The 60,948-nt window shown below is 34.0% G+C and overlaps 8 protein-coding genes and 1 non-coding gene across 20 annotated transcripts; 2 read left to right on the forward strand and 7 right to left on the reverse strand.

Moving 5' to 3' along the window:
• Positions 1-5,690: 5,690 nt before the first annotated feature.
• Positions 5,691-8,035, reverse strand: LOC18107438 (pentatricopeptide repeat-containing protein At3g02490, mitochondrial). Its single transcript, XM_006373444.3, has one exon. It carries the CDS (start codon positions 7,939-7,941, stop codon positions 5,962-5,964), a length of 1,980 nt encoding a protein of 659 aa, XP_006373506.2. The 5' UTR covers positions 7,942-8,035; the 3' UTR covers positions 5,691-5,961.
• Positions 8,036-10,920: 2,885 nt separating this feature from the next.
• On the forward strand, positions 10,921-13,541 carry LOC18107437 (cell division cycle protein 48 homolog). Its single transcript, XM_052448494.1, has one exon. It carries the CDS (start codon positions 11,001-11,003, stop codon positions 13,383-13,385), a length of 2,385 nt encoding a protein of 794 aa, XP_052304454.1. The 5' UTR covers positions 10,921-11,000; the 3' UTR covers positions 13,386-13,541.
• A 153-nt stretch (positions 13,542-13,694) lies between these two features.
• LOC18107436 (stress-induced protein KIN2) lies at positions 13,695-14,442 on the reverse strand. Its single transcript, XM_006373442.3, has 3 exons — positions 14,279-14,442; positions 14,104-14,172; positions 13,695-13,970 (listed from the first exon to the last, which is right to left on the reverse strand). The coding sequence occupies exons 1-3, from the start codon at positions 14,336-14,338 to the stop codon at positions 13,896-13,898; spliced, it is 204 nt and encodes a 67-aa protein (XP_006373504.1). The 5' UTR covers positions 14,339-14,442; the 3' UTR covers positions 13,695-13,895.
• Positions 14,443-17,406: 2,964 nt separating this feature from the next.
• LOC18107434 (stress-induced protein KIN2) lies at positions 17,407-24,165 on the reverse strand. 6 transcript variants are annotated; one of them, XM_052448497.1, is made up of 5 exons: positions 24,001-24,165; positions 23,828-23,896; positions 23,615-23,686; positions 20,490-20,592; positions 17,407-17,619 (listed from the first exon to the last, which is right to left on the reverse strand). In XM_052448497.1, the coding sequence occupies exons 1-4, from the start codon at positions 24,058-24,060 to the stop codon at positions 20,518-20,520; spliced, it is 276 nt and encodes a 91-aa protein (XP_052304457.1). In that variant the 5' UTR covers positions 24,061-24,165; the 3' UTR covers positions 17,407-17,619; positions 20,490-20,517. The 6 variants fall into 6 exon arrangements, with proteins under 6 accessions (XP_052304457.1, XP_052304455.1, XP_024444065.2 ...); XM_052448495.1 differs by lacking the exon at positions 20,490-20,592 and having other exon boundaries at positions 17,407-17,718; XM_052448496.1 differs by lacking the exon at positions 17,407-17,619 and having other exon boundaries at positions 20,321-20,592.
• A 4,615-nt stretch (positions 24,166-28,780) lies between these two features.
• On the reverse strand, positions 28,781-32,976 carry LOC18107433 (pentatricopeptide repeat-containing protein At5g38730). Its single transcript, XM_006373437.3, has 2 exons — positions 30,617-32,976; positions 28,781-29,038 (listed from the first exon to the last, which is right to left on the reverse strand). The coding sequence occupies exon 1, from the start codon at positions 32,754-32,756 to the stop codon at positions 30,975-30,977; it is 1,782 nt and encodes a 593-aa protein (XP_006373499.1). The 5' UTR covers positions 32,757-32,976; the 3' UTR covers positions 28,781-29,038; positions 30,617-30,974.
• Positions 32,977-33,327: 351 nt separating this feature from the next.
• LOC18107432 (uncharacterized) lies at positions 33,328-37,831 on the forward strand. 4 transcript variants are annotated; one of them, XM_024588299.2, is made up of 7 exons: positions 33,328-33,494; positions 34,895-35,017; positions 35,104-35,250; positions 35,824-35,970; positions 36,402-36,499; positions 36,991-37,201; positions 37,508-37,831. In XM_024588299.2, exons 1-7 carry the CDS (start codon positions 33,410-33,412, stop codon positions 37,591-37,593), a joined length of 897 nt encoding a protein of 298 aa, XP_024444067.2. In that variant the 5' UTR covers positions 33,328-33,409; the 3' UTR covers positions 37,594-37,831. The 4 variants fall into 4 exon arrangements, with proteins under 4 accessions (XP_024444067.2, XP_024444068.2, XP_052304458.1 ...); XM_024588300.2 differs by having other exon boundaries at positions 35,107-35,250; XM_052448498.1 differs by having other exon boundaries at positions 34,895-34,990.
• A 2,814-nt stretch (positions 37,832-40,645) lies between these two features.
• Positions 40,646-42,031, reverse strand: LOC127903880 (S-adenosylmethionine decarboxylase proenzyme-like). Its single transcript, XM_052448500.1, has one exon. It carries the CDS (start codon positions 41,885-41,887, stop codon positions 40,802-40,804), a length of 1,086 nt encoding a protein of 361 aa, XP_052304460.1. The 5' UTR covers positions 41,888-42,031; the 3' UTR covers positions 40,646-40,801.
• An 813-nt stretch (positions 42,032-42,844) lies between these two features.
• On the reverse strand, positions 42,845-43,342 carry LOC18107431 (uncharacterized). Its single transcript, XR_008057744.1, has 2 exons — positions 42,999-43,342; positions 42,845-42,915 (listed from the first exon to the last, which is right to left on the reverse strand). It is a non-coding gene; the product is annotated as an uncharacterized LOC18107431 (transcript).
• Positions 43,343-46,318: 2,976 nt separating this feature from the next.
• On the reverse strand, positions 46,319-54,545 carry LOC18107430 (uncharacterized). 4 transcript variants are annotated; one of them, XM_024589432.2, is made up of 10 exons: positions 54,378-54,545; positions 53,323-53,554; positions 52,995-53,190; positions 49,905-50,075; positions 49,704-49,820; positions 48,381-48,578; positions 48,228-48,287; positions 48,047-48,145; positions 47,205-47,308; positions 46,319-46,633 (listed from the first exon to the last, which is right to left on the reverse strand). In XM_024589432.2, the coding sequence occupies exons 2-9, from the start codon at positions 53,463-53,465 to the stop codon at positions 47,207-47,209; spliced, it is 1,086 nt and encodes a 361-aa protein (XP_024445200.2). In that variant the 5' UTR covers positions 53,466-53,554; positions 54,378-54,545; the 3' UTR covers positions 46,319-46,633; positions 47,205-47,206. The 4 variants fall into 4 exon arrangements, with proteins under 4 accessions (XP_024445200.2, XP_006373493.2, XP_024445199.2 ...); XM_006373431.3 differs by having other exon boundaries at positions 46,319-46,639; XM_024589431.2 differs by having other exon boundaries at positions 46,319-46,711.
• Positions 54,546-60,948: the final 6,403 nt, after the last annotated feature.

The raw sequence follows: 60,948 nt of genomic DNA on the forward strand, positions 1-60,948 counted from the left end.
ATTGTCTTTGGAGGTGTCAGGACTTTTATCACCAACTATCAATTTTATGAACTCTAGAGGAAAGCATGAAAATGAACGTGTGATCATCCTTTATCCATACACTCAAGATTCTCATCCCTAAGCATAGTGGATTTTAAGAACATCATCAATTGGTGTTGTTTATGGAAAACTAATAAAAAAAACCATCAATTATTCTTATATAGCTGGTTTTTTGACATCCCTTATCGCTATTAACAACAGATAATCAAGATACTCCTAGGGTGAGACATGTCACGAAACTCTCTACAATAGTAGACATGTATACGCCAACAAAGATGCAGCAACTCATCCATTAGGTACAAACCCTTTCTCAAGCTGTATTGGCAACCCAAGGACAACACCAAACCTTACCACCCCAGCAAGTCTCGGCACACGATATAGCTCCTTCGATCCCAACTTCTCAACCACAAATTGCCCCCTCAGTCAGAAGATAATTGTTCTTATCCTGAAAAGGCTAGACCGAACTACTTGGAGAGCTTTCCACTATGACAACCCTTTATCCCCCCCCTAAATGTCATTCTTATTGACGTGAAACTCTTCCAATCAGCATTCACTCTAAACATAATCTATCTTGCCACTGCAAGAAAAAAATCATTTATCAATCCTGTCGTTCCATGCAAGAATCCTTCAGCTTCTCGAAGCCTGTTAGAAAAAAAATCTGGGAGAAGTATGGTTGGTCAATACCTCCAGGATGAGACTTACAACCCTCACGAGATTAAATGATCTCCTTTAACTAGATGAATCTTATATACCCATATCCTCAAGGACTACATTTCTACAAAGATGACCTTGGACAACTATAATGGTGTGACAGATCCACGAAAACATGTTCAAAATGCACATAGAAACCTTGAGCTGGCCATCTAAGAATGTGATGATATGTGCAAAATACTCCTTACAACCTTTAGAGAGTTAGCACAAGCCTGGTATAATAATATAGAGCCAGGGTCTATTCTAGGTTTCAATAACCTCTGTGCCAAACTTGTGTCATGATTTAGTACCAGTACATACCCGCCAAGAGGAGCTCTGCTGAACACTTTGGTGTTACTTAATCAAAATAGGAATCTACTCAAGCATATTTAAAGAGGTTCAATGGACAGATGCTCAAAATGGAAGAATTAATTAAGGCAATAGCCTCAAACGCGTTGATAAGTGGAGTAAGGGAATACTTTATATAGAAGGACATGTATGCCATACTTGATCGAAGTCTGTTGAAGGTAAAAAAAAGTTATGAAAAAAGCATAAAAATCAGTCCAAAAATAGTTGTTTATAAACTTTAGGTTAACCCAACCTACCCTTTTGTTTGATAGAAGAAGATAAATTTTAGGGGGGGAAATAGCAGGCAATAAATATAGAAATGGATAAATTGTTGACGATTGAGTTCGTCCATGAAGTCATATATCCGGATTAGCTAGATAATCTGGTAATGGTGAAGAAAAGCATTGAAAAGTGGAGAATGTGTATGGACTTCACTGACCTGAACAAGGCATGTCCAAATGATAGTTTCCCTCTCCTAAAGATTGATAAATTGATGAATTCCACAGTTGGTTTTGAGTTCTTAAGCTCTTTGGATGCTAATTTAAGTACCATAAAATCCTTATTCATCTAAAAGATGAGGAGAATTAAGATGTCTTTCATCATAGAAAGAGGAACCTTTTACTACCATGCAATTCCATTCAACCTTAAAAATATAGAGGCTATGTACTAGCGGATGGTCAACAAAGTGTTTAAGCATCAAATTAGAAAGAAATGGAAGCTTATGCGGATGATATGTTAGTAAAAGGATGACATCTGAACATCTAAAGGACCCAAAAAAGGTTTTTTATGTCCTCGACAGTTGTAAGATGAAGTTTAATCAGGCGAAGTGTGTATTCGTCATTAGATGAGGAAAATTTCTAAGTTTCCTAGTAAGTAGCAAGGGAATAGAACCTGACCCTGAAGAGATTTATAAAATCTCTGATGTGACTCCTCAGAAGATCAAAGATGTTTAGCGTCTCACATAAAGATTGGCTGCCCTGAATAGATTAATATCTAGGTTGGGGGAACAAAGCCTGCTTTTCTTTAAAATCTTAAAAAATATTATAAACTTTGAATGCACACTAGAATGTCAAAAAGCTTTTGAGGAGCTCAAAGTATATTTCTCTTCCCTAGGATTTTATCACAACCAAGAGAAAATTATAGACTACTCTTTTACTTTAAGGTTTTTTATTAGGTCGTCAATTCAATATTGGTCAGAGAGGAAGAGGGTGCGCAGTGCCAAACCCAACACTCTTGGGTTAAGCTACGCATTAATCCTAAGTGCTTACGAGTCTGACAAGATGCCAGACCCAATATCCTTAGGCTTAGTTACGTGTTGAGTCTAAGTACTTGGGGTCTGACAAAACTCTAGACCTAAATGTCCTCGGGCTCAACAACACACTGAGCCCAAGTGTGTGTGGGTTATATGAGCTCAACACTCTTAGGATTAACTACACGCAGAGCTCAAGTGTTTGGGGTCTAGCCCAACTACGTGTTGAGTCCAAGTGCCTGTGGGTCTGGTAAGATGCCAGACCCAACATCCTTGGGTTTGAAATCAATCCAAGTCTGAATATATTAGGAATTGAAAGTCTTTATAGGCCCCATGGTAGGTCACAAGGCTACTTTATTGTCCTTAACATAAAATGTTAAAAATCTAGGATGGTCATTTCTATTTACTACAGGACATAAAAGTCTTTCAAAAGTCTATCTTAGTCCAACCATCATTAATGTTAATCAAAAGCTATTCCCATCAACATTAATGTTGCGTAGAAAATAATGCATACAATCTATTACGGATCCTTTGCATTTCTTTTAAAGGTTATTTTCATCAACATTAATATTATGTAAGAGATGTTTCTTCTCTTCTACATTTTCATGAGTCCACCCCTTTAACAAAATAAAATAATTTAGGGGCTATAAATATCCTCAAAAGATAATTAAAGGGTTCACACTTTTCATATTCTTTAAGGTATTCATATTATTATTTTCAGAACATTTATCATACATAAATAAGAACAAAAACTTATGTTCTTGAATTTAAAGCTCATTCCCTCAATTATTATAATCTCTTATAAAAAAGTTATTGATTTTATCATTGGAGGTTCCCTAAATCCCATAAAAAAAAGACTATTCTTGCAAGTGTCACGACTTCTATCACCAACTATCATTTTAATAAACTCTGGATAAGTATGTAAGTGAACATATGCTCATCCTTTATCTAAACAATCAAGACTCCATCCTGAGCATAGTATATTTTGGTAACATCATCACTAAAATTTAGGTTACTGGTTTTAACTTGACGTAGGAGAACCTTTTTACTGTAACAATTGGATGGATCTAACAGATCATAAGATGAAACACAATTACATACTGAATAATGTTGCATCATCCACAACATAAGCAGACTTGCAGGTTTGATTGTGAAACACAAACTACTGTAACAAAAGCATTTATATAGATAGATTTCATCAGAGCCAAGTGCTGAGCCTGGGCTCCAATCTGTATGCAGTGGCGTTGGAACATTAATTTTCAAGAAACAATCTCTACCCCCATAATCTGCTGTTTAAGATGTTTATATATATAAAAAGGTTTGGCAGTGGTACATTTTGCCAAGAATACTCAGTTCGCAAGTAAAAATATCTAGTGTCCTTCAGAGAAAATGTGCCATTTCCAGTTCAGATTCTGCGCCGTAGGCTTTCATTACAACCATCTAAAACCTCTACTTGTTCTAAAAACTTTCGTCATGCGACTTTTGTGCATTATATTTCGATTGATTTGTCCTGTAAGAAGCAGACAGCAGTATTTTATCTGAAAATAACCCAAATATAGAATTTCTCAATTCCGTCAGTCTGTTACTGCTAGATCACAGCAGTGAGTAAAAAATCATTTCCTAGCTAGCCTATGAATGAAACACATCTTGACTTACCTGACATTTTCGTGCATGGCTGATTGATTTCTAAGTTAAATGTAATGGAACTTGGGAAACACGTTCTTGACTGGCTGAAAAGAGACATATCATATAGAAGTTCCACTCAACAGACTTGAAACACAAAAAGCATAACAGCACCATTATGATGCTTGAAAAGAACGGCTACGAGGTATAAGCATGGAGTAGGTGAAGGATCGATTGATTTCAAAACAAAAGCATTGTATAGCATATATTATATCATATTAAATTTTTAACATAATGGTTTATATCATTATAATCGTTCATTTGTCAAAAATATTAATATCTAATGCAAGCTATTAAATGAGTTATCAGACAAGTAGAAAAAATCCTGTTGCAAATAATTTCTTGATAACTTTATATATATATATATATATATATATATATATGCAAGCTAGAATGAGCAGTGACAGATTCAGAATAATTTGAGTTAAACCAAAACGTTAATCATCCTAAAAGCAAAACATATTTAAGCCAGCAGGCAGTAGACATCATATCAAATCTAAAATTTAGGTTCATACTTCCTAGCTCCTGTCAACCAATGCCAAAAGAAATGGGTATTTATTTATTTCAAGATAAATTCATCCTAAAAAGTCTCCTACACGTAAAAGTTTTAGGATGTGGCCAACAATTTAATATAGAAGGTTCAATATATATATATATATATAAGAAAAAAAACATGGTAAGATTCAAACAAACACCGCATTGCTCTTATCACAACCAGCTCCACAGGTTCTTTGGCCTTATTCCTCATTATTTCAAATAACTCTAAGAAACTCTTAACAATCTTTCTACCACATTGAACCCATAGCACCTTTGCAGTGGATGAATGCAGTGTGAGCAGGCAATCCTGCTTTAACCTCAAAAATTGCATGTTCGACGAAATTGGGGAACCTGCTGATAATCTTTTCCAAAATTTATAAATCACCTGCATAAAGGTTACTTGCTTCCATTCCAAGCCAAGGTCGGATGGGATTCCCATCTTTCTTAACATGCCTTCACCACTGGGTAACTTTCATTCGATCGATTATGGTACTCATGGATCATCCAAACATCTAAGTCTTACGGTGGAAAGGGAACATCATACTGAATCTGTGTAGTAGCTATGTTGTAATGAAAGTCATAAACGAAGACTTGAACTTTCTTAATTTCCCACCTGATAGATGCACATTAGACTCAATATTCTCCACTTCTGCACCGATACTCCTAAGGAGTACAGAAGTGACAAAGAATGTACCATTGGCATCATCACATCTTATGGTAGCTCGAGGACAGCAGAACATCTCCCAGTGTATAGCATATGAACTCAAACCCCATAATTATCAATAAACTTGCATGTGAACTACAATATATTTACGGCTTTAGGAAATGAAGAGCATAAATCAAACAAGTAGAAATGTAGAAACAAAATTATTTCAAGATAATAAACTTACTTAGCATACCACATGACAGACAGGGTCACAAAAATTTCCATCTGGACATTGCTAAAAAATCAAGGAAGCTTTATTTTGGGGATAAATCTTACAATCTGACAGCATCAAGGCTAACAGCAAAGTTATTTACAAAGTTTAATAAAAGTAATAATTGTATGCCATGATGTCAGATGCATAATAGGAATATACTGAACAAATTTATATCTTTCGGTAGCACAACTAACAATCACACAGCACATCAAGCGCAAGAAAAATTTAAAAACCAAACTACCTGACTTTAAGTTCAGATGCATAGCACAGTTCATGCTATATACAAGCATGAAACCAAAACAGCAAGATAAGAAAAGGCAAGAAATACTTCAGAAACATGAATCACTAAATCTTATTTTCTACTTGACAAAGGTAATCATTCGCCTAAGATAAGTTTTCAAGCAGTGTAGAAAATGTTTGTACCAAGATTTTTGAAACAATGCCATTCTACATTGACGTCACAGAATACACTTCGTCATACACTCCAACAAAAACCTACACAGATACAGTTGCAGCAGCAGTATCTTTGCTAGACTTCATGGAACAGAAAAGAGTCAAAACATCAGCATGATTCCGAATGAAAACTGGACATTTAGACAGGAAATCTTGTGCTTCGCTATGCCGTTTGGCATTGAAAAAGGCTTCAAACAAACGAAGAGAAACAGATATAGATGGAAACTTCTTAGTGGTCATAGCATTCATAAAAGCAATGGCATCATCTCCAGTTCCAGACTTTGATACGAACTCAAAAAATGGATCTATGTAAGGTGGAATTCCATGACTTTGCATCAACCCCAACAGATTTAAGGAGTCCTTAAATCCGCCCTGCGCTAGCAACTTACTTATCAATACTTTGTATGTAGTCCGCCAAGGGTGTAACTGATTTTGACAGACATAATCACACAGAAGATTGCATGCATCTCCTGCTCTGTTCTTGAGGCAATATGCATTTACCAACAACTCAACAGCATAACCAGCACCAGTAACTCCCTTTTTCTCAACCATTGTTTTGAAACAATCAGATGCCTTTTCAAGATCCCCAGATACACAATGTCCTTCAATTAAAGATGCCCAAGCCTTGTAATCCAAATCGCTGCCAGATGATTCCATATGATCCACAAATTCACTTGCTTCATAATTCTTACCAGCACTAGTAAGCCCAAAAGCAATCTTTCTCTGCAAATTACCACTAGCTACAAAACCAGCAACCATCATTTCTCTTAAAATCTTATTGCACTCTTTAAATCTACCAACACTTCTTAGAGCTTTAAGAACTGCATCAAGCATAGAATCTGTCAACACATTCCCATTTTCAGTAAAGACCTTCACAATTCTTGAAAACAAACCAATATCCAACTGTTTACAAACCACTATGTTCCTCAACAAATAGGTGCAATATTTAGATGAGGGCTTATTTGCACCATTCATTGCAAACTCATATAAGTCTACAGCCTCCTTAATCATTTTCCTCCTCATAAACCAGGCCAACACTGTATCAAATGTCTCCACCTCCATTTCAAACCCGTTACTCCTCATTTCATCAATAACCTTCCAAAACCTGTCAATACAATCCTTGCTCCCCAAAACCCTAGCCATGGCATTATAACTCCCCCCATCATGCTTACACAACTCACTCTCCTCAACCCACCTAAAAAATATCAATGCTTTCATTGGCTCAATCGCTAAATGCTCCAAGACAATCTTCACCAAACCACTAGAAAACTCAGCACTCAAACCCTTAATTTCCCCTTCAACATCCTCTCCCCAAAACTTACTCCTAACAATCCTACTCATTCTCAACCCAATCTTTTCCACCGAATTATCAATGGATCCCGTCGCAAAAACCCCTTTTAATTTCTCTATATCACCCTTTAACCCTTCATTCTCAAACTTCTCCAACACTCTATCTCGAGTAACCCCTGACACACCATAACCCTTTGTCTTCATTTTATCAACCAATTCCCAAAATTCCACAACCAACCCATTTACCCCCAAAATCCCTAACATCCAGTTATAACTTTTAGAGCTCAATCTCTCACTATCCTTCTTCAAAACCCAATCAAAAAACCTCTTAGCCACACCCGGTTTCGATCCCAATGACTTCAAAACTTTCAAAACCAAGTCATGACTAATAACAACACTACTCAATTCCAATTCTTTATTAATATCATCAGAATCTTCAAACTTGGTAAAAACATCACAAACTAGCAAAACAAGATCTGGGTCTTTTGTGGGCTCAACTAATGATGGTTCAGATGATAAATTACGTGCAAATAATGGGTTTTTGTTATAAATATTAGGTTTTTGTGGGGTTTTAGAGAAATGAGAGTCTTGCAGCGAAAGTGTGTGAAGAGAAGAAGACAGAGAGCGAAGTGGAGGAGGAGAGTGTTGCTGTAGTACCTGGAAATGATTGGAAAATTTGAGAGATGACCGAGGGTAGCTTCGGTAGAGAAGAATCCTCCATGAGTGTCTCATTTCTACAGTGTAAAGTTAGGGTTTTTGAGGCCTGAGACAGAGATTTGGGGTTTGTGTGTGCTAAGCAGAGAGTGAGTGGTGATCTAACTTTTTAGGGTTTAAGAGGGTGCTTTGTGTTTTTTTTATTTATCTTTTTACTTTTTTGGGAAAACAACAAGTTGGTCCCTTCTCTATATATGAATTTACACTAAAGTCCTAAATTAAAACTATTTCTTCAATTGGATTTCTAAGGATTTGGACATTTTTTGAAAAGAAAAAAAGAAATTTAGACTTGGACATTTTCAGCTATTCCTTCCCTTTGAAATTATAACCAACTACAAGCAAGAATGTCAAACTTAGCTTGGATTTGGATTTTAGAAAAAATACTTATTTAAAGAGTAATGCTGACATTTTAAAAAATTAAAATGAAAAATTCAAGGACATATATGGGCATAGGATTGGATCATTGATTAAGTAGCTCCTAATATTTTTGATTTTTTTTTTGTAATTTTTTTTATATTTTAATAATCTTAATTAAATTATATTTTTTATTAGTCTCAACTTATACCAATGTTATAAATTAATAATTCACTAAGTTTATAAAAATAATACATTAAAAATAAATATTTTTCATTTGATATATAAATTAATAATTTCTTTACATATATGCATGACTTAATTTGAAGGTATTTCTTAACGAATCACTGGTATAGTATTCTCGTATTACAAGAAATAGGTAAAAATTGAGCATGATTCAACTATAAAATTTAAAATTATAGTTGTTTTTATCATGTTACATGTTTGACACAAATAAACATTTTTTTAAGTTTAAATTTGTTCTACTTGTCTATAAACGAGTCTGCTAAGCATTTTGCATGATTCAGTTATGACAAATCTATAACTAATTATTCAAAGAGACAAAAAATATAGAATGGACAATAGATAAAGAAGACTTTTGTTTTGTTTTTTTTTTTCTCTATTGAAAGAATACAAACATGAGCACATTTAACTCTTCTTATATATATGATGTTCTATATATAAATAATAAATAAAAGGAGTAATTATTGACTTCTCATAATTGTAGAATTTAAAATATCTTTCTATAATTACATAATTTCTTATTTATAGAGGTTTATTTATCTCTGATCTGCATCTAGCTATAGTTTTCATGTATGGTAGGTTACCATCTTGAAGTGAAGCAGTTGTTGGATTTTCTGAAATAGTTGTGGGAGTGTTTTTCCCACAATCTTGGATGTTGGCATGATAGGTATTGATCAAGATTTATAAACTTATTTTGGTTAAATAAATACAATATCATATAATTAGGTATTATTAATATAATCATAATATATAATATGTGTATCAAGTTTAATGTTTTGGCAAAAGAAAAGGAATACATTGATAAATTATTTTTTATTAATTAATATATAATTTATTGATTAAATAATATTTGATTAATAAAATTGTATGGTCATAAGGGTATCAATTTACATATAAATTGAGATAAAATGTTTATCTTAAATTTTCTTTGATGTCAAAAATCAAAAGAGAAAGAAAATATTATTGATCTTTGCACCAACTCTTTCGGGTTAGCATTTTTATGTAATTCAAAATAGCAAACTATTTCAAAATAATGTCAGACTCAACTGTATAAAAGATGATGATTGAGGAAAAGTGAATAATTTGATGACTCAATTGAAAATGTAGCCGAATTGTAGCGATAATATCAGTTTGTGTAGGGCTTTGTTGAGGAAAAGTACATATTAGTCCCTAAGTATAAGTAGATTCACAGATAAGCCTTTAATTCCTACAGAAACTTAACTTTGTCATAAGGATTAATCAGAAAATATAAAAAATATGAGAATTAAAAAATGAGATGAATTGGAGGACACATCAATCAAATATGAATTCTATTATTTTTTAAAAATAAATTACAAAAAAAAGTCTGCTCTTTCTCACCCATAAAATATTAAAGATATTTTTTCTTATTAAATATAAAATTTCAAATTGAAATCGCTACTAGATCCTCGATATCTACCACTTATTTATATGTGTTTGATATCGTAATACATAATATTTTTTTAAAAAATATTTTTCATTAAAAATATATCGAAATAATTTTTTTAATAAAATATTAAAAAACTTCTTCAGTAATTGGGTTTATGCAGGGTTATATAATATTTATATTTAAATAGATTCAATATAAATTGAAATAGTTTGGTTCAGTCCAATTTAATTTGTTTTAAATTTTTAAAATCAAAATGAAAAGGAATTCTTTTGGGTTTTTTAATGATTAATTTTGTTTTTTTTTTCTCAGCTTGTTTTTTTCTAGTATTTTGTTTTTTTTAGTTTCCTCGATTTAATTGATTTTTTTTTAGTATTTTATGATTTGTTTCATGTAAATAAAGAAAAAAAAACAATATTTATGATAAAAAAATATATTCCAAGAAATATCTCAAAGTCTGTGTGTGTGTGTGTGTGTGTGTGTGTGTGTGTGTGTGTGTGTGTGTGTGTGTGTGTGTGTGTGTGTGTGTGTGTGTGTGTGTGTGAGAGAGAGAGAGAGAGAGAGAGAGAGAGAGAGAGAGAGAGAGAGAGAGAGAGAGAGGGAGGGAGAGGGAGAGAGAGAGAGAGAGAGAGTCTCCGTATTTAAAAAGTTAAAAAATAGGTGTTGGATTAAGAAACTATTTTGATGAGGGACCACTTGTATACAATGTAAAAAATACAAGGACCTTGAGTTATGACATTATTGCCTAAATACTTTTTCTTATATTTTTTAAGAAAATCTTAACAAAAAAAAAAAAAATATATATATAGAAGGATAGCCCAGGTCTGAATTCACCGCCATTGTTTGAAATCCTAGTTCTAAGAAGAAGCATATAGAGCTTGATAAGCAGTAACAAGGAAGGAAATTGAAGAGAAGCGGAAACCTAAATAGTAATAATAATAAAATAATAAAAAAAAAATCCGAGTACTTGTCTGATTCCATAAACAACACGTAAAAGGAACAAGAGACTTGTATATAAACACCAGTGGTATTGACATTAATTCACATTCAAAAGATTTGCTCTTTCTTTGGGTTAATGGGAGACCAGGCAGGCACAAACAAAAGAAAGAGAGATTTTAGTGATTCAATTATGGAGCGCAATAAGAAGACACCCAACAGGCTTCTTGTTGATGAAGCCATTAACGATGACAACTCTGTCATCACGCTCAATCCAGCTACAATGGAGCAACTTGATATTTTCCGCGGGGATAAATTGTTGATCAAGGGAAAGAAGAGGAGGGATACAGTTTGTATTGCCCTAGCTGATGATCGTTGCGATCAGCCCAAGATTCTGATGAATAAGGTTGTGAGGTCAAACTTAAGGGTCAGGCTTGGCGATATGGTTTCGGTGCAGCTATGTCATAACTTGCAGTATGGCAAGAGGGTTCACCTTCTGCCTTTGGATGACACAGTTGATGGCCTTAGCGGCAGTCTGTTTGGTGCCTACTTGAAGCCTTACTTTAAGGATTCTCATCGTCCTGTCAGGAAAGGAGATCTTTTCCTTGTCAGAGGAGGAATGAGGAGTGTGGAGTTTAAGGTCATTGAGACCGATCCTGCTGAGTACTGTGTGGTTGAGCCTGATACGGAGATCTTCTGTGAAGGGGAAGCTGTGAAGAGGGAAGATGAGGAAAGGCTTGATGGTGTTGGCTATGATGATCTTGGTGGCGTTAGGAAACAATTGGCACTAATCAGGGAGATGGTTGAACTGCCATTAAGGTTTCCACAACTTTTCAAGACCATTGGTGTGAAGCCACCGAGAGGAATTCTGCTTTATGGTCCTCCTGGAACAGGTAAAACATTGATAGCAAGGGCTATTGCTAATGAAACTGGGGCTTTCTTCTTTTGTATCAATGGACCTGAAATCATGTCCAAGATGGCAGGAGAGAGTGAGCAAAATCTGAGAAAAGCTTTTGAAGAAGCTGAAAAGAATGCTCCTGCAATTGTATTTATTGATGAGATTGATTCAATTGCTCCCAAACGTGAGAAAACTGGTGGGGAAGTAGAGAGACGAATCGTTTCACAACTACTGACTCTTATGGATGGGCTAAAGGCTCGTGCCCATGTTATTGTTATAGGAGCTACAAACAGGCCTAACAGTCTAGACCCTGCATTAAGGAGGTTTGGAAGGTTTGACAAAGAAATAGATATTGGTGTTCCAGATGAAGTTGGTCGCCTTGAGGTTCTTCGTGTCCATACAAAGAAAATGAAGCTCTCTGAAGATGTAGACTTGGAAAAAGTAGCCAAAGGAACTCAGGGGTATGTTGGTGCAGATCTTGCAGCTCTTTGCAGCGAATCTGCCCTACAATGCATTAGGGAAAAGATGGGCATCATTGATTTGGAAGATGATACGATTGATGCTGAGGTTCTTAATTCCATGGCCGTTACAAATGAGCACTTCAGCATTGCTCTCGGAACCAGCAATCCTTCTGCTCTTCGTGAAACCATTGTAGAAGTTCCCAATGTTAGATGGGAGGATATTGGTGGTCTTGAGAAGGTCAAGATGGAGCTTCAAGAGACTGTTCAATATCCGGTGGAGCATCCTGAGAAGTTTGAGAAGTTCGGTATGTCACCTTCTAAAGGAGTTCTTTTCTATGGTCCTCCTGGTTGTGGCAAAACATTGCTGGCTAAGGCTATTGCCAACGAATGTCAAGCTAATTTCATCAGTATCAAGGGTCCTGAGCTTCTAACCATGTGGTTTGGTGAGAGTGAAGCCAATGTCAGGGATGTTTTTGACAAGGCACGCCAGTCTGCTCCTTGTGTCATATTCTTCGATGAACTTGACTCCATTGCTATTCAAAGAGGAAACAGTGTAGGAGATGCTGGTGGTGCAGCTGATAGAGTTTTGAACCAACTCCTAACTGAGATGGATGGTTTATCAGCCAAGAAAACCGTCTTTATAATTGGTGCTACCAACAGGCCTGATATAATCGACCCTGCACTTATGAGGCCAGGTCGCCTTGACCAGCTAATTTATATCCCTCTGCCAGACGAAGGTTCTCGACTACAGATCTTTAAGGCTTGCTTGAGAAAATCACCAGTCTCAAAAGATGTTGACCTCCAAGTTCTTGCCAAGCACACTGAAGGATTTAGTGGTGCTGATATCACAGAAATCTGTCAGAGGGCTTGCAAATATGCTGTCAGGGAGGACATCGAAAAGGATATCAAGAGGAAGATCGAGGGCCTGGAAGACAGCATGGAAGAAGGAATGACTTGGCTTAAGGTTTCTCACTTTGAAGAGTCCATGAGGTACGCTAGGAAGAGTGTGAGTGACTCTGATATTCTCAAGTACCAGATGTTTTCTCAAACTTTGCAGCAATCCAGAGGTTTTGGTTCTGATTTCAAATTTTCGGAGGCGGCGACATCAGCTGATGGTCTCAATCCAGTTGTGACTTCAGCTGGTGGGGATGATGAACTATATTAATTAGGTGTTTGTATTTTTCCTCTGTTTGTTTACTTCAGCTAATTTTGTTTCTTCATAATAATAGCAATAATTGCAATGGATTAAAATTCATTAAGAGTGATGATCGCAATGTAAGTGGAGCAATGTTATGGAAATTCTAAGCTGCTCTTGAACTCATACTTCAGGGACTTTGGACTTGTCAGATTCATAAACACCAAATATTCAAGGAGTGAATTAATAGCAAAGTATAGATATATAGGGCCATCTGGACATGCAGGATGCCATGAAGATGAAGCAATGTTGGCTCTCATAAACCGAGACAAAAAGATCTTTAAACAAGTACGAAACTGAAGTAAAATTTCACTAATTAGGGCAACATCTGCCTGCAAACATCGATCACGAGAGAGCTACAGAGAGAGCTCTCTTCTTTATACAAAAGGAAATGACAGAAACAAAACAATAGATGAACATTGCATTCAATTTCTAAATTGCTATAGCTAGACAATTATTGGACTGATCCATTCAGCTAATTCATTTGTTCATTCCAGTTGCATTCTTCACTCCTTCAACAGCTCCCTGTGCCGTAGACATCACCTGTTGACCAGCCTACACCAAGAACAAGTATCGTAATTAAATTATACAGTTGTTCATTGTATTCTTGAGCACAAGCTATTGTAGTGGCGAGGATGAATTCTAAAAAAAAAACATAGAAAATGAGATTGAAGGAAAAGATTTGAACCTCTTGCACTGATTCCTTTGCAGATTGAGCAGCATTACCAGCTCTGTCCATCAAGGTACTGGCCTTCTCCTGAAACAAACAAAATCCATACCTTATCATGTATTGGAAGAGAAATATATCATGCATGAACATTCATAAATAAAAAGGAAGAAATAAACAAAATTCATAGGCTGACCTGAGCTTGGCCCTTGGCCTCACCAGCTTGGAAGCTCATCTTCTGGGTATTGTCAGCCATCTTTGGTTTCTGATTTCTTTAAAAGATTTGGAGAACTCAAATAAATTGAAAGCTCAAGTGCTTGAAAAAACAAAACTCTTGGTAGTAAAGGAATGCCATGGCAGCCATAATTTATACTGATTAAAACCAGTCCATTGCTGGACACGTGCAATGCCACGTGTCAAGCTAAAGATTGCTTGAAATAACATCCGTTATTGAGGTTGAGATTTTGGGGGCCTCTGACCAGGGGGGTTTTGAATTTTGTTAGTAAGTCATGTCCTTACTTTCCTTGTTTGTTTGTTTTTTTTTTAAATAATAATTCAATTATAAAAGGATCCAAAATCTTGAACCCAACTCTTAATGGACACCAACATTTTCATACATGTAAGTGTTGTCCAAATTTTATTAGACAAGTGAGAAAAAATATGTTTAGTTTATGTCGTGACTAACATGAAAAAAAAAACTCTTTTAGATTTGTATATCAAAATACCAAGATTTTATTTGAATGTTTCATTTAAAATTTGCTTTAAAGACAATAATGGATTTTTATTTAGAAAATAGTGCTTTCAATTTACAAAATATATCGATATTAGATTCATCATTGATTTTATAATTGTTTATTTGTTATATTATTAAATAAAATATAGTTTTAAAAAATATAATATCAAGTTAAAAGTTTTTAAGTTTGATTTATTAAATCAGATTTAATAATAATGCAAAAAAAAAAATTATGGTGACTTGAATACATTTTTAATTTGATCTGTAGTGTAGCGAAAGAAGTTACTTACTAGGTCCCACTACATATATTGTCTATTTGCAGGATTAAAAATTTTGGGTAGCTTCTCATATAAAGGAGGTGTTGTCGATTTTTTTAAAAAAAATAGAAATTGTCCCCCCCCCTAAATCTGTGTAGATGCTTAGGGGAAAATCAATTGTACATCATGAGGACAAGATCATTGCTACTTCTTTTAACAACAATAATGACAACCACGAGTCATTCGGTGTCGACCAAGAAGAGACACTTGAGGTGTAGGCATCGACTCACGACTTTGCCTCGTCGAGTGCAATGTCGCAATGTAGAGGGGGGTCCCTTCACAGTGGGATTTCTTCATAGTGGGATCCATTTACCTACAAGTACGAGACCCAATGAAAGACCTTTTAATGTAAGTTTGTTTTGCTTTCACAACGATATGTTTAATAATACCATAAAAATAATATTTCATTAAATTTATTCAATTTCAAGTTTATAAACATTGAGGTTGCTCGAACAAGAACTTGACATTTAAATCGTCGATGAAAATTTCATTGTTTCAATGAAGCCAAGTTTCCAAACATTCTAAATGAAAACCGCATGTCGATGCATGGTTTTCAAGGTTTAAGGTTAGTATTAACTTAATATTTTTTTTATTATGTTAATTTGTTTACTTTATTGAAATTATTAAAAAAATTCTTTTCATAAATGTTTATTGCAAGGGAAAATTTGAATTGGATATAGCTATTGATAATGTTGCGAGGAGGGTTTGGAAGAATTACGTTGCAACTAGGTAACATCGAAATCAAGATAATTTTTTTATTCAAAATATTAAAATTTTATTTGTCATTTACTTATAGATAATTTGTTTGTATTATATAGGTTGCTTGATTTTTAATACGAGGTGCAAAAGAAATCCAAAGAATATGTGAAAGAAAGCGATCTACCAGGCTAGAATGACATGGCGGTTTGGAAGGATTTCAGGTCGCAATACATCTTGGAGACTATATGAGCGAAATACATTCAGCATGTGATGTCCACGCGTATCACGCGACGGTCAAAGTTTGGTGTCGGGAACCGGAGTTGACAAATTAACAGTTCTGTTATTACACACACCGGCGTTATTACATACACCGGCGGCTCCGTTCCGTTCATTTTCACATGCGAAGAGGATAATAAGATTTTTTTTAATTGCATCCATTTTTTAATTTGTAGTTTTTTATAAATATATTTAACTGACAATATTTTTATCTTGCAAGCTACGGTTCTTGGACATGAGCCAAACTCAATGGAGCTTTATGTGGAAACGCATGTATGAAGTGATGGCCGCCAAAAAGAAATGCAACAGTTCGTAGATAGCCAAGCTCAATGCTTTGTGGTATATTGGTTTTCAACTATTTTTTCTAAATTATTATTTACTTGAATTTGATGAATTTATTTTTTATTTTCAGGAGACATATAACAACCGGTTAAAAGAGAGATACAAGAACGATTCTTCTATCTATTCAGATATCGATCCAGATTTATAGTTGAAGATAAGATCGTCTAATGCATTTTATAAAAATAAGGTATACAGACTTTCTATCTAACGCTATGACCAAAAACTTGTAAATAACCTATAATGTTTTAACCATTAAATGCTTACAATTAATCCCGAGCACTTAATCAACCATGGGATCGATACAAGAACGTAGGACCCATCTCAATCTATAAAAAATATGAACGACTGCAACTCCTCTCAACTGTCGCAGTGTATTTTAAAAAGGAGAGAGAGGCCACTTTGTTCACGAATGTAGCCATCCTCTCAACTCCTCTCCCAGAAACAGCCCCTCCCTTCTCGCCACCTCCCTGTTCCCGAACTACCAACCTTCTCCACCTCATCTCAGAAACTGCTCCTTTTTTTCATCGACTCCCGCCGCACCCTCTCAAGTCCTCTATAAAAAAACAGCTCCTCCTTTCTGGCTTCCCTCATTCCCGAATCTAGCCATCCTTTCCATCCCCCTCTCGAAAAAGGCTTCTCTCTTTTCGCTGCCCCTTGTTTCTTATGTTAAATTTTTTTGTAACGGATATAATTATTCGAAGCAACGTTGCATATATAAAAAACTAGTTAAGTTTGTTAAGTAATTTGTTAGAGAAACGCCGCTTGCCTTCCTTGAGCATCTTATTGCCAGAATCTCAAGCATTTTTTATGAACATGGATTCACCTTCTTACGTCTGCCTGTGAATTGTAATGTGGGAAGGCAAAACGTTAACTCTAATAATCAAATACATTTAGCAGTAAATTAATAGCAAAGTATAGATATATAGGGCCATTTGGACATGCAGGATCCCATGAAGATGAAGGAATGTTGTACTCTCATAAACCGAGACAAAAGATCTTTAAACAAGTACGAAACTGAAGTTAAATTTCACTAATTAGGGCAACATCTGCCTGAAAACATCGATCACGAGAGAGCTACAGAGAGAGCTCTCTTCTTTATACAAAAGGAAATGACAGAAACAAAACAATAGATGAACATTGCCTTCAATTTCTAAATTGCTATAGACAATTATTGGACTGATCCATTCAGCTAATTCATTTGTTCATTCCAGTTGCATTCTTCACTCCTTCAACAGCTCCCTGTGCCGTAGACATCACCTGTTGACCAGCCTACACCAAGAACAAGTATCATAATTAAATTATACATTTGTTCATTGTATTCTTGAGCACAAGCTATTGTAGTGGCGAGGATGAATTCTCTAAAAAAAAACATAGAAAATGAGATTGAAGGAAAAGATTTGAACCTCTTGCACTGATTCCTTTGCAGATTGAGCAGCATTACCAGCTCTGTCCATCAAGGTACTGGCCTTCTCCTGAAACAAACAAAATCCATACCTTATCATGTACTGGAAGAGAAATGTCATGCATGAACATTCATAAATAAAAAAGGAAGAAATAAAAAAAAGTAATTCATAGGCTGACCTGAGCTTGGCCCTTGGCCTCACCAGCTTGGAAGCTCATCTTCTGGGTATTGTCAGCCATCTTTGGTTTCTGATTTCTTTAAAAGATTTTGGACAACGAAAATAAATTGAAAGCTAAGTACTTGAAAAAACAAAACTCTTGGTAGTAAAGATATGCCATGGCAGCCATAATTTATACTGATTAAAACCAGTCCATTGCTGGACACGTGGAGTGCCACGTGTCAAGCTAGAGATTGCTTTGAATAACATCTGTTATTGAGGTTGAGATTTTTGGGGCCTTTGACCAGGTGGTTGTGAATTTTGTGAATAATTTGTGTGCTAACTTTCTTTCTTTGTTTTTTTTTTTTTAAAAAAGAAATTCTTTCGGGTTTTTTTTAAGACATTAAATTAAGAAAGGATCATGATTGAGGGATCCAAAATCTTGAACCCAACTTAACAGACACCAACATTTTCATATATACATGTAAGTGTTGTCCACATTTTATAAGATAAGTGAGAAAAAATGTTTATTTTATGTGACTAATATGAAAAAAACACTCTTTTAGATTTGTATATCAAAATACGAGATTTTATTTGAATGTTTCTTTTAAATTATGCTTTAAAGACAACAATATAATGTCGAGTTAAAAGTTTTTAAGTTTGATTTACTAAATTGAATTTAATAATAATATAAAAAAGTTTATGGTGACTTGAATACATTTTTAATATTTTTAAATTTGATCTTTAGTATATAGCGAAAGAAGTTACTTACTAGGTCCCACTATATATGTTGTCTATTTGCGGGATTAAAAATTTTGGGTAGCTTCTCATATAAGGGAGGTGCTGTCGATTTTTTAAAAAAAATAGAAATTGTCCCCCCCTAAATCTGTGTAGATGTCTAGGGGAAAATCAATTGTACACCATGAGGACAAGATCACTGCTACTTCTTCTAACAACGATAATGATAACCATGAGTCATTAGGTGTCGACCAAGAAGAGACACTTGAGGTGCAAGCATCGACTCACGACTTTGACTCGTCAAGTGCAATGTCGCAATGTAGAGGGGGTCCCTTCACAATGGGATCTCTTCATAGTGAGATCCATTCACCTACAAGTATAAGACTCAATGGAAGGATGATCTTTTAATGTAAGTTTGTTTTGCTTTCACAATGACAAGTTTTATAATACCATAAAAATAATATTTCATTAAATTTATTCAATTTCAAGTTTACAAATATTGAGGCTGCCCGAACAATAACTCAACATTTAAATCGTCGATGAAAAATCCATTATTTCAATAGAGCCAGGTTTCTAAACATCCTGAATAAAAACCGCATGTCGATACATGGTTTTCAAGGTTTAAGGTTAGTATTAACTTAATATTTTTTTATTATGTTAATTCATTTACTTTATTGAAATTATTAAAAATTTCTTTTTATAAATGTTTATTGCAAGGGAAAAATTTGAATTAGATATAGCTAATGATAATGTTGCGAGAAAGGTTTGGAAGAATTATGCTGCAACTAGGTAACATCGAAATCAAGATAATTTTTTTATTCATAATATTAAAATTTTATTTGTCATTTACTTATAGATAATTTGTTTTTATCATATAGGTTGCGTGATTTTTTATACGAGATGTAAACGAAATCCAAAGAATATGTGAAAGAAAGAGATCTACTGGAATGACATGGCGGTTTGGAAGGATTTCAGGCCGCCATTCATCTTGGAGACTATATGGGCAGAATACATTTAGCATGTGATGTCTACACGTATCACGCGACGGTCATAGTTCTATTATCACGCACATCAGCGGCTCTGTTCCATTCATTTTCACACGCGAAGAGGATAGTAAGATTTTTTTAATTGCATCCATTTTTTAATTTGTTGTTTTTTATAAATATATTTAATTGACAACATTTTTATCTTGCATGCTACAGTTCTTGGATAGGAGCCAAGCCCAATGGAACTTTATGTGGAAACACACGTGTTAAGTGATGACTGCAAAAAAAGAATGCAACAGTTCATAGATAGCCAAGCTCAACGCTTTATGGTATGTTGGTTTGCAACCATTTTTTTTCTTAAGTTATTATTTATTTGAATTTGATGAATTTATTTTTTTATTTATAGAAAACACATAACAGGCGGTTGAAGGAAAGATACGGAGACGATCTTTCAATCTATCCAAATATCGATCTGGATTTATGGTTGGAGGTAAGATCATCTGGTGGACTTGATATATAAAAATCAGATATACGAACTCTCTAACATTATGGTCGAGAACTTGCTCTCATAAACCGAGATAGAAGCTCTTTAAACAATTACGAAACTGAAGTAAAATTTCACTGATTAGGGCAACATCTGCCTGTAAACATCACGGGAAAGCTACAGAGAGAGCTCTCTTCTTTATACAAAAGGAAATGACAGAAACAAAACAATAGATGAACATTGCATTCAATTTCTAAATTGCTATAGCTAGACAATTATTGGACTGATCCATTCAGCTAATTCATTTGTTCATTCCAGTTGCATTCTTCACTCCTTCAACAGCTCCCTGTGCCGTAGACATCACCTGTTGACCAGCCTACACCAAGAACAAGTATCGTAATTAAATTATACATTTGTTCATTGTATTCTTGAGCACAAGCTATTGTAGTGGCGAGGATGAATTCTCTAAAAAAAACATAGAAAATGAGATTGAAGGAAAAGATTTGAACCTCTTGCACTGATTCCTTTGCAGATTGAGCAGCATTACCAGCTCTGTCCATCAAGGTACTGGCCTTCTCCTGAAACAAACAAAATTCATACCTTATCATGTATTGGAAGAGAAATATCATGCATGAACATTCATAAATAAAAAGGAAGAAATAAAAAAAAATTCATAGGCTGACCTGAACTTGGCCCTTGGCCTCACCAGCTTGGAAGCTCATCTTCTGGGTATTGTCAGCCATCTTTGGTTTCTGATTTCTTTAAAAGATTTGGAGAACTCAAATAAATTGAAAGCTCAAGTGCTTGAAAAAACAAAACTCTTGGTGGTAAAGATACGCCATGGCAGCCATAATTTATACTGATTAAAACCAGTCCATTGCTGGACACGTGGAGTGCCACGTGTCAAGCTAGAGATTGCTTGGAATAACATCTGTTATTGAGGTTGAGATTTTTGGGGCCTTTGACCAGGTGGGTTGTGAATTTTGTGAATAATTTGTGTGCTATATATCTTTCTTTCTTTGTTTTTAAAAAATAAATAAAAAATAAAAAATCCAATTAGGAAAAGATCCAAAATCTTGAACCCAACTCTTAACTGACACCAACATTTCATACATGTAAGTGTTGTCCAACTTTTATTAGACAAGTGAAAAAAATATATATGTTTAATTACTTTATGTGCTTAATATGAAAAAACCTCTTGAATATTTAATTAACATAAACTTTATTTTTTTATATTTATTTACCATATTTTTCAATATTTTTTAACTATATACAAATTACCGAGATTTTATTTGAATGTTTCATTTAAAATTTGCTTTCAAAACCATAATAGATTTTTGTTTAAAAAATAGTATTTGCAATTTATAAAATGTCCTAGTAATAGATTTATCATTGATTTTATAATTATTTTTTTATTGTATTATTAAATATAATATAATTTTCAAAAATATAAAGTCTAATTAAGAGTTCTTAAGTTTGATATACTGAATTAGATTTAATAATAATTTAAAAAAATTTCTCAAATACTTTTTTAATGTTTTTTAGAAAATTTGCTTTCAAAACTATAATAGATTTTTGTTTAGGAAATTGTAATTGTAATTTATAAATATCTCAATCAATTTTAAAAAAAATCTCAGATAATTTTTTAATTTAATTATTTTTTAATTTGATGTAGCATAAAAGTGACGTACTAGGTCCCACTAAACACAAAGCGTGTAGGAATGAATATTACGGTGGGACTTGAGTTGTCAGAAACCAGATAAGGCTGAATATTTACTTCTAAGAGGACTGTCTGGGTTGTCCATTGATGACGAAGGTAGGGATGTGGGCTATTATTGGCCACATATCTGCTCTTTATTATTATTATTATTATTTATCTTTTGACTTGATTGCTATATTTTATTTATCTTTTGATCACGATAATAAAAGTTAATTATAATACATTTTTTATTATGAAAAAAAAATCCATAAAAAGGAACCATATTAATATTAATATTAAAAAATAAAAAGGAAACATTCCTTAAAATAAATCTTTAGCAAAAAAAACTCAAAATTAAAAGAGCTGTTACAAAAAAAATCTATATAAAAAAATAAACTTTTTAGCTGTTTGTTTTTAAGTAGGTGTTCGGGAGCGGTTCTATTGTGTTTTTTAAAAAATTTGAACTATATTTTACTTTAATTTTTTGTTTAGATTGTTTTAATATATTAATATTAAAATTTTAAAATATAATAAAATATTATTTTAATATATTTTTAAATAAAAATTATTTTAAAACATAGTTTTTTTTTATTCTTTCAGATAGCACCCAATAACACGTGCTTCAGGGAGTTTACAAGTCAAAATTTAAAATTAAGAAATAAAAGTGGTATTTTTTGAAAAAGAAGCTCAAAAGTTGGGACCCATCATAAATAGCTAGACCTACCGACGCCAAAACAAGATAATTACAAAATAGAGAACTAAATAATTAATCTGACTTTTATTATTATTATTATTATTTAATTTTTAACTAGATTACAAGTATTTCTTATAAGTTTGTCTTGGCCACTAACCAACACTTTATTAATAAATTTTAGAATTTATTAAACATTCATCCTTTCAGGAAAATCTGATTTTTCTTTCCACAAATTAAATTATAATTTCGTTAAAATACTATAGTTCACATAAAAATTGATTTAATTTGGTGATTAGAAAATAAAAATATGTTTGAAAAAAATTAAATAATATAAAGATATAATTATCCGAAGTAGCGACTTGTCATAAAAGACTAGTTTGTTAAGAAATTTGTCAGAGAAATGCCGCTTCCCTTCCTTGAGCATCTTAAGGCCTCAATCTCAAGCATTTTTTATGAACATGGATTCACCTTCTTACGTCTGCCTGTGAACTTGTAATGCGGGAAGGCAAAACGTTAACTCTAACCAAATAAATTTAGCAGTGAATTAAGAGCAAAGTGTGTGGCCATCTGGACATGAAGATGAAACAATGTTGGGCTCTCATAAACCGAGCCAGAAGATCTTTAAACAAGTACGAAACTGAAAGTACATTTCACTAATTAGGGCAATATCTGCCTGCAAACATCACGAGAGAGCTACAGAGAGAGATCTCTTGTTTATGCAAAAGGAAATGACAGAAACACAACAATAGATGAACATTGAATTCAATTTCTAAATTGCTCCATTCAGCTAATTCATTTGTTCATGCCAGTTGCCTTCTTAATTCCTTCAACAGCTCCCTGTGCCGTAGACATCACCTGTTGACCAGCCTAAACGAAGAACAAGTATCATAATTAAATTACACATCTGTTCGTTATATTCTTGAGCACAAGCTACTGTAGTGGTGAGGATGAATTCTCTAAAAAAAAACACACAGGAAATGAGATTGAAGGAAAATATTTGAATACCCCTTGCACTGATTCCTTTGCATATTGAGCAGCAGTACCAGCTTTGTCCATCATGGTAGGACTGGTCTTCTCCTGAAACAAACAAAATCCATTCCTTATCATGTATCGGAAGAGAAATATCATTGTATTCTAGAGCACAAGCTACTGTAGTGTAGAGGATGAATTCTCTAAAAAAAACATAGAAAATGAGATTGAAGGAAAGTATTTCAATACCCCTACGACTGATTCCTTTGCAGTTTGAACAGCATTACCAGCTTTGTTCACCAAGGTACTGGCCTTCTCCTGAAACAAACAAAATCCATGCCTTCTCATGTATTAGAAGAGAAAAATCAAGCAGATTCATAAATAAAAAGGAAGAAATAAAAAAAAAAAATTCATAGGCTGACCTCAGCTTGGCCCTTGGCCTCGCCAGCTTGGAAGCTCATCTTATTGGTATTGTCAGCCATCTTTGGTTTCTGATTTCTTTAAGAGATTTGGAAGAACTCAAATAAATTGAAAGCTCAGATGCTTGAAAAACGAAAACTCTTGGTGCTAAAGGAACACCATAGCAGCCATTATTTATACTGGTTTAAACCAATCCATTGCTGACACGTGCAATGACACGTGTCAAGCTATAGATGGCTCGGAATAATATCTGTTATTGAGGTTGAGATAATGGGGCCCTTCGACCAGGGGGGTTGTGAATAATTCATGTGCTAGTTTTCTTCGTTTGTTAAAAATAATAATAATAAATTATTTCGGTTATTTTTTAACAGATTCAATTGAGAAAGGATCATGATTGAGGGATCCAAGATCTTGAGCCCAAGACACCCACATTTTATACATACAATGTTGTCCAAATCTTATGACAATGATTGAGAAGAAAACATGTTTATTTTATAATTTAAATATTTTGATCTGCTTGTTTCTGCGTTTAAAAAAAAATTCATTTTTTATTAACTTTAAATTAATATATTTTTAGTATTTTCATATCATTTTGATGTGCTGATGTTAAAAATAATTTTTTAAAAATAAAAAAAAATATCATTGACATGCATTTTAACACGAAAAGCTATTTGAAAAGCAACCGCAACCACACTGCCAAACAAGCTTGACTTATATCATGATAAAAAAAAAATTATATATACATAGATTCTAGCAAGCATGTTCAAATTGAATATATATTAAACTTATAATTGATATCTAAATAAAATTTTAGTATGTATATTAATTAATCATATAATATCTTTAAAATAAAACTAAAAGAATGTATTTACAAGAAACAAACCTAAACTCTAAAATATAAGAAAAGAGTAGGAAAACGAGTCTTTTTATGATCTTTGTTTGTTTGCCAAAATAATTAAAGTAATAATTTTTTAAAGTTTTTTTTATTTGCAACATCAACATGTAAAAATTATAAAAAAAATAAAAAAAATATTAATTTAATATTTTTTCAAGTCAAATATATTTTTAAAATGGATAAAAAACCGTTGTTCCAACTCGACACCAAACAGACACATACACTTGCTTTAACTAAGAACTGATTGTTTGTCAATTAATTTATTATCTAAAATGTAAATCCCAATTAGGTTACAAAGAAAGGTTGCTTTGATCATCTTAGGTGTGAAATCTATTGAAGATCAATCCAGAATTTTATCACCGCCTGCCATCTTTGGATTATGTAGAAATATTTGTCCATAATTCCACTAGAAAATATCTTAGCTCAATTATGGCCGGTGGTGTGTTTATTATTAGGTTTTAAAAATATTTTTTAAAAAATATAAATTTGTTTTATTTTTTTATATTTAAAAATCATTTTAATATGATGTTAAAATAATTTTTAAAAAATAAAAAATATTATTTTAAAATAAAAAACACTTTAAAAAAACTACCAGCACAAAGACAAGACACGTAACAAATAATGTAAGCTGGAAATTTCTCCTACCGACATCGCAAAGCCATGTGTGGGTGTGTGTGTGGTTCCTTCATTTCGTGTGGTGGGCAGCGAGTGAGAAGAAAGAAGAATAAGTGAAAGAGTGTGTCAGAAAAAAGACAGATAATAATGAAAGGAGAGTGTTCAGTGTGTGTCCTTCGTGAGCGTTTTGAAAACGCGTTGCGCCGCGTTTTTTTAAAAATTTAATTTTTTTTTATTAAAAATTAATTGTTTTTATATTATTTTGATATATTAATTATAAAAATAATTTTTAAAAATTAAAAACCTATAATATAAAACTTTACACTAAATGTGATTAATATAAATGAGCTTTCAATTTTATTTTTTTTTTAGTTTATTTTACCGCATCTTGATGTCGGCTGAGATGGACCGTGCAAGGTGATTGTGGGTTGTCTAGGGACTGCCAGAGCATGCGGAATCAATTGGAATAGTGGGGTTGTCTAGGGACTTGTGCCCATGAATTCCTCTATTCACATTCTTCTTCTTTGCATTTCTTCCCCCAAATTATTTCTTCTTCTTCCTCGATTACTCGCAATTGTGTCCAATGATCTTCGCAAGTAGAAAATGCAATATTTGTAGACATGATATGCAGGTTAAGATATGCATGCCATGATCCTTGCATCTTAATTGTCTCCTTCGCTGCTGAGACCTTCTACTTACTTGTCTTTAGACTCTCGATCTTTGTTTTTTTTATAGGAATAAAACAGGACTATGATCATGAGATTTCAGTTTGATTGGGGGCTGATTTAATGGTGAAAACCAACGCTAAAGATGGCTTGGGGAAGACTAGAAATCAGCATGTTTTTTCATTTAACAACGTTGTTTTTCCATCTACCTAATTAGAATTGGGTTTCATCAAAGTCACGGACCATGGATGGAGAACCACCAGATTTAACAGTTTTCATGATAGAAATTTTTCTTTATACTTACAGTAATAGTTCATCTATGATTTTTGAATGGAAATTATTTTACCAACGAGATCACATATAGAAAAGATTCATAGAAAAAATATTTATCAGTAATTTCTGATCTTTCAGTAAGTTTATTGTTAATAAATTTACTGATGGTTTTACAAACGGACCATGAGCGCTAAAAAAAAATTATCAGTTTTATTTCATTGGTAATTCTCTTGGTAATATTTAGCATATCACCGATAAGAGAATCGTATGTAATTTCATCAGTAAGCTAACAGTTGCAGTGGTATTTGCAGTAATGTTTTCCAACTCTATAGAATATATTGACGGACTAATTTCATCGGTAAGTTAACAGTAACATTGATATTTGTTGTAATTCTTTTCCAACTCTCTAGAATTACCAACAGAATAAATCTGTCGGCAACCCCGTCAGTAATAATTTTAAAATATATTTTTTAAAAAATCTATTAAATAGAAATAGAAAATAATTAAAAAAAATTAAATTAATAGAAAATTAAAATATTTAAAAATAAATTATTTTAATATAAAAATCAAATATTTATTACAAATTTAAATATTTATTCGTTCAGACACAATAAAAGTATAATAGAGGCGACGCTGAAGAAGGAGGAGGCTGGTCATCTTTGGGATCGTTAGGCCAATAAAAGTTGTATATGTACCACTCATCTGTGATCTCATATCTATTACAACTAGGTGGAGTTTTTCATAATCTGTAGAGAGTTGTTCATATTTTTCATTGAGAAAGATCGTACGTTCTTGTACTCCTTGATCTAACAAAGTCGTGAACTCCGAAGATTGAGTGCTCGGGACCGATTGTGAGGATCCAACATACAAGTCATTCGCAAGTTCTCAGTCGTAATGTTAAAGAGTCCATACACCTGATTTTTATTGGGTCCACTAAACAATCTTATCTTCAATCACAAATCCGAATTAATATCTAGGTGGATCATAGGATCATCTCAGTATCTCTCCTTCAACCGGCTGTTATATGACTCTTGGAAATAAAATATAAATTCATCAAATTTAAGTAAATAATAACTTTAAAAAAAAATGGTTGAAAACCAATATACCACAAAATGTTGAGCTCAGCTATCCATAATTAAATTGATGCACTTATTTTTTATGGTCATCACTTCACACGTGCATTTCCATAAAAAGCTTCATTTGGCTTGGTTCATATCCAAGAATTATAGTCGGCAAGATATAAATATTGTCAGTTAAATATATTTATAAAAAACAACAAATTTACATATAAGTTTAGCAACGAACAATGAGGGATCACTATGGAGGAAACTGATTTATTAGCAAGATCAAATAAGAAAAAGGAGCCGATGATCGATGGAAGGCAAAATGAACAAGGGAGACTCATTGTTGGGGTTCTACTTTTTTGGAACAACAATTAATGGAAATAGCCAACTGGAACACTGTGTTCGAGGAAGATGAGGAAGAGGAAAGTGTGGAGGAAGACTGCTCGGTCATAAAACCATCAATGGAGGGAGAAAAAAAAACGTACAAGGGCACCTTGGCGTCAAACAATCATCGTGAAAGTTATGGGTAGACGAGTAGGCTACATTTATCTTTTGCGACGTCTTCGACGAATAACCGAAGGGGCTGCATCTGATATGCTTCCGGCGTGGCCAATATGGGCACGAAAGAGAGAATTGTCCTTCTAGTGAAAAGCATGAGGAGACCAGTAATGATAGACAACGATATATTTGTGAGTCTTTAACAAAACTAAGGTATTTGTTTAAAGTAAATAGATAGATTTCTTATTGAGCTTATCAATGATGGGGTAATGATTCTCTCAAAGTCGAAGATCATAATACCATTTTGATATTGTATGATCTTTAGTTTTACAACTCTCGTTAAGGAATCAATCCGTAAAAGACTGATTTATTTAGTAGCTTCGTTTGAAATAAAAGTGGAAAACAATAAATATAAATGATTACACCATTTATAATTAATAATCTAAGAAAATAAATATGTGTGTGTGAAAACTCTGCAAGTCTAATAAAAATTAACAGAAGTACGAATTTTCAAAAACAAATTTACCAGCACAAAAAAGCTTACTGTACATGTTTTATATACACAGCAACTCTTTTGAACAATCTCACTCGACAACATAGAAATGTCTAACTCTCACATTTGCAATGAGAAGGGACATATCTGAAAGCTAAAACATTTACAAGGATCAAATAAAATAGTCTTAAGAAAGTAAAGGGGTATGAAAAGCTTTCGAAAACTTTGGGGTGCCATGGTCTCTCCTATATACTCGATCCGATGACACCACGCACAAAATTGATATAGAATTTCGATCCCTTGAAAAGAAAGGAGAATTGCATGGATGTTTGAATGAGGTTTTAGCCTGTATTCTTGTTTATTTTGAAAATGATACTTTGTAAACAGCACTGAGATATGAATCACAATAGATACAATTGGCAAGAAAAGCTACGGCATTGGACAATACAGCCTACCTCTAACAAAAATTGCAGTTCTCTAGCAATAGTACGAATAACACCAAAAGATGCAAAACAGCTCCACATGCTCCCCAAAATTCTGCAGTGAACAATAACACCAAAATTCATAAATGAGGAAACAAAGGGATTTAGTGACCAAGATAGGAGGTTTCAGAAGTGACCATGGAAACGTTGGATATCTTTTTTAATCATAGTACGGTGTGTGTGCTAGAGGGGGAGTGCATGGAAGGTAGGCTCGTGCCCTGTATCAAGAGGAGGGCTTCTTATTTGAGACAATACAAAGGAAAACCATAGAATGCTCAATCAGCTCTGGGAAATGCCATTCAAAATCAGCATTTTATAAATTGGTTACGAACTAAAGTTAAATGGCATCTAATAAAATATCTGCAAGTGAAAGACACAATGAAACGACAGGGAAATAATTTGTATGGTTAAAGTTTATTAGGAGGCACAATGTTTACATAAAAGAAACAGGAACTCTAGCTTTCGATATTTTATATAATGACACAGGTGTTGTTGATGTATAGTTTATGTGTAGATGCATTTAAAGAAACACCCATTAACCATGCTCAGTTGAGGGACAAAATGCAAATACAAACTAGTGTCAATTTGATAAAATAAACTTCCACAAAGCATTGGCTAAACTAACAATTTTGTGCATGCAATTGCTTATTCATGTGTTGTAACTGATGTTTATCTGATTTCAGAGACTAACATGCCTTTAGAGTTTGCCATGGCAAAAGAATTTCGCTATAAATTAACTAAATTTAGCTGTTGTTTACTGAAGTACATTTCTTGCACTAATAGTTGTTGAAGATGTGCTATAAAGTGTTTGTAGCTCGAAGAAAAATTAGAGGGGCCACTTGTGCTTAAATCCATTGTCTAAAATCATTCCAAATGATAAAGATCACACATGCCTGTTTATGTGCAACTTGCTGTACCATTATGTACTTTGTTTTCACAGTATAAAAAGGGTTGGAGATGATATGCCCAAACATTTGCATTTAATTATTCAACATCATAATGGTATTATTCTCCGCTAAGAGCATGTGAAGATTAGCCATAACACACATATACTATAAGTGGTGGTAATCTAAGAAACAAAAGCAAGGTATTTAAGAGCTGTTTCGGATTAATACATGCAACTTCCAGTTCAAGACCAAAAAAGGTTCACTTGAATTAGTCTGTAGCCTTGTGAACTCCATCCACAAAGAGAACTGTGCTAAGAAAAGACTGTACTGCCTCCTTTACTTCTTTACATCTAAAGAAGCAAATTAATCTTAATATCAAATCATACATACATAAATATATCCAAGATTAATTAATATATAATCAACTCATTATGAAAAGATGAATATCTACAAAGCATTGAGTAATTTACAAGTCAGTGCATCCAAGTGCTTATTAAGTGCTTTTACCAAAGTACATTTCCCGCACTAAAATATTCAAGGATGCATATGTACATAAAACTAGTGGTTCTACAAGTGCTTAATCCACTGTCTAAAATTATTTTCAATGTTAAAGATACCCTTTGTTTGTCTAGTGAGACTTTTTGCCTCGAGTTTTACTTCCCAAATAAGAAAGAGACTAGCAAAATTATGTTCCCATTTTCATTTAACTATTGAGATCACATTTAACAAGTCAGTCTAAGTCTCACCTGTATCTGACCCCAACTTGCTTAGTTCCATCCATAAAGAGAACTGAGTTAAGAAAAGCTCATGGTATGTTCTGAGAGAAAACAGCTGTCTAGCAAAACCATGAATGGGCTAGTGTATTTCTTCTACAGAGTCAAACCACTTCTGCAAATCTACATGAAGCTTCAAACGTATCATAAGGTTACAGAATAACTCTGATAATGGCCTGCAAGAATGCTTGATGGAATCATTTTACTTGTTAGCCCAATCAACATACGCTGTTATGGCCTGAAATGACAAAGGATTGAGTGCAAGGTATTTGGAGTTCAAATTGGTAACTGCAGTCAATTCCAAGATTCCATTAAGAGCCCAATTTTTCATCTACTGCATATCTTTTAATATGTTCTTTGACATTAGGCGCCTCTCAAGCACATGATTCCAGAAGAGACTTAAGATGCTGTTGTCACTGGCATAAGAAGCATTAAAAGATCTATAAATTTTGAGAGTGATCATCAGCCTTTTCTTGTACATTTCATCTAAAATATCTGAAGTAACATTGACTTTTCCAACTTTCCAGTAACCATACGCCAAACTTGTGTAGACGACACTATCTCCAAATATACCCTTATCTTTCATAAGACCAAGTACTCTTTGAGCACAATCAATCTTTTCTATTTTACAAAACCTCCTTATTAGCGCCCTGTACACTGATACATCAACACACAAACCTCTTCTCACCAACTCATCTGGAAGTTTGATGACTGCCTCTTCATTTTGTTGCTTGCAATAACTATCTACAAGCCATGAATAGGTGCAATAACTAGGAGAAAATCCTGCATCCATCATACCAAACAAGAGCTCTTTAGCCTTATCAATCTCTTTTGCCTTGCAGAATCCATGGATCAATGCCTTGTAAGTAAACTGGTCTAGCTTTAACCCAGCCCCCACCATCTTGTCCTTCACTTTTAAAGCAGATCGCATATCACCTATCTTGCAGTAGGCATTGATCAACGTGTTACAAGTGACATTATCTGGTTCAATTTTCCTCTCACTCATCTCATTCAACAGTATATTTGCATCTCTTAACCTGCCGCCCTCACACAACTTGCGCAGAATTGAATTGTAAGTAATAACAGTTGGATACAGCCCCTTTTCCGACATCACCTCCTTCAATCTCAAAGCTTCATCAAGGTCATTTACTCTACAATAGCCATCAATCAAACTAGTATAAGTCACATGGTTAGGAGTAACATCCTTGATATCCCTAAAAAGCTGCACAGCCTCTCTCATTCTACCTTCTCTACAAAACCCATAAATAAGTGAATTATAAGTAAAAATGTCAGGACTAATCCCAGCCATTTCCATCCTATCTTGAACAGATAAGGCTTCATAATGCATGCCCTTTTTACAGTACAACGAAATTAACGTATTGTACGTGAAAAGATCCGGAAAAACACACTTCAATTCCATTTCACTCAAAACCTTCTCTGCCTTCTCCACATCCCCAGACTTACAACAAGCATGAAGCAGCACATTATACACATGAATATTAGCTACAACCCCTAGTTTAACCATCTTCTTATAAATTTTCCACACTGTATCCGTCAACCTGTCCTTAGCCAACGAATTCAATAGCACAGTACAAGCATGTAAATGGGGCCTAAACCCATTCACTCTCATGTGCTCAAAAACCTGAATAGCCTCGTGGGTCATCTTGGAATTCCCATAAACTATCACAAGCCAACTCAAAACATGAGAATTCACATCTGGGTCATCATGAATTTTCACCAATGAACTCAAAACAGATTGAGTTGACAAGAAGTCCTTGAAAGCAATATTTTCAAGAAAAGCATGAGCAGTCTTGAAATGCTTATGCTTTGTCAAAATATAAAGCATGGTCCATGAAGATTGTAATGAGTGTTTATAGTTAGGAACAGAAGATTCAATCCATTTAAAGAGAGCCCATGAAAGACAAGGACTTTGGTCATATAAAGAGAGATGCAAAAGTACCTGACGAACTGTTGCTGTTGTTGTAATGAGATGGTAATCGTTAGAGCCAAATTTGGGTCTCAAAAGATTTTTCCAGCTACCCTTTATCACGGATGCACAAATACTTTGAATAAGCAACTGGGTTTCATTGCTTATAGGAGTCAAAGTTGCCATTTTTATGGGGTTTTCTCACTCACTCTGACAATCTGCAAAGTGTTTTGATTTTCTGGTTCTGTATAGAAAAAACCGAGGGGAAAGAAAGCAGTTCGCTGTGCTCTTGAAGTGGGGCTTAATTATGAAAAATATTTGAGGAAGTAGCTATGATATTTCTATGTGACATAAATAAGGAAACGAATTTTATAAGTTGTTTCAATTAGGCTCTAAATTTTCGAAGTCTTGTTCAACATTCCTTTTTACTTTAGTACCTTTGATTTCGTAGGGACCTCTAAAAACCTCTAAAAAATAGAAAATCAATGAATTGAATCAGTTTTTCAACATAAAATAAAATAAAAATTAATCTTAAGCTTGTTACATTAAAACCTCTAAAAACCTAATTAAAAGACACGTGGAATAATTTATTTTCTTAAGTAAAAAACAAATCAAGATAACAAACCGAATTGAACCATTTGGGTTGAATTAATTTTTTTTTGGTTCAGTTCAATTTAATATATTTTTTAAAAATCATATCTAGGGACTAACATAACTATTAATTGAAACATGAGGGGCTATCTTTCCACCATTACAGAGGGAGGTAAATAAAGTGGTGGCACCCTGGTTTTCGCGTTCTTCTCGAGCAGCGACGCTCTAAGAGAAAGCGGGAGAGAGAGATGGGGAGCTTGAAAGAAATAGTAGACAAGAAGCAGAAGAAGAAAAGGAACAAGAAGGCTAACGATAGCGATTTCAGTGAAAAGGGTATCTCTTGGTTCCAACTTCCCTGCTTTTAATAGCTTACCATCTTTCAAGTTCTTGCTTTTTTAATTTTTACTTGATTCTAACTCGTGGGTCTTGCTGTGGAAAATCTTTTATGTTATTTTTTTTTTGTTTTTTTAATTGATGCATGTAGGAAGGAATGAGTTTTTATTATGAACGATTGGTTTTGAGAGAGCAAGTTTTAGTCTTCAATGGAGATTAGAAATATCAGATTTTTAGGTATCCTCTTAATGAGGACGACTACAGGATGGTGTTTCCAGAAAGAGAATTAGGCAATGCTATTGCTTCTCACAAGTTTTTTTGCTACTAAATAATCAGCTGTGAAATTCTGGCATGGTAACAACACACACAAAAATGGGTAGTTCAAGTAGTTTTAAAAACATCTGTAACGTTTGTTAATTTGCCGGTTCTTTGGCTTTGTTGTCATTATTGAACTTTTGGTTAAAGATGGAGCTGTAATCGATAGAGATTCCCAAGTTCAAACTAGTTTCTGCAAGCCCCTTTTTTTTCTTTGTATCCAAGGATTTAGAATTTCACAAATAAATATATGGGAGTTAAGAAGTCAATGTCTGTGTCTTTTTTTCTTTTGTTGGTGGTGAATGAGGTGATTCTCGTAGAGTGGTAAAAACTGTAGCAGTGGGAGAAGTATAGGTCCATAACTAGGTAATGAGTAGAGTTTTTAGTGTTTTGCAGTATGTGTTAGGTTCTTTGCTCGGCATGGTTTATCAGTAGATATTCCACTGTCCCTTTCTTCCATTCGATGCTTCAACCAAGGATTTACATCCTTTGACTGAAGGAGAACTACTGTGCTAAATGGGTAAAACAGCCAGTGATCTATTTTTCGCCATAATCTGGTTGTCAATTAAACTTTTGATATTCCTGTTACATTACTTGTATCAGTTGTATGGAATACCTGGTTTTTCTTGAAGAATGAAAAATGGCTGCTGGTTTTTCAAAAGATTAAGGGACAAAAGAAGCCCTTTAGATCCAAGAATATCATTGCAGCTTCTTTTCTTACAATAGTGGTTTTATAGAATGAATTAAACTTCGCAAAGTGTAGTGTTTGAGTAAGGGACATATAAGATAATTACATAATCACCCTACTTAAGGGACTGTTTAGGGTTGTTGTGGCAAACCAGCGGGCACCATGGCACACCTAGACAGGGACTGAATCATTTCACTTCAGAGATATAAATTGGTAGACTTCTAACCATCAGTTGAGGTCCAGATAAGTAGTATGAAATTAATGAAGAATTCTTGGTTTTGGCCATGGTTATCTACTAACTTGTCATGTATAGATTATGCCAAATTGCTGCTATATTTGAAACTGTAAATACTGAAATTAATTGCAGGTAGCAGTGCCTGATCATTTTTTATTTCAGATGTAATGATAAAAACAGAGGATAGAAGGAATAAAGTGAACAAGTCTGCCGAGAAGAAGAAGAAGAGGAAAAGGGAAAAGGGAAATAACGTTGATGGTGGTGATACTATTTGGATCAGTAAAGGTTTAAAAGTTTTAGACATAGCAAACTTTTTTCCTATCTAGATTTCTATTAATCTTTGTCTCATTCACTTGTTTTTGTTGTTTCAGAAGATGATGAGACTAAAGCAGAAGGAGAAAAGAAAAGGAACAAACTAAGAAAAAAGACAAAAAGAAGTGGGGAGCAAAATAATGCTGTGGTTGGGAAATCTGATCAGCTTGGTGCTGAGTCTGAAGATGGTTTTAATGAACTAAAAGGTAAGTCAATAGGATTTTATCTTGGTGAAATTTGTATTGACATGCTATATCTCTTGACATTATGTAACTAAGATAGTGTTATTTTTTTTATCCATGTTATCTAGACAGATTTCATCAGTGCATGCTTGGGTGCTTTGACTCAATCTCATAATTGATAAATGCTATATTTGGAAAAATGGGAGTTTTGTGATTTCGTTAACAATGTCCTTTTTTCTAAAACTCTCGTTGCATATGCACACCAAAGTGCTGCCACGTTTTGTTTTCTCTCTTTTTTCATTTTGCTGTGTTTCTTTCTCTTGAACTTGAGATCACTCTAATCCACATTAAGCAATAAAGTAATGAATTGCCGTTTAGTTTTCATACTATACTCTTTGTTTGTCATGCTATTGTTTTCCGCCTTACAACTTGATTGAGCTAAGGGGTGATATTAAAAATCCAAAGGGCAAAGTGAAGATGTTATCGGAAGATGAGACAGATGACAGAATTTCTTTGTTTGGTTATGCAGAATTTCTCTTGAAAACATTACATTGCTTTCTTAGTGTGTTGTCTCATGGTGTACTTCTCATTCTTTAGGTAAATCCAAGAAATCTAAGAAAAAGAAAAGGGAGCATGACACATCGAAGGAGGATGAGAATATGCTGGAAAAGAGGGGAGAGACCAATCAGGATGAGGCTTGTTGTATTTCTTCTGGGGATGAGGACTACTCAAAAGGAATGAAAAGTATGTATGAATCATATCGTGTGCTATGTTTTAGCACTTCAATTTCATAAAATCATATTAATTAGTAAAAATCTCTACTAATCAAATAAAACTAAATGGTCAAATATTCTTCGTGAAGTTTTGTTTTGTAATGTACACCATCAGATGGCCATAAGTAGAAGTAGTGTATGGTAGTAAAACTGTACGCCCTTTTTATTCTGTGTTGATTGTGTAGCATTTAAGCATCCATTTCTATTTCATGGCTCTCCTGGTACGTGACATTAAGGATTTGCATGCCATGAATAAGGCAAGGGTATTATCTAAAATTTTCTTTATTCAATTGTCTGACTGATTTCACCATGCACAATATTAGTTTAATTTCTGAATGTTGATTTTATATATATGAATGATGCTTCATTATTTAGGTTCCTGACTGTAAACTTGCATTACAGAGTGGCTTACAGAATATCATCAAAGTAGACCAGGTCTGAAGGTGCTGCAACAAAGATTAGATGAGTTCATAATTGCCCATGAGGAAAAACTTGAACAGGTATTGTCTCTCATGCACCTCTGAGACTGGTTCATAATGCGGTGGAACCCTTTTCATTTTTGTTTCTCAGTACTTCTATGGTTTCTCTTAGAGTGATCACAGACCTGCGCATGCATTGTCTGGCTCAAAATTGAACACTTCGCTTTGAGTTTGTACAGAAACATGCTTGCAGGAAAAGCATGTTTTTCACAGTTATCTTTTGACAAAGGTAGATGAGTGATATAGCTGCTTGTCCCGCCAAACATATTTGGAAGAATCTGTAAAGTAGATGTTTTGCTATAGTGCTGCATATTTCAGCATTCAGCTTATGTCATCCTGTCTCTTCTCTCATTTTCTGCTCACTTCAATTGAAAATTAATTTGTATGTTTCTATTGGCGAATTATGTGGTCGATGTGTTCTTTTGTCATGGTAGATTTAGGCTTTCCATCATGTCTTGTGGTCTTTCTTCCTAGTGTACAGTTTCTCATTTGTCTTGATATGGCGTGTACAGGAAAGAAAAGAAAGAGAAGCCCAAGCTGCAGAAGGGGGATGGACAGTTGTTAAACATCACAAAGGAAGGAAAAAGACAACAGATTCTGAAAGTGGAATTACCGTGGGCTCTGTTGCTCCAGCTGCTGTGGAGAATCAGATGACCAAGAAAAAGCCCAAGGAAGTTGGGCTAGAATTTTATCGGTTTCAGAAAAGAGAAGCTCAGAGGAGTGGTATGATGAATCTTAGCAAATTAGTGTACTGTTTGTTTGTGCAATATCCTATACTAACTAGTTACAGTAACCATGAGGAGATACCTGATGTATAATAAGCATTTAAAGATCCACATGCACTTGTTTGGAACATGAAAGATAGTATTTTTCTCTTCATCTAAGAAACAACAGCTCATGCTGTTGCTTCTCGATGCAATTTGGGATGAGTTGATTTTTACGTGAAAAATATTTTCAAATTAAACATGCATCTTTATCATCTCATTGATTGTTGTGAAGCAAGGTATTGATAGTTAAATATCCTTGCAGAAATTATGGCACTTCGAAGCAAATTTGAGGAGGACAGAAAGCGGATTCAACAATTGAGAGCTGCTAGGAAGTTTCGACCTTACTGAGTGCTGCAGAGGCCATGCAGATAGATACAAACCGGAATGTGAAGCATCTAGGGGTTTAATTCTAAGCGCCTAAAACTTTTGCATCTGTTAAATTAATTAGAGATCATTATCTGCATTCTTGAGTTATCATAACTCTCTACGACAATGAGCAATTTTCAGGTGATCAACTGAAATGTCAAATTTTACAATGTTGCTGAAGCAACCTTTTTCATGTTATATGATACTTTCTTCTTGTAAATCCTTTCAGTAGAGAGTTGTAGTGGCCCAAACTGCAATAATGGAGGCAGTGCTACATTTTTATTTTTATTTTGAACATGAAGGAGAATGCATTGAGCTACATAGGTTATGGCTATTCCCATGCGCAAGCATCAGCAATGCAACATCGCAGTAGATGTTATAGCTCTGGCTAGTTTGACCTTACACATGAATGATGATAAAATGATGCAGCAATGAAAAATGAGATGTAAAATACCAGTGCTGCATTCTGTCCTCAAATAGGTTGAGATTGCCTTTGCTGGTATAGTTTTACCTGCAGTCCCACTTGAGCATATGCTTCTTTACCATCTTCATGATTTTTGAGATCATATGGAATTGTTTCAACTCCAATGATAGGTTAACGAAAGACAACGAAGCTGATAATCATAGTTCATCCACCATCTAGTACCAACCACGTATTTCAGCACACTTCGCTAGGTCATGTCTTGGGATATTGCAAGTAAACATGCCTGATTCTTGATGGCACGTGCTCTCCTGCCTTTCTCTAGTGTTTTCTCGTGGATTGGAAGTGTTTGTGTATCTGTCTTATAGGCAGATTATACGGTTCATGTACACTCCTAGGTTGTGAATTTAGATAGACACACACATCTTCCATGGATAAAATTAGTTCAACAATGTGGTGTGTAAGATCCTTCTTCAATGGTGACATCAGGCTTCCTTCCAAGCCAAGCGGAATGACTGGAAGGGAAGCAAAATGTGCTGCGTGTTCCTGCATGTATTTAGATGCGTTAAAAATGTTTTCGGTAGGAAAAAAATATTAAATTGATGTGTTTTTTTAGTGATATTTAATAATTTTAATATGCTGTCAAAAATAAAATAAAATAAAATAAATTATTTTGTTATATTTTTTAACAAAAACTACTTTCAAAAAACACCACAATTAAATCATTTTTTAGACTTCATAATAACCCAAATGCATATAGTGTTTTGTTTTTAAGTTTGACACTTTTTAAAAAAAATAAAAAGCGTTGATAAAACAACATAGTCTATAAAATATAAAACAACATAGTCTATAAATATTTAGAAAAATAGCACATGAATTGTGTTTAACATGTACGACTCTCGAATCGTACATATTACTAACGACTCTTTTAAATTGTAATATAGCCGCACATAATTTATAATAAGGGAAGAGGAGAGAGTAGAGAAAAAGAAAAAGAAAAAAGCTTAGAGGCACTTACTGTAAATATAATAAAAACATCACCAGTATTATAAAAAGATCTTGATGAGATGAATTCAACTACACAAGTAAAGTCACGAATGAAATGGGTCACACTAGTCACCAAAGATGATAGGGCTGACTTGTCTTTGAGCGGCTCGTGTAGTACATTTCAATTATCGTTGGTGATTTTTTTTAATATTGTTAGATTTGTCTTGTCGAGATTTTTTTAATAGCATTGATGTAGTCGTTATCATAGTTTCAACATGAAAATGAAAGGTGTTTGGCTGGATGGTTCAACTTGTTTTTCATCAAAATTTGAAAAAATTATTTGCTTAAAATTATTTTTTTATTTTTTTGGATCGTTTTGAAGTATTAGTGTTAAAAATAATTTTAAAAAAATAAAAAATATATTATTATAATTTATTTCCAAATAAAAAATAATTATTACTACATTTTCAAATACCGATGATCTATCTCTCTCTCTCTCTCCTCTTTGTTTCTTTATTGCAAACTGTGCATGTCATTTTATAATTTGAAATCTCTAAATATTTTCTCTTAGTTTTTGTTTGTTTTTTTTGTTTCTAGCGATAGAGTACAAAAACACTAAACACAGATTTGCAGAGTTTGCCAGTCTCTAGTCAATTCCTCGAAAAAAGCACAAGTTTTGTGACTAGCTAGGGCTCCATTGAAGAACATGCTCACTGCAGTCTACGGTACAGATTTGCTTTGATGGCTCCCTGCTCTCCACGCCACAAATCCACAATGGCCTTTGAAAATTCATATCAATTGAGAGGCTGAGAATCTCTTCGTTGAATATGTTCTTCCCAGCTGCAAACAACCGTGAAAGGGTCCGGAGGTGACAGGCGGGTCGAATATTCCAAGACCCGGTTTTTCCATTCACGTGCGAAAAGAATTTATTCTGTGGTCAGATCCATGAAATTCACTCGTGTCAACTTGTCCAATGCATGCTTGCCACTCCTTTTATTCTCCCATTCTACGCTCCTCAATTATTATCCTTTTCTTTTTTTCTTTTCGAATTTCCACTTTGCACCAAAAATATTCTGTATAATATTTAGAAAATATCACATTTTAGTATATATTACAACCATCAATAATTTATTATTTTATTGGTCCTAGTAGCCTAACTAAGATGCCCTACTAGCGCAATTGGATTTTTTTATTTTTTATTTAATTTCAGATTTTTTGCTTAATTTAATGATTTTTTATTTAATTTCTTTTAGTACAGTTGGATAACAAAATTATCAACACAATATTATAATAAAACTCAAACCTTTTGATTTTCTTTTTTTTAAATTTCAACGGTTGAGCGCTACTCCCAAGCTTGGCAGAGCTTTTTTGTTCTCTCTCTGCCTATCAATGTCGCAAGCAATCAACTCTTAATGATATGCTTTTGCACTTTAATTACCTCTACGTGCAGAATTTGGAACCACAACGTCGAAAGCAGCAAGGCCCCCCTTTCTTTCCAGCTTTCCTTCATTCAAAGTGTTTATATTATATATATCATCAAGCAATCAAGATGATCAAAAGGAGAAGGCACTCGAACAAATATAGCATGCATTTGAATGATAAAATACAGGTTTTACACTTGCAAGATCTGATAACACAAACCCCTTTATTAATCCGAAGTCAAAACTAAATCGATAATGAAAGACACGAGGCATGGACAAATGCCTCAAGAACTCAGAATCATAACCCCATGACATTTATTCAAGGAAAAAATAAAAGGAAAAAACAAATAGCTGAAAAGAACTACTTCTCTTCAGCTTCCTCGTCCTTCTCATCCTCACTCCAACAACATTTCAGGATAGACCTGGGAGATGCACTGCCTCCAGTCCTTGCAAAGCTGTGGTAGATGATCGATCCACCTTTCCCAAGCATTTCATAGTTCCCTCCTCCGCCAGAGTAACCTTCCACGTCCAGGGGAAACTTTGCTCTAAGTTCGGCACCCTTGATATTAGAATGCAAGGCAACGGAGAACATGGTCGGTTCAAAGCAAGCCAAGACCCTTTCAAGCAGCCGACTCAAATTCAAATCTTGAAGATCATAGCCCACAGCCTCAAAACTTGCATAGCTGAAACCATCTTCTGGAGTGACGTGGATTGTGGAAATTGCACTCCCTTCAATGGCATTCATAGAGTAACCACATGGGTCAAAATCAAAATCACAGATCTCAGACTGTGGAAGGATTTTCCTTATACCGGAATCCTCAGTCATCGCAGCAGCTGAACTGGAATGTGTTTTGTAGAAAACAGATGCTTGTTTCCTGCCCAAACCAGTCATGCACATTTCCAGAGTGTAAACAGGGCCAGAATGGCTCTCTATATCGGCAGAGGCAGAGTAAACATGCCATTTCTGAGTTTTGTCAAGACCACCCATCACATATGCCACACTGTTTAAACCAAGTTTACTGAAGTGATCGTCAAGGACAGCTACCTCCTCACAGAAGTTGCGGTGTGGAAATGGCTGAGCCCCAGGGCATAGAAAGCTCCCACGAGTATACCTCACAGAACATACAGTGAGTGAAAGGGCATCAGCGAGCTTAAGAATCACCGGTATCGAGAGAAGCAGTTTGGTAGTCCCACATGTTTTGATAATAACTTTGTAAGGGTACACAAAGAGACTGGATTCCGACAGGACATAAGAATCAACCTGGTCATTTGATAGCGAATCAACAATAGTACATTCAGCTGGTCTGAGAATCTCGTCCAATTGAGCCTTGGACAAAGACCTCAGGCCCTTCCCTTCAGGGTCAGAAAAGAAGCCAGGCTCTAGGAAAGATATTTCAAGCCTTTTTTCGTAACCTTCAAATCCGATTGCAGAGACTGGCAGCGCCATCTGACCTCACAGTCAACAAATGAAAAGTGCAGCAAAGAGTACAAGAGAACGAGGAAAGCAGAACAGAAAAACAGACTAAAGACAACTGAGCGTGCGAAATAGCTAAAATGGGGTTATGTCAACACTTGGAAAATCTCAGGATGGTTTTCGAACGCACTGCACAAATAAACATGACACAAGATTAGGAAACCAGTCGCACAATGAAATGCCAAAGGAAAAACAGATCGATTAACTTCAAACTCACGTTGGAGTATGCAGCAGATCTGAACTTCTTGATTCCACCAGCAGGTCTGAGGTCTTCAATGCTGTAACCGAGGGGAGCTTCGTAACATAAGGATTTACTACTACTACTACTACTAGACTTCTTCTTGCCACCTTTAGACTCCATTAGATCATTCAGTCCTGTAAGAATCACACAAGAAGGATTGCAATTAGCACAAAACTCAAAGCAAACTAGTCTACAATCTTAAAAATAATAGCAAAATTCCAATAGCAAATTGAAAAAAACTGAGAAGTAAGACATATTGGAGATTAAAAATCAACAGACAATACAAGCTACAAAAATAACTAATCAATCACCAAATCATAAGTAAAATAAAATAAAATATTGAATTTAAAAGACTAAACAGATTCACAAGGATAGAAAAAATACCAAAGAGAAAGAATTCAAATTCCCAAACACCATTTAATTTTAAATAATAAAATAAAATAAGTTATTCTCAGAAGAAAACTTGCTAAGCCTAATTTTTTTTTCAAGACCAAAACCATAAACCAAGTCCATACACCTTAACGAATCCATAAAAATAAAAGCCTCAGATTTACATTATATCAAGGATCAGAACAATTAACATACACATAAAACATAAAGGACAACAATACAAAAACAAGTCCAAATCAACATCTACACCAAGAATCCATGCAACTATTACCAAAAAACGGAAAAAAAAAACTTACCAATAAAATATATCAATTCTTGAAAAGCTAGTCTCCTTTGAAAACCCCCTCTTTCTCAAGTTAAAAAAAAAAACCTACAAACCAAAGCCAAAAAGAATTAAACAAGATCACCAGATTACAAAACCAAAGCAAGCAAAACAAACAATGTATATATTACCTATTCAAAAAGCATAAAAGAAACAGGTCAAGATTGAATTTTGAAAGCAAAGACGGCGAAAACAGCCACCAAATCAACAAACCCTATATTTGTTTGTGATGATAGAGATTTTTTGACCCTAAACTTGCAATATTTTTGGTGTGAGTTCTGAGAGAAATATAGGGTTAATATAGGAGTGGCTGGATGGCTGTGGAGGTTTTGAAATAACCATGGGATTGGTAGTTAATTACGTCCATGCCACTACCAAAAACTTTCTTTCTTATTTCACGTGAATTTCCTCGAAGACCGGATAGCCACATCTTTTGGTAAGTTAATGACTATATTACCCTTTACGAGTTTGCAAGATAAGCGGAGTAACGACAACGCATTTTAGGTGGGCGAGTCGATAGAATTATAGAATAATAGAAGTGTGTGGCTCTTCTGCATTATCAGCCTTATTTCTTTTTATGATTATAAAAATAAAATAAAATAAACATTTCAGTTTTTTTTATTATATTATATACCTAATGTACTCTTTTTTTTTGGAATTAACAAGCACCAAATCTTTTTTTTATTATTATAACTGAAGGCCACGTGTGAGGCTAACAGACCAATAACTTTTATTTTGTTTTCAGAAAAAATAATTTAATTAATTAAATAGTTTATAGTTTATGCTTTGAATTATTTTGAATTTTAGTTTTTTATCCATGAAGAGTTGCATTACATTTATTTTATATATATGTGAAAATCTATTCCATAATATTTTTAATTAAATATATATTTTTAAAATTTATTTTAATAAATTATAATTAAAATTCTTTTTCTTAAGTTTTTTTCAAACCGTAGCAAAAAACAATAATAATAAAACACGCCAGTTCAGGTACGTATGTGTTGTGTGGGGCTGCGCTGACGTGTCTGTTGATGATGATAAGTTGCAGCAGCCAGCTAACTTTTATTGGAGAGCTGACACGACACATCACTATTCCCACCCCATACGTTAACTGCCTGCCTCTTTGTCTCTTCCTTCTTTGCCCTTTTCATGCTTGTCTTGCTTGCTGGTTTGGGTCCCACAGCATCTATTGGGCTCGCATCCAAATCTGTGGTGACCCAAAATAATCCTTCCACTTTCCATAAAAAAAAAGAAAATAAAAACCCTAGTTACGGATTAACTTTAAATATTTATCCGAAAGTTATTTGATTTTGTGTTTTAAAAATAATTAAATTTTTTTAAAATTAATATTTTTTTAATATTTTTATATTATTTTAATGCACTAATATCAAAAATAATTTTTAAAAAATAAAAAAATATTATTTTGATATATTTATTAAAAATCAATCGCTACTACACTCTCAAACACTCCTTCTCGGTTGGATTTCACAATAAATAAAAAGAATTAATCCAATTAAAAATTTAGATCAACTCATGTTCTAATAAAAAAAACCCTTTGATTTTTTTTAAAAATTAAAAACAACATTATTTTGATTTTAAAAAAATTAATTTAACTCCCTACATAGGCCTTGTATAGGGTAGAGTTGGATTTAATAACTCTGATCGGAGGATTAGTTAGCTAATACATCTATCGGCCTTCGTGGTCATGGGTTCATACAAACTTGAATCATAATGATACTGTTTTTTTTTTTTTTTGCAGTTTAGTCACACTTTTTAATAATTTTGATTTTTTTGTTTTAAATTAATTTTTTTTTGTGTTTTTGGATAGTTTTAATATGTTGATGTTAAAAATAAATTAAAAATCAAAACATATTTTTTTGATGCATTTTTAAATAAAAAATATTTTAAAAAACAACCTCTACCATAATGCTAAACACTACCCAAAAAAAATTTTGAGGTGTGGAGGGCTGATTTGGCTTCCCATCATAAGAATATATAAAGGTGAGAAGAGATTTTTTTTATATAAAAAAAAAAGGGTGACATTGGTTAATTTTAAGATTAAATATTTTTAAATCAGCTCCCATGCATTCAGATTAAATATTTATCTAATTGTTTTATTTAGACTATGCTTTCATATACATCTTTACTAGTGACAAAACCTCTTTTTTTTTTTTATAAACAAAGTCAACCAAGGACCCTTGCGTTACAAAAAAGTTAATTAATTTAAAACATCAAGTTGACAATTATAAACCAATTCAAAATAACAATTTAGCATATGTGTATATAAAGAATTAAATTCATATACTTAGCACAAACGTGAAGAAATATTTACTTAGAGAGCAAGTTATTCTTCTAATAAAATACCTAAACGTATTTAGTAGATGTGATTTAGATTTAAAATTTGAATTATAAAAAACATTCCTTTTTGCACTAATTTTTAAGGGAATGTATTAATTGTGTTTCTGATATAGATTTAAAATTTGAATTAGAAAATAAAATTCCTTTTTTGCACTAATTTTTAAGGGAATGTATTGATTGGATTTAAAATTTGAATTAGAAAAAAAAAATCCTTTATTTCACTAATTTTTTAAAGGAATGTATTAATTGTGTTTCTATATAAGTTAAAGTGCATGAAAAGGAGAAAATTAAAAAGGTAAGTCAATACATCTTTGACAGTAATATGATAAATATAGCAATCAAACTCAATGAGATAATTTATTATTATTAGCTTTCACAAATTAGAGATATGACAAATGTAAATATAGGCCCACTACAGCATTAATTAAAGAATAATTTCCTTAATCATCTAGTAGGGTTACCAGTGGTAAGAGTTTGAGATTAAAAAATTTGTTTTTTCTATGGTCTCAAATTCAAACCTTATGATTGCTAATATAATAGTCACTGGAGACTTACATGGTCGTCAACTTCAAAACCCGTTGGATTAGTTGAGATGCTCGCAAGTTGGCCCGAACACCCACGTTAATAATAATAATAAAAAATAATAATTTCATTTTGAAAAGGAATCAAATTCTTATATTTTCCAAGTTAATCTTTTGGTTAATGTATCAAAACAGAAAAATTAAAATTAAAATTAAAATAAAATACTAGGGATAAAAGGTTATATCTTTATATTTTAAAATGACAAGAATTTATATCTTTATTTTTTTAGGTTTCTGTTCTATCATTCTAACCATCATATTTATGATTCTTCTAGATATATCTTACACTTCTATCTTGAAACCCTAACCAAATTTACCCTTAATGGTTGCCAGCACCATTATTAAAGGGAAGATATGCCGACACTTCTGTCAAATTGCACGGGCATCCACTGCTGAGGAATAAATTCTGTCGAGACATTAGCTTCATTAGAGCCTATGCTTTTGCATGTTAGGCGGAAAGTAAACCACTAGACACGATGCAGCAAATGCATGGAACTTATCAAAAAAGGCGATTCTTCAATGGTGCTCTTGATATCTATCTTCTTATTGAAAAACTAATCATGATGCTTCCAAGCAATGTGTATCTGCAGGCTTGGCACAGGGGACCAGACAACATATATCTTCAACTATTCTACAGGTGTTTAAGGATGCTCAAGAACAATTTTGCAACTGCACGTTTTCTCGATGATGACACATATGAAGCATTTCTGTTGCCCTAATTCTGTGATAATGTCCCACTACCAACCCAATCTGGCTGGATATGAATTCTGTGTCAGCCAAAATCTTTATGAGCTGGTTAGCACAAGAAACTTCTGTTGGCTTGCAATCTTTAACTAGGAACAAGAAGCAAAAAGAAATGAAGTGAATCAACTCTCCTTCTATGAAGTAGCAAGTGTAATTATTACCTATCAAGCAAGGTAAACAGACGAGCATGTCATTTTAGTTGATTTACTCCAGCAGTTATAAGATAGAAAACAGATTTTAAGGTTAACAAGGTGAGAGGCATATCCAGGGCAGGAGAGGCGTTTAAAAATAATTCTTGAACTATTATACCGAAATTACACACCTCCCATGCAATCATTGCTGAAAAGACACAATCTAGTCATCATCTTTATCACTATCATATTCAATGCATTACAATCAAGAAGAGAATCCCATCCTAGTAGGAGATGACTAGATCTGACCACTAATGTCACACTACTTTCTCTAATCCGTATGCATCACATGTTTCATGGACATTTTCAACTCCACCAAGCAACTATGGAGCATCAGGCCATCACGGAAGTAAATGCTTTATATACATTTTTCATACTATAAGATAGCTCATGACAAAAGAATAAAAGAATCAGAATGTATGGAATAACTAAAGGCTTAGCTCCCTTGAAAGAAGAGAAAAACCTTCATTGTAACTGTTCCTGATTCCTGTTAATTTCTGTGGAATGACTAAGCTTTCCATTCTTCTTATCATACTCCTGTTTCAGCTCTTCCAAACGTCTGGACACCTGATAACGAATCCACTCCTTTTTCATGAATAATGAATAAAGTTTTACTTCAAAAACTAAGGCGGTTCAATATGCAGGAACGCTAACACATATTAATTACATTGCTAGGGGTGTGTGTCTAAGCATAATTTAAGCAACTACCCAAAATACAGCCAAATTGCTCGAATATCCAACAACATTATAAAATGTGCACACACAGACATGATACGTATGGCTCCCCTTATAAATCATCAAAAATACAATATGGTTCCGCTTATATTTATGTCTCCAAATATTAATAATTCTTACCGATTCATGATTTTAGGAGGAACCATATTTTTTCTCGGGGTTATATTTCAGATTTTTCACTATTCTGTGTCAAGAATACAAAACAAAACATACACAGGAAAAGTGGTTGTATCAAATCAACCAAAACAGACCTAAGAAGATCAGAATTTTTGGCAGCTTAAACAGAGATTGCTACTGAATGACAGCAAACTTTTATTAAATATCACCGTAAAATACAACATGTTTACTGGCTCAAAAGATTAAAATCCAAAGATCATCATAGAAGCATAAGACTGTCTATAATTATAATTTGAATAAACTGACACAACATACAAAAAATGGATGGAGATAACCAGAGCAACCATGATATATAATAAGTGTGATATGATGGTAGAATGTAGAGTTCAAATAAAACTCAAATTTTTGCTTTTGCTTAAACACACACCAGCCACACAGAGAGAAAGAGAGAACCTTGATGGAGTTAGCCATAGGCAGTACTGTATCTGGATCCATTGCACCCTCAGGGAAATTACGCAAAGCATGTACAAGCTTCTCAAAGGGCAATTTGACCTGATAACAAAAAGAAAACCAATTATATGCCAGGGATGTGCGGCTATTTCTTTCAGAGTAGACAAAAATCTCGGATCCTCACCAAGTCATCATGGCAATATTTTAGCAGTGCCAGACCCACTTTGAAAACAATTTTTACACCCTGGCAAAGAAGAAATTGCAGACACATATTAACACCCAGACCATTTGCAATGATCCTTCCCGGAAAAACCACAAAAAATGATTAATAACTGACCTCGTAAAGGAAGACATCCCAAATCCGAAGGGCCAAGTGGAATGGAAAAGAGTATGAGAAAACAGTTATAAACCACTGGCTTGCATACATGCTAGGATTTATTATTTCTTGGGTGAAATGCTCTCCCAGTTTCGGCATATGCTCCTTCATCAAGCAGTCAAACTGAAAGAGATATTGTTGTACAAGAGGCAGACCCACCTGACACAAGTATAAAATATAACTTCTCACACGATGAAAGTGTTTTCAAAGCCCAAGAAGAGTGGATGAGGTGCTGTTCCCTCAGACTCCAGTTCAAAATAGTAAAAGAGGCTACAGGTGGTTCATATGCTCATATCATACCAATAAATGGTTGGTGGGGTTTTGAGACGGTAATAAATCTTGGCAGTTTACTGACCATTACATTCCTTTTTCTCTCTCAAGTATGAAGCAGCTCATTTACATGAAGCATGCAGTGAACCTACCATTGAACGTAAAAAGATCAATCTAACTCTAAGAAAGCTTTAAGGAGCCACAAAACTCAGAATAGGATGCCACCATAAGTAGGTGGAAAAAGATTCTCTCACCTTTTGGTATCACATGAAACAAACAAATTTCAAATGGTCATGATACTGTGGACGACTAGTGGATTCATAATTTTGGTAACTACAGAAAACTTGTCTCCACAAAACGTAATTCAAAACTAATAGACAATATTTTTTCTTTCCTTAACAAGGAGTATGGAATCAAAGTTAAAACTCCATAGTGGCTGGCCTTTTCCTAAGTTTGAGGAAGCGGAAAGCCACCCCTCTAGGTTATGGTATTTGAAATTGTAATGTAGATAAATATGCATCTTGTAATTCTGAACTTGGCTAAACAAATTATCAAGAAGCGGTCCCAGCTCCTTATCAAGGCATTCCAAGTGTAAGCGTGCACGAGTGGTGTGCGTGGGAGAGAAACAGAGGAAATTCAAGCCTGATTTCATCAGCAGAGGGCATAGTTCATTTTTTTTTTAACGCTAACAGAGGATATAATTCTATAAGCTACTATTAAGTGAAAAGTTGCAAGTGACACCACCATTATATGGTGTATGTATTGTCAAGGAAGTTGATGGATGATAACGCTTCCTTTCAGCACTCTCCCTGAAACACCAAGCCACATGAGAACTTGTTGAGATGTACAAATGCAAATCTTATCGCATCGTGTTGCTTTATCTCGCCCAGTTTGTGCTGACTTGATAGTGCTCTATATCTATGATTGTAGGGAATTAGCATCTCACAGCCAATAATCTAAGCTAACCACAACTTTACAAATGTGAACAAGAAGCTCTTTGTATAAATGAATTACCTGATATAATCCCTCCATTGGAGCATGGACCGCTCCTTTCAGCAATGCAACCAACAACCAAAAAGCATCCTCTTCACTCATATAAAGAAGTAGTAAACCAGCTAAAAATCCCATCCCCTGCATTTTTTAACAATTGCACTTTCATTCTCCAGCCAGTGAATTAAGTAAATTTAAGATCCATAAACCACACAAGTCTCAGACCTGAACATATCCAACATCTCTATCATACACAGAGTAAGCCTTCAAAACATTGTACAGCGACCTTTGACCAGGACCATGTCTCTGCTGGAAGAAAACATGCGATGGGAAGGTCCGAGAAATATCTCTAATTATATCCAGCTCCGATGCTGATGTCTCATATATAACTAGTTGCTGCAGTAAATATATAGTTTCATCATTATGACACAAACTAATCTATGCGCGGCTATGTGCACATGCAAGCAGAGGGAAAAGAGCATGAAAAGCTAAAATTAACATCAGAAACCAAGAACTGTGCATTCATTTATTCTTTTTAGGATATAATTCCCCAGCCACTTAAGATCTTTTCACATATAATGTACTGGTTATGTAGTAGTAAATTTCTCTAAGAATAAATCCCAAGTCAATACTTGTAGAATCTCTTTGCAAGTGAACAGTGAAAACAAATCACTCCTGTGTTTCTCTCATATGAAGGCACATCACAAACACACATCAGAAGACAGAGCCTTATTTGGTCTATTACGTGCAAAAGCTCATTAGTGTCTACCCTATTAAGGTACCCTAAACAAAAGTTTTATCTCATAAAGCAATTTATCCTTCCAAATTTGGTTCAAAGCGAGTAAGGATAATAGCCTTGGGGTCTTAGAAAGGATTAGCAAAAGAGCTTCTCAAAACCCTCAAGAGGTCTAAAACCCTCTTAGCTACCCTGATGGAAAACTAAAATTGTCAAAAATAGGAAAAGAAGAAAGAAATCCTTTGTCTAGCTTAGATTCCTTACAAAGAACAAAAGAAAGAAAAGCACTGAAGGACACATGATTGGATGCCAGTAAGGGCTATAGAAAAGAAATATCCCTTCTCCACGTCTTCTAAGAAGAATATGATATGTTTTACTTTACCGATTGTACTAGCAAAATGATCTACATATATTTTTGGAATAAAGCTTCATTGTATGTACTCTGCAATAATTTCAGCACCGATCCATTAATTTTTATGCGAGAGTTGTAGAGCCCTTGTCAGAGCCAAAAATTTCATACATGTATATACCAAAGCAGCTCCCTGGATAATGTCCATATGTACTGTTCCTACAGATACCATGTTATCCCCTTCTGCTTTCAATTTCAACTCCAGAACAAATCACCATTTATCTATGTACAAAAAAACCTTAAATTTCCAGCAGTAGCCATGTACATTGATCAAACAATTGCCCTGGATCTAAATTATAAGGCAGTCACACATCACTACAAGGCAATGCTATTTGAATGTTAAATGTCCTTACAAAAAGAAAAGAAAAATATGTGAGATAATGTGTACAAACTAAACAAGCAACCTAGTATATGTCGATGCACACTTTATTTTTTCATCTTCTTACATACAACTTTAACATTAATAAGCATGGCAAGACACAATTGCTCATCAAGTTTTCCCAGCTAATCCCTTCCCTGACATGCTACATAGCTTCCCTAGGGAAGGGGATTATAGAGACATAACTGTCAAGTAGATGGGAAATATAGGCATTTTTTTACGATCTTTCTTAAGGGAAAAGGCCCATGGTGCTTAAATGTCTATAATGAATGTTCTTGAAATTGGAGATTGCTAAAGTTCAGAAATTTAATTCAGGACTATATAGAGCATTCAGTAGGCAATGGAAAGAATTATCCATCTCTGGTGGGACTCTTGGCATCCTCATGGACCCTTGGTCAAACAATATCGTCAGAGGATCATTTTTTAATCTGGACCGCCTTCTATAGCAAGGCTTTTACAGGTGATAAACAGCAATGAAAGTAAATGGCTAGCTCAGATTCCATGGAAGCGCCATTCAATGTGCTATTTGTGGCTTTCTCTTCCCTTATCCTTTGCAAAGCGATGGTGTTATATGGAAACTCACTAATGATGGGCAATTCTCTTCTAAGAGTGCTTGGGAGTTGATCAAGAAAAAATGAAGCGGAGTGGACAGGTTTAAGTTGATTTGAGGGCCTATATGCATTCCAAGGCACAGCTTTATTTTCTGGCTAGCTATTCTGGACAGGTTAACTATAAAGATGAGGCACATCAAAATGGACAGGGTCATGGCTTCAGCTTCCGTGTTAAGCAGAGGATGATGAAGACAGAAATCACCTATTCCTCACTTTTGTGTTCTCTAAAAGAGTCTGGCAGCCAATTCTCCAAATTTGTGGGAATAATAGGGCCGTTTCTGTTTGGAACTCTGAGTTGTACTTGGCAAAAATCTTTATTCAGAAAAGTCTTTTCAATCTATTGTTATGAGGCTTCATTGGTGTTTTTTTTCTACTGTATTAGGAAGGAAAGGAACCAAAAGATTCATAATACTGTTGCAGTAGATGAAGGTAGCACTGTAAAGAACATTGTTCAGACAGTCCAGATAAGGCTTCAAGATACTAAGATTTTGCAGGAAGCAACTAGTAACCCAAACATTTCCAGATTTTGGGACTTCTGGAATTTTTTTAAGATAAATTTTCTTTCTTATTTAGATGTAAATAACTCTGGTAAACCGGGAAATTTCCGGTTTTTGATCTATGAAATTCACCATTCATATAAAAAATTACAAAATTCTTAAGGTCTTTCCGCAACCAAGCAAAGTTTCGAAATTCATACATCTAAATCATCTGGATGAGTATATCAGGCCATCACAAACTAGGCCCTAGAATTTTAGGCACTACCACCATCAAATGCTCTTTTTAGCATACCAATATACCATCCACTAAAAAAGAGCCAAAGTTGATTTTAATCCTCTGAATCAGATATACTGACTAATTGTTGAAAACATTAAGATGGAAAACAAATGCATGATCTAATCAATCAACATGGACTTTAATTTTAAATTTTATTATCTGATAGCTTTAAATCTTGTGCCTTTAACACCTACATGTTGAAGTGAACAAACCAATGTGCAAAATATTCAGAAAAAGGAAGAAGTGAGGGAGTCCGGTAACATCTGAAGAACTAAACATGAATGATTTTAAGGCTCAAAGATAATATGAGCAAAGCCACTACATATTACAAATAGAATCTTATTACCAAAATGATAAGCAAAAGATCTCAGGTTATATATCTCAATCAAGACAAGTGAAGGAGTACCTCATAAACCCCAGGGTTCATCAGCAAAAGGTCTCGACTTCCGGAGATCAACTGCCAAACAAGACCCCTTAAACAGTCAGGGATTCCTTTCCTTATGCGCCTCTTAACAACATGAGGTTTTCTTCGAACATAATGCTTCCAATCACTCCCTCCAACCCCAATCATCTTCCTCCATTTTCTTACCCTTCTTTCCTCCCTGAAAATTGTTTATGTCCACAATCACTAATCAAGATTATTATCTATTAGTATGCAAGGAAGATCCATCAATGAGCCTTTGGCATTAACTCATTTGGAATACTGGAAGTGACCTCCTGAAGAAACACCATACCTCTCAAATTCATAAGCTGACCTTCCTTTGGTTAAACCATGTGGTGAATTATTAACCTCTTGCTTCACAAAGCCAAACCTATCCAGTGGTCTTGGTGAAGGAGGCGGTCCTGGTTCATATTCATCTATTTTTTTCTTCTCCATGCTACTATTTGAAAGAAACTTTAGTATGCCACAAGGCAGAGGGCCTAACTCTCCCTGACATGGCAATCCACTAACCAATCTCAAATCACCTGCAAAACCAAAATTGAATTAGCTGAAAATCATACAACTAATACTGTTAGTTATTACACATTGAACACATAAAAAAAATGAAAATAAAAAGGAATCAAACCTCATTCTTAACTGGAGTGTTAGTAAACCATGAGAGTATCAGATTAACCAAAACATTCTAAACATGCAAGTAACCGTTCTGCTTAGTTAAAGAAAATGAAAACAAGTATAGTAATTTTAGAGTTAATTTCAAGTATATAGGTATACAAGAAAGTTTCATAACTGGTGAAGATACCTAATTAGAAGTAAACATATCCAAGCACAATGACGGCAACTAATCTCGTTCAATAAAACTGAAGACACGGCAGCAGCATAGCTGTTTAGAAATGACAAGAACAATAACGAGCATAAACTAAAAGCAAAGGAAACCACCTTGAAAAGAAGCATGGCAATGGATAACAGCTACAAGTATAGATGAGCAGATAAGTTAAATGCAAGAAAAAAAACCAAATAAGGAGAGTTTATCAATGCTAAACTGAACATGTACAGTTCATAATACTATACACTAAACAACAAACAATGGAGCTTTCTCTCAAGCCTAAATGAATTCAAACACAACTTCTACCAGCCAAAAAAAAATCAGCCAACAGGATCTCAAATTCCCGCAACAGTGAATGTATCTAAAAGAGAACTCGCAGACAAGAAAAAAAGAAAGCACTGAACTTGATCATGACAATATGAACCAATAAGGCTGAAAAATAAAACCCATAAATCTTTTTCATTGACATCAAATTGGTTAATCTCAAAAACGTGAATTTATCACTACATTAAGCCAACACAAACCTTGGTTTTTAATGCTTTTTTAGCCTGGAAATGATTAGCCTACCTCCCCCTCCTCCTCCTCCTGCTGTTCAATCTATCAATAATATATCTCCAGATATTTTGTATAATTGAGAGAGAGAAAAGTGGATATATATTGGACAAGACTGGTACGTTTTGCAAGCCAATTGGAGCCTGATGCGTGTGTTGTTGCAATAAAAACTGCACTAACAGTGGAACCGACAATGACAGGCAAGATTATATCGAAAGGAAGACAAAAAAAACAACGATGTGTCGTTTATGTTTGTTATTTTCCAAGTTGAGGCTTTAGCATTTTAAAACGGCAGCACATCGCATAGACAAAGGCCAAGCGTGAAGAAACAAGCAGCAGCGATAAGGTAATCGCAGAAAAAACATAGAATAAGGTAGCATTTGTTTACTCTTCAAGATGGAAGAAATAGAAATAATAGACAAAAGAAAAATAAGATAAAATTTTGTTCGGTAATAAAGTATAAAATAAAATAATTATTTTTATATCTCATTTGATTATAGTATAATAAAATATGAAAAAAATTATTTTATTCTTCATATATATTATTATTAAACTTATATATTTACAAAAAAATATATTATTTTTTTACTTTATTTTATATTGAGTTTTGAAATTAATAATATTATAATAATTTTAGTTATATAGCTAAGACTAACTTAATGGGTTGACTTGAGGCTTAGATTAATTCGAGTTAAAAAAAAATAGAGAAATGATTGACTCGACCTGACCCTGTCAAAAACTTAGGTTAACTCAAGATAAAACACGAGTCATAAACTCATTGACATTTTTGAAAAATAGATTTTAAATTTTTTTAGATCATTCAAGGTAACCCTCTCGACCCGTGACTTGAACCTTGTCTCAAGTCGGCTTCCGATTCTGGTTTTAAAACTATTATAATAACCACTTTTATATATATGATGACTCGGGTCAACCTGTGTTGACCCTCTCGACTTGTGACTTGGGTCTTGCCTTGGATTTGACCCTTGAATTAAGTTTTTAAATTATGATAATAATTATTTTTATTTTATGTTGATCCAAGTCAACCTGGATCGACCCTCCTGACACGTGACCTGAGCCTTACCCCGTGTCGATCCTCGAGTTGAGCTTTAAAATTATGATAATAATCATTTTGTCCTTATGCTGACCCAAATCAACAGTCAATCTCACTCGTAATTCAGGCTTTGCCTTAGATCGACCCTCAAATTAGGTTTAGAAACTATAATAATGACTATTTTTATTCTTATGTTGACTCGGGTCAACCTAACATGTGACTCAGGCCTCGATTAGTGACTCGGACTTTGCTCTGAATCAACTCCTAAGTTGGTTTTTAAAACTATGATAATAACCATTTACATGTCTTATTTGAACAATTTTGAAATTAAGAGTTTTTTACAGAGATATTTTAGGAACAGAAATAATAAATATTGTCTCTGGATATTGTCACGTCTATATCTCTTATTTTGAAAATACAGAAATTCATTCCAAAATTTCTCATAAACGATTTATTTTTATTTTTATGTCTTTGTTTTTGTTTTTTTTAAAGAAATATATTTTTGTCTCCACTGTCTCCGTCCCTTCTATCTCAGGACAATAACCAAACATTATCTTAAATAACATTTCGGTATTATCCTAAAATAGAAAAGATAAAAACAGTAAAAATAGAAATGTGTTTGGTTAAAGAAACAAAGGTATTAAAAACTAATTTTTATACTTCTATAACAAGAGGTACATTTGAGACATGTCTCAAAAAATAATATTTACTATTTTTTTAAAATCCAACTCAGTGGTCGATTCGGGGCATGACTCGGGTCTCGAGTCGAGAGGGTCAACCCAGGTTGACCTGAGTTAATGTAAGAATAAAATTTATTATTATTATATTTTTAAAATCTAACTTGGAGGTCAACTTGGAGCAAGACTCAGATCACGAGTCGGATTAACCATTGATCGAGGTCAACATGAGGATAAAAGTGATTATTATTATAGTTTTAAAACCCGACTCAATGATCGACACTAGGGAAGGCCTGAGTTATGGGTTGAAAGGGTCAACTTGGATTGACTGGGTCAACATAAGGACCAAAAGTAATTATTATTATTATATTTTTAAAACTCAACTCGGTGGTCGATTAGGGGCAATGTCTGGATCACAAGTTGGGAGGGTCAACTTAGGTTAATTCGAGTCAATGTATGGACAAAAAATATTATTATTATAATCTTAAAACCCAATTCGAGAGTTGATCTAAGGCGAGGTCTAGATCACGGGTTGAGATGGTCAACCCTCGTTTACCAAAAAAAATATAAAAATGGAATCAAAACAATCTCTTTTCCACCAAAAAAAGATTCAAACAAAAGTCAACGGGGTTTTGGCTTGTGTTTTATTCTGGGTTACCTTTGATTTTTGACCGAGTTAGATCATGTCAATCATTTCTCTATTTTTTTTAACTCGAATCTTTTCAAGTCCCGAGCCAACAGAACCTAAATCAATTTGTTAAGCCAACTTTGATTTTATAACTATAGTTATTATAAAATTATTAATTTCAAGACTTAATATAAATTAAAGCAAAATAAATATTTAATTATTTTTTTAACATAAAATAAAATAAAATAATTAATTTCACCCGTATTTAAAATAAAATAAATATTTTTATATTTTATTATGTTATATATATATAAGAGCAATACAGAAACAACCACGGGAAGCTCAATTTGGGATAGCCTTGTTGAGAAGGATGGTGTGAACGTTGATGATGATGAATTCTGCAACGAATTTATAATAATAAAAAAAGCAGGTTCAGAACAACGTCATTTTCAGGTTGTTGTGATCATCCAAAAAACTTTCGAAGACCATAGTTTTATGCTAATTGCTCCGTTTATCTGCAATCTGTCTGTCTGTCTGTGTATTTTACAATGTCCTTGGTTGCTCTACTATATATCTTTTATATCAGTTTTCTAAAACAAACCATCTGTGTGTCTTCGTTTCTTTTCGTCTGTAAACCCTACCCTTTGATTATTACTCTGTTAATGTTAGCAACCTACTCCTAACTCCTATTTTGTTGTTGCCGATCTTCTTCAAGGGGAACATTGTTTGCTGTGCTGCTAATTTTCATTCCTTAAATAAATATCTTAGCCCGCCTGTGTCTTTTGCAATCTGTTGGAACATTCATTGTTTGGGTGACAAGGCATCTGATCATCTGCTCTCTCTGTCTGTGAATATGATGAAATCTTTGATTTGCTTGAGTGAATAGGTGCTTTGTTCTGTTTTGCATTCCTTTCCAGCCTCGCTTGACATTTAATTTATGGATTGAATGAAGGAGAAATAGTTCAGCTGGACTTAAAATTATGGGCTGAATCTCTTGAAGCAAGCGTGCTTTGAGAATAGATCCTACATTTTTTCCTTAAACAATTCGAGGGTTCAATAAAGGCTGTTAGATAATGCATCCTCCAGACACAAGACAGAGGTCCTGCAGGACTACATGCCATGGATATATTTCTTCATGATTATGCGTGTAGGGGAAGCTTTGCGTCATAGCTACAAGCTAGGGCATCTGGAAAGAAAGCTAGAAGCAAAGATCTAAGCGTTGCTTTCTTTAGTTATAAACCAATTTTCTCTCCATTTTCTATCATTGATTTGAATTAATCAAAAATATTTTATATTACTTCTTGATGTAATTTCCAAATTCAGCTAATTTTGTTTAAAAAAACTGCATCAACCGCAAAGAATTCAGCGACACTCAACCAAGCACAGAGCTTACATGCAGTTGATGCTGGTAACTATTAATAATAAAGTAACACAAAAATGGTGTCTAATTTAATAGTTTACTTAACTATATATTGGAAAAAAGTTCATTTGTTGAAAGCCAAACTCTGCTTCTTTTTCTTATTGTTTTTGTTGATCTCTACCTTCACAATGTGGACAGTCACCCCAATAATGAAAGTCTATTATTTATCAGTTCTAGAGCCTGTTTGATCCTTGTTGTGCTGGAATATTAAACATATGAAATTGTTTGGCAATGAGCTATAATTATGATGCGTTGTTAGTAAAATCACTAAGATTTACTACTATTTTTATTTTAGACTTCAATACATCACAAAATTAAAAAGATTCATTAATTTAATATTTTTTTAAAATAAAACATATAATTTTAACATAAATTTAAAAATAAAAGCTATCACACTCCCCCGTTACTCCACGGAAAGCTCTTTGGTAGGGTTTCCCGGTGCTTTCATATGGAATTACATCATACTGAATCTTATAGGATGTTGGATTCCATCTGGAGAAATCTGGAGAAATCTCCATAGAAGATGCAGATTTCTAGTCGTTGTCATACTTTGGACAACATTAGCACTCAAGGCATGCAGCTGGGTAAGCGTGATGGAAAGTGGTAGATATTGGCTTGGAATCATAGTTTTGAAATCCGGACTGGCCCGACGGGTTGACCCGGCACCCGGCCGACCCGGGCCTGGAACCGGTCCGAGTCTAAGTAAAAACTCGCCGAGAAGTTGGCCTGGCAAAACCCGGGCGACCCGGACAAACCCGGCTGAGACCCAGCCTCTTTGTTTTTTTATACATACACAGCCGGGAAACGACGTCGTTCGTTTTGGCCTTTTAAAGTCAAAACGATGCAGATGAAGGATGAAGGATGCAAAATTGCAGACAGAATAACAAGAAAAAGCAATTTCAATCGCATAGCTCCTGTGCCTGACTGCCCGTAATACACCTCCATCCCAAACACGACATCCTCTTTGTAGTGATCCCTGCTCGTTCCTGTAGATTCCATTGAAGACAGCATCCCCGGTTTTGATCAGATCCTGCATCAAGACATGATTGGAAAAGCCCCTCTTCAAAGTTCTGTGCGTGAATATCAGTGTTGTCATTGATGCATGATTGCTGTTGTTTTCTGTTCTGATGCCCATGTGTTCTCTCTCTCTCTTTAAGATTTTCTTTTCCTTTTTATTTTCTATTCTCAATTTAAAGAGAATGCCTATTTGATGTTGAATAGAAAAGAATGTTTATTTGTGATTGGAAAGTTGAAAAGTGAATTGAAAGCTGGAAAGCGGTTTGAAAGTTGAAAAGCGGATTGACAAGAGAGGGATAAGAAAGAGGAATTGTATTTATTGAAGTTTTTATTTGATTTTTTTTTTGTTGACCCGGGTCAATCTGGGTCAACCCATCTAACTTGTAACCCAATCATTAGACCGGGTCGACCACCGGATTGGATTTCAAAACTATGATTGGAATCTTTTATTTGGTCTTGTTTATGGAAAGATGAGATTACACGAGTGGATGCATGGTTTCTAGCAGTGCCTGTCATTTTCTTGGAAATGCAATGCTCTTCCACTCAGCTGTCGCTGCAATGTATCTCCATTGAAGATGCAGATTTCTTGTCGTTGTCATACTCTGTATTGTTTTTTACACCCATAATAGCACAGTTTTTTATTTTTTTAGGCTCTTTTCCTTGCACATCAAGAAACTTCAGTTGCTTTATGTCCAGCGAACAATATTTTGCAGCCCTCTATGCTGGATTTTATGCACCTAATTTGATTCTTGCTGTGTGATTATTAATTTTTCATTTTTTATTTCCCAATGCATTATTGTGAAGTGTGAGCCCATCTCCATCAACCATGTTCATTAGCAGTGTGAAAGAACAGATGATTGGGGGTTGGCTCTAGGTCAGCCAAACTAATTTATGTGTCGTTTTCACTTCTTTCAAGGCCAAGTTGCACCATCATTTTGCCTTTTCAAGAATATTATTTTGTTTTTATTGTTCCATAATTACTTAATACATCTAGCTGTGCCGCAAACTCACATCCTTCATTGTTTATACAATAATAAAAGTAATGACTTTTTTTTTATTTTATTCTTTAATATTTATAAATAATTTAAAATTTATTTTTGTAAATTATTTTAGTTTATTTTTTATAAAATTATCTTAGTATTAAAAAAATATCATGATATTTAATTGATACTCAATTTTACAAGCGTTATATTTGTTATCTTATAACTAATAAAAAATCATTTTAAAAAATAAAGTTTTTAAACACAGTAGAGTCCATAACCTAAATTATAAATTTGACAGATTGAATTGTGAAATCTAAATCGATCTAATATGTCGTAGTTTTAAATTTTTGAAAAAGAGTTATATTGAATTTTCCTTAAAGCTAAACCATGTTTTTTTACCAATCGTCTAGGTTGTCTTAAGACCTGCTAAGTTGACTAGTTTATATTGAATTAATTTCTATACAGTTTAATTTTAAACTTAAATTATATAAAGAATTAGACAAAAAAAATTTATAATTAACTCATTAAACCAAATTTAATAACAATAATAATTGTATTTTTATGTCCTGAATATTTATTTTACGTTCAAAGAATCCTGATTCGAGAGCATGATGGTGTAAGCTAGCCTCTGAGATGTGGCAATTTCCATAGAGAAGAACTGCTTGATGAAATTATTATGCCATTAAACCTCACATACCTAATTTTAAGCCTAATTCATCTTGTTTGGTTACATCAAAGCTGGCTTCCCTTTTTCCAGAAATTTCTTG

The sequence above is a fragment of the Populus trichocarpa genome, chromosome 17 (genome assembly GCF_000002775.5).
Source record: "Populus trichocarpa isolate Nisqually-1 chromosome 17, P.trichocarpa_v4.1, whole genome shotgun sequence".
Classification (NCBI taxonomy): Eukaryota; Viridiplantae; Streptophyta; class Magnoliopsida; order Malpighiales; family Salicaceae; genus Populus; species Populus trichocarpa.

Coding starts and splice junctions, on each gene's coding strand:
- LOC18107438 (XM_006373444.3), bottom strand. CDS start 7,941: ATGAGACACTCATGGAGGATTCTTCTCTACCGAAGCTACCCTCGGTCA.
- LOC18107437 (XM_052448494.1), top strand. CDS start 11,001: ATGGGAGACCAGGCAGGCACAAACAAAAGAAAGAGAGATTTTAGTGAT.
- LOC18107436 (XM_006373442.3), bottom strand. CDS start 14,338: ATGGCTGACAATACCCAGAAGATGAGCTTCCAAGCTGGTGAGGCCAAG. Junction 14,173..14,278: donor AGGCCAAGGGCCAAGCTCAG/GTCAGCCTATGA, acceptor TGTTTGTTTCAG/GAGAAGGCCAGTACCTTGAT. Junction 13,971..14,103: donor CAAAGGAATCAGTGCAAGAG/GTTCAAATCTTT, acceptor TTCTTGGTGTAG/GCTGGTCAACAGGTGATGTC.
- LOC18107434 (XM_052448495.1), bottom strand. CDS start 24,060: ATGGCTGACAATACCAATAAGATGAGCTTCCAAGCTGGCGAGGCCAAG. Junction 23,897..24,000: donor AGGCCAAGGGCCAAGCTGAG/GTCAGCCTATGA, acceptor TGTTTGTTTCAG/GAGAAGGCCAGTACCTTGGT. Junction 23,687..23,827: donor CAAAGGAATCAGTCGTAGGG/GTATTGAAATAC, acceptor TGTTTGTTTCAG/GAGAAGACCAGTCCTACCAT.
- LOC18107433 (XM_006373437.3), bottom strand. CDS start 32,756: ATGGCAACTTTGACTCCTATAAGCAATGAAACCCAGTTGCTTATTCAA.
- LOC18107432 (XM_024588299.2), top strand. CDS start 33,410: ATGGGGAGCTTGAAAGAAATAGTAGACAAGAAGCAGAAGAAGAAAAGG. Junction 35,971..36,401: donor CTACTCAAAAGGAATGAAAA/GTATGTATGAAT, acceptor CTTGCATTACAG/AGTGGCTTACAGAATATCAT. Junction 36,500..36,990: donor ATGAGGAAAAACTTGAACAG/GTATTGTCTCTC, acceptor TGGCGTGTACAG/GAAAGAAAAGAAAGAGAAGC.
- LOC127903880 (XM_052448500.1), bottom strand. CDS start 41,887: ATGGCGCTGCCAGTCTCTGCAATCGGATTTGAAGGTTACGAAAAAAGG.
- LOC18107430 (XM_024589432.2), bottom strand. CDS start 53,465: ATGGAGAAGAAAAAAATAGATGAATATGAACCAGGACCGCCTCCTTCA. Junction 48,146..48,227: donor AATATTGCCATGATGACTTG/GTGAGGATCCGA, acceptor TTTTGTTATCAG/GTCAAATTGCCCTTTGAGAA. Junction 47,309..48,046: donor CTATGGCTAACTCCATCAAG/GTTCTCTCTTTC, acceptor ATTCGTTATCAG/GTGTCCAGACGTTTGGAAGA.